The sequence below is a fragment of the Schistocerca americana genome, chromosome 10 (genome assembly GCF_021461395.2).
Source record: "Schistocerca americana isolate TAMUIC-IGC-003095 chromosome 10, iqSchAmer2.1, whole genome shotgun sequence".
Taxonomy (NCBI): domain Eukaryota; kingdom Metazoa; phylum Arthropoda; class Insecta; order Orthoptera; family Acrididae; genus Schistocerca; species Schistocerca americana.
Genome location: NC_060128.1, coordinates 191843937 through 191916025, shown reverse-complemented (window position 1 = coordinate 191916025; position 72089 = coordinate 191843937). Strand labels below are relative to the sequence as shown.

The 72089-nt window shown below is 42.0% G+C and overlaps 1 protein-coding gene across 1 annotated transcript; it reads left to right on the top strand.

Annotated features, from left to right (window-relative positions):
• The first annotated feature begins 20200 nt into the window (after window positions 1–20200).
• Window positions 20201–56345, top strand: LOC124552379. The gene is made up of 6 exons (XM_047126643.1): window positions 20201–20314; window positions 20581–20733; window positions 21105–22011; window positions 26206–26267; window positions 30725–30888; window positions 56251–56345. The coding sequence occupies exons 2-6, from the start codon at window positions 20714–20716 to the stop codon at window positions 56343–56345; spliced, it is 1248 nt and encodes a 415-aa protein (XP_046982599.1). The 5' UTR covers window positions 20201–20314; window positions 20581–20713.
• Window positions 56346–72089: the final 15744 nt, after the last annotated feature.

Genomic DNA, 72089 nt, shown 5'->3' with positions numbered 1-72089 from the left:
CTATTATAATGGATATTTCACAAGTTGTGAGCTATGCTACTCCTTCATTCCCACCCGTCTCATAGGTGTGCAGTTATTATCCCCACAGTGATTCTTTGTCGACACTGATACGAGTACCAAGTTTTCTTGAAATTGGCTAGCTGACTTAGGAGATGACGAACATATATACATACAAATGTGCATTCATTTTCTTTGTTTGGATGCAGAGATGCCCACGTCCATGGTCTGCTTGTAATGATACTAGGTTTGATACACTAATGCACAATTTAATTTTTTTTCTCTGAATTTATAAATTTCCCTCGCGGAATTTTAGTGTGTGTGTGTGTGTGTGTGTGTGTGTGTGTGTGTGTGTGTGTGTGTGTGTGTGTGTGTGTGTGGGGGGGGGGGGGGGTGCATGCACACCAATGTTTTAGGAAAGTAACAACCAGTCACACTCTTAGTAGCATGTGAAACTATTTCAATTTTTGCACTGTCTGTGAAAATTTCAATTTTTTTTGTTATTTTTAACCACACACTTCTTGTTATCTTATCAAAGATCATAATTGAATGTGTAGTGTAAAATACAATATTCATTTTCAAACACTTTGAAACATATGAAAGAGAGAGAACTATACTACACAGATCAATTATCAATGTAGGAGACAAATAGTTGTGGTCATTAGTGATTGGGTGGCAACATGCATGACCAGTCAGCCTCTGTGGATGACAGTGGTTCCTGCAAAAACACATGGTGTACTGTACTCTGGCTTGCAATATGGTGTGGTGCAGGAGGCTGTCAGTGTCTTTTAAATGTTTTGGAGGAAACCCTCCATAACAAGGAGTGCCAATATTTATGGAATCACAGTGGAGCCTGAAGAGTTGTTCATCAGCACGCCATAACAAATTCCATTGTGGACATTGAAAATGCACAACAACAACTCTACAGATAAGCAACATTTTGTTAATTCAGCTCAATCTCGGAATTTGGGTTTGCCTACAATGGAATAAATTACTACATTACAACTGTTGGCACTGCATTCATTTTAAAGAATCAATGTTTCTTCATCATGAGAGCCATTCTTCAGCACTACATTGACTACAAAATACCTTCATTATTATATTGCTAATGAATTTTTCCGTTTTTATATTTTGTGTGTTACTGAATGTGGCTCTGTAACATTGCGATGTTTTTGTTATGTAATGTATTATGCAAATGAAGCATTATTAGGCCTCTTTGAAGTCAGTGCTCACACCTCCATCAACCTAGAGTAAATCATATTTTCTAATTGAAACATCTCTCTTAAAACACCCATTAAGGTAGAATGCTCTTACATGTGGTTACATTTATGTTAGTTGTAACTTGACACAGTGTCGGATAAGCCTCCAGTCAAAATTCCTCGTTAGGACAGGTGATTAACATTAATCTGACTGCTGCATAAAAAATCTTCTGGCAAGGTACACTGCGGCCTGATGCTTCAGAGCAGTTCATACACTCAGAGCAGCCAATTTAAAATTCTCCTCCATGGGAGACGAATGAAACAGAACTGATGACGAATATTTTTTTGGAATTTTGCTCCTTGGGCAGCTCCGTAGTGTGGCATTGTGGTCCTGGACAAACACACTATGCTCCATTTGCCTGTACTGTACATACTACTGTTTGTCGTTTTCTACACACTACTGTGACATATATGGATGGAATGTATTAGGAGGAGAATATATTAAAACAAAATTGTAGACTCCATACTGTATTTTATTACATTATGTATGACTATATAAGTTATTACATGAGACTACCATATGGCAGTCAGTTACAAGCATCCATTGGTGGAAAAGAAATGCTTACGACATTAAAAGAAAAAAGTGCTTACATATAGTATTACTTGTTTAACACAAACTTGCCTGAAAGCAGGCAGACATTAACGCATGATGACAGTGAATATACAAATTAGACAGAGAGATGGAATAGCATAACCAACAATGAGTGTTATGAAAACATATCACACCAATGAAGATATGTAAAGAAAATGAGGTTGGGAAACTCTTACAACTAATTTTTTAGCAAAATTAATTCATTATGGTAAGTATTACAGTACATAAGGCTCAGATCTACATAAGGCTACATTGGGATACCTCACTTATAGCTGAATATAAATTTTATAGAATGTAATGGTACGGTTACAGAATTTCAACATACAAGTGAATGGAAAATACAAACACTATTGCAATTACTTCACTGTATGCTACACACGATTGCGGGCAGATGATTTCTTTGGTACGGACCTGCAGTAACAGACAACATACAAAAATCAATATTTGATGAGAAACTCTCACGTAACTTAATATGTTGTTGTATCACATCATACTAAGTATGAACAAATGGCAGAAGTTCCCAAACTAGATGTATAGGAAAGTTTGTGCTTTCAAGCTCCAACAGTCTATGCGTAACAATATCTGTTGCTCACCTCTTCGCATCTGTTCGCCAATAAATACGCAAAGGACAACAGTGAAAGTCTTTGTAAATACTATCCTTGGAGAAAAAACCGAAATATCCTTTAGGAACTAGAAATTTAATTTACAATAGTATTGAATAATAAAATATCCTTAATGATTGACTGAACTCCCTAAGTGAGCTTCTCTTTAGAACTTTCAAAGATATAATTCATACATTTTATAGTAACTCTGTTATTACACTAGAGTACAGGTAACTTACATTAATATTATTCAATATCCACACTAGTTAAAAATTTCTACAACTCTAGATGCATACTGCTCCATTTGTATCATTCGTATTTAACATTTGGATAAAATACCTGCCCAGTTAGACACTTTGACAATCCTGTTTTGATGTTAACTTGTTAATGGAAACATTCCTTTGTGATCAATAATAAATCTTCCACTGTACAGCTCGACATCTGTACTATACACAGCAAGTGCAAAATAATAAGCAAGAATCAAATATCTGTACATAATTTCTACAGTAGAAAAAGATACAAGTCCTAAATACTACTGTACAATGTTTACACAAGTCACTTCACACTGTAAGTTAGCATTAGCTAATATTATATGAGAATTTGCACAATCTTATCATCATCTTTCACTAATTATCATGTTAAAGAGCTACCAAAATTACATTCATTCTGTTTCATAGGCAAAAGAGAGAACTACGTGAGAAATAAGTCAATGGAAACAATCATAAAAGAAAGTGTGTGTTAACTGTACCACAGTGAGGGTGAGCCAGAGAGAGAGAGAGAGAGAGAGAGAGAGAGAGAGAGAGAGAGAGAGAGAGAGAGAGAGAGAGAGAATGTCACTACAAATAAAATAAGGAAAAATGGCAGTATCAGTGAGTGGTTGTGATATATTTTGTTTCATTTGGTTCTACACAATTAGTGCTTTGCCTTTTCATTATTAATAAAAAGTTCATCGTTATTTCTTATTTCATAGACACTAATTAACATCACTATTTACATATCTCTTATTTCAATACACACATGAAAGATGATACCGGAAAGCTTACTAAATTGTTTGCATATTAATCTAAAAACATTGCATTTAAACAAACAAAAACCCATACACGAGTTGGATATTGTGTGGATTCTTTGCAGTAGTAGTGTTGTCACTAAACAGAGATAAGAGAAGTTGTTAAAATCACAAATTGCCTATGTATATAACATTATTCAGTTAAACATACAACAAGGCACGTCCAATATGCACAAAAAATGGTAGCAGTGTAGCTGAAGTATGCTTTAAAATAACAGACATGCTGAGTATATCTAAAGAGAAATTAGATGAAGTTTATGGTGTTATACCTCTTCATGTATCTAAAAACGTATTTTTTCACTTTAGAAAAACTGCCTGTGATCACTAATTGTTTTTTCTTCACATTGTCTTTTGATGTCTCAGCCCCCACCACTGCATGATCACTCTGGCCGACAGTACAATAAACACTTGTTATTACACAGAATGAGGACTAGTAACTACAAAATATCCCTCTTGACGAAAGCATGTGATGATACGTTTGTTTGTATTGCCTCACATAATGAGAATGGCCTAGCAAATTGTTTTGTTACAGTGTTCAGTGTACAGACGACGATCCACCTGACACCTTGCTCTAGGAGTAGTGGCACGAGGTGGGCGGTTGTCTCTCTCATTACACGACATCATGTCTTGCACTCCTCTGATGATCCAGTCTGCCACAAAGAAAGATTTTGGTTTCTGTCCACAGAGACAGCGACTGAGGAACAGGCGACACCATTAAAATTTGCCATTTGTGTAGCTTATTATACAACATACACAGAGACAAATGACCCACGTAACACTGACTTGCTCCGCAACTGTCAGGAAGGGACTTCCACATACATGGTGCTTGTTTCAGGTGGCCATCTACAACTACACCTCTGGTAAGCTAACTGCTTCCAGAACAGACAAGAAGTAACAGTCCGTGGATACTTGGATAGGATTTGGCCAAAGTCACTGTGCTCTAAGCAATTACGATGCAGATGTGTGCCAGGGAAATGACAGGTCTAGTCAGAGCCACTCGTGAACTGCTCGTCGTATTTGGGTGTCCTTGCTCTGACAATGATGGTGAACATCTTGCAGATGGCAACAGGAAGAAGTATGCTGGTTACGGTGTAGGATCTCCATTGCTGCTTCCCAGGTGATGTAGTAGTCTCTCCCAAGTATATCTCATTTCTTGTCAAACTGAAGATTCTTGAATAGTGAGGCCAAGCTGCTAGGCCCAATGTCAGTTTGCTACTAGCAGGGGACCAGTACTACCACCTATACTGACAATAGCCACGATTCCTCCACTAATAGCTGCAACCCACAAATGATGATTACTGTGGATGTCTGTGAGAGGTGCACAATGGTGTCGGGAGTTGTGAAATGGGAACTGTCAAGTCCCTTATGCATGTGAGAACTTTGTATCACTTGCGACTGGCTGTCTGCTAGCCTACACAGCTGCTTCAACTTCAGTGGCGAGTTCCTATGCAAGACTGTCCCTGTAGTACAGGTAGTAACTTGAGACCACACATTTCCAGTATCATCTTTCCATTTATGGCGGTGACACCTGGTTGACACTTCCCATCAGTTGGTATGCTTCCTTATGGGGAAGTCTTCAGAAGTTTATTTCTACTTCTTCCATCCTGCCCAGTACATTTCTGATGCCGAGAGATGTTCACTCCAACTGAAAGAAATGTGATTCACTGCCCAAAATTAGAGTTAATTCAATTACACGGAAAGAGCACTGCTATCTGTGCACAAAATATATCTTAGTGCCTGCAACACAGGCAGTGAATACAGAATCTTTTGGATCACAGAGAACACACAAAAGTAATAGCACTGAGCTTCCTTGTCCACTGGCCACCCCCGCTCCAGAAACATACAGGCATAGCTAAAACTGCCTACAGGTGCATTGTGTAATAGCAAAATAATATCAGCATGAAAGGATAACAACAACAACAACAACAACAATAATGACAATTATGACAAAAATGATGATAATGACAGTGGTAAACTAGAATACAAAAGCAGAAGCTCCCTTTTTCCCAAAACTGTTCCTATTTTGTAACAGCAAAACATTACTGGATAGGGTATCAGGGGAAAATGATTATCAACACCAAACAGAATATACAGATTGTTCATTCAGATAATGACTAATCATAACAGTTGACACTGTGAACCACAGATTTAGGAGGCAAATTCTTTACAGTGGTAAAAAAGTGAGTAGGTGGTGTGCTTTTTCTTAGAAACATGCTTGTCACACACAAATAATTCAAAGCCCTTCTTTGCAGTTATTTCTTGCACAAGTATCTCCTGTGAGCACTCCTGCGTAACTTCAACACTGAAACCAGTTGAAAGCTGCTCTAATGCGCATTTATTTATTGACAATCAGTTTCAGTCCAGTGACACTCTTTCACTGCTTCACTCATTGGTTTGGATACGAGTCTCATGCGATACAATGCAATGGACTGTCAATTTGTATACTTAGTGACTAGTAGAAAAACATTTACACAACAATGTGACTGATGCTGAACTGTGAATAATTATGATTAAACGCCAAGGAACATTCCTTCTCCTGTTATAATGAATGGTATCCATTAAGAAGACTGATGCTCAACCGACACTGTTTGTCAATAAACGAAATGTTAGAGCAGCTGATGGTGGTTTTGTTATGTCATCTTTTAAACTGCTTACACACATATAAGGGATGGCTCACAAGAATCCACTCCTGAGTCATTAGACAGCTAACCGCCACCTGCCAACTGTCATCTACTGTTCGAAGCATTAGCTTTGTATTATTTCTTTATTATCTGATTATTATGCATCAATTAGCTGTATCTGCTCAGGATGGGCAACAATTTGTGTGTAACTGGCAAGCAGCCTGTACTCAGGACTGTTTTTTGTCTGCCAGACTGTATAAAGCAATATGAACATCAGTAACAAAACGTAATAGAGAGATTGAAACAAATGTAAATGTACCTGATAACGCCATCAGAAATACGGATTAACTTCATACTGTAAAGACTGGGATTGTGAAGGAAGGATTTCAGTATCCGGGATAACATCACTACAAAGTCCACAGAATAGCTCACTAGCAATCAGACAAGAGATGATTTCTCAAAGATGAGCAAAAACCAATTTGGCACAGAAACAGTATTGTTGCATTTGACTACGATTATTGCTCTTCAAATCTGGCAGTCAGTGAAGTGATTAGCATTAGTAAGCTCATAATATAGTGGTGTTGTGTAATTAACATATGCATGCTGAGCTGACATGTCCGCATGATACTGTGTTGTCTTGTAATACAAGTATACTATTCACTTATAACTGAATTAAACAGAGATTATACACAGCAAACCCAAAGGTTGCACAATCAGCTCTGGGCAAGATGTTTGTACAAAGGAGCAATACACAACAGCACAAATCACTGCACAATTTGGAAAGACACTTTCACATGGAAAGTAACAGCACTGTTATTCAGAAATGTAATTTTAAGTAACATGCTCTCACAGTGCAGGACCTTCTTACATGTTATGCAGCACATTCCATATCCAAAACTATACAATTACATAACCAAAGCTATACACGTTACAACATAAAGAATAACTACTTGTGTTAACAATATTTTTCATATAAATTATAGTATTTCAATAATACACATAACTTTATCAGATTACAAACTGTTCAATCCATGCTCAACAAACTGAATTTGTACAAACCAAGTAAAACGTCTAGAGCATTACATCTGTCCGATATTTTTGTGACCACTGAACAGAGAGATGCAGGTCAGTTCTTAACGTCACCCAACACAGGCAAATTGGCAGTTTTGTATAAAATGTGGTATTCAGTTGAGTAACTACATTTTGTCAACTGTCTGGTAAATACACCAACACACACTAGTTAAGCTACGAAGGCAAAATATGTTATCTGTATATAAAGGTTGCAGGATGTAAACTCAACAACCCTTTCAAAAAGTTACTTCAAGTGATTATAAAAATACAAAATAGTTTTCTTTAAAAAATGCAATCAAAGAGCAACTAGTGTTGGCAATACACCCCACATTGCACCACAAGTTATATACCACTGTTTGTCAAGTACTGATTAGTACACACAAATATGTTTACAACACAGCCGCTAAACATGGCTGCTATCAGTAAATATATCAACATTTTGACATCAACTATAGCAAAACTAGAAAATGTGTGAAGTGCTTAATTAATAAAATGATGATTAAAACTAAGTATGGTAATGACAACAGCCTTTTTTAAGAAAATAACTGACTTATATGGAATAAATATCAAACATCCATATTCAAAAAGAAGGAGCCAACTCCACATTTATCACCAGAACCTGCAACTTATTTCACAAATACACTACATTAATTGATTAATGCATTTGTTTCTATTTACATTTTCTTTGTATGCAACCATCAAAATGACGGCTCTTGTGAACATAAAAAATAAGAATAGTACAACTATTATATCAACAAAATGTTTCTTAAAAAGCAACTTTTGCATTTTAGACCTATTTTAAACTTTTTGTTATAGCTGATAGGCTACTGGTTCATATCACAAGCAGTGTCTTAGAATTCATTCAATGAATATAACCATTTTTTATCAGAAAAGATTTTACTTTCGTGTTAAAATCATTTTCTTAGGGGCTTGGTAGTTTCTCAATGGAATCAAATCACTGATAAGAGAGCTGTCCCAAAGTAGCCACCCCAACATGGCAGCTACTGTATTCGAAACAAATGACCATGGTAGAGAGTACCAATGTTAACAATTTTATATTGTTTAATATTTCTTTGCTAGGTACTGACAATGAATGTTCTCAGCAAATTTGTAAACTTGTGTAAAGTCGGTCCTCATTATTTGATACAGTACTGTCATTTGAAAGGTCTTAGGGCAACATCAAAGCTGAGCTGGACTGCACTCAGTGGGTGTCTGCCCCTTCGTTTACAACAGTGACTTATTGACTGGCACAGTTTAGGTGAGGCCAAATGAGCCCTGAAAGCAGGTGAGCAGTTCTCTGAATGAGGATATTTGGCAAACGGACTGGTCAGCCAATTCCCCCAGCAAACGCCTGTCGAGAACAAGTGGGGCATGTTGCCAAGACATACTGCAGCATTCCCACTGGCACCGACACCCGTCCAGCAGTCGTCAACCATGCTGGTGGAGGAATGGGACGATCTACTGTACGAGCTCCTTACCAACCTAGTGGCCAGCACAGGAGCACGTACAGCATACGTTACCATCCTTGGTGTTCGCACACCCTATTAAGAACCACGTCAGTCCAGAGGACCATCATAAATCGCAGTGATTTCAGTCTCGACTTTGAATGGAAGTGTCACTTCTGTTCGTATGATTGTATATTTTTCTCAGTTACCTTCTGTACTACACTAGGGCAGTTCTTTCTATGTACAGCTCAAGTTTCATGGAGCTACATTACTTTACAGTGACACTTAAGGATGAAAGTAGCTTTCGTTATTATTCTTCACACAGCAGTGTACTTTCGGGGCCAGTTTATTTTCTACCCACCCTCTATCAACTCTTCTATAATCGGGTCCACTCATCATGACAATATGCCTTCACTCACCCTGGGCACAGCTCACCGTGCTTTTTGTGGTACCGCTGCAGCTCCTCCGTCGCCATCTGCCACACGTGCTGCTGTTTCCGCCCGACTGAGCGAAGAGCGCAGATATCCTTGAACAAAAACTCCCATCACCCCGTCAACAGCACATACAATATAGATATACGTAGTTCAAAAATGAGCAATGCTTTCAAAAGATTATGAATTTAAAACAATTCATGAGGAACTATTGTCTAAGCAGCAGAAATCATGTTTTAACTTTTGTAGACTTCAAGAAAGCGTACAATTCCACAGACATACGAATTCCTGATCTGTATCAACCTCCTCATCTCAGAGCAGCACTTGCAACCCACTTCCTCAATTATTTGTTCGATGTATTCCAATCTCTGCCTTAATACACAGTTTTTACCGTCTACAGCTCTCCCCCTGATGTCCTAAAAGATGTCCTCAATACACTAGAAGAATTTGGAACATACCAAAAAAATATTTTGCAATAATTCAACAAATACTGACAGCAACAAAACAGAAATTGTTATAAGACATGATGATGGTCTCTGCATGTCCACAGCAACATCTATACTCTGCAAACCGCTGTGCAGTTCATGGTTGCAGGTATGTTCCACTGTACCAGTCATAAGGACTTTTTCCTGTTCCAATCATATACGGAATGCCGGAAAAATGATTGTTTAAATACCTTTGTGTGGAAAAGCTAATTGAACCCATACGTGTTCACGAAGTTCTGCCATGAAGATTACTTGAAAACGAAGCTGAAAAACAGAAGTGAGAGGAAGTGGCCAAGGAAACGGACATACGAAATGGTAAGCTGCATTGTAATTCGTTGTTATCTTTCTACAATGACATTGTTAAAACTCTGTAGCAAATTTAAATTTTCGTGATGTGCTCTGTCCTGGTTAAATGTTTATCAAAAAAAATGCCTAGGTTCCTTACAATATCATTACTTACTAGCGTGTAGCCCTCCATATCTACCAGTGAAAACGGAATAGATGTATTTAACCACATCTTTGATATCAATATAGAATCGAAACTGTCGTCCAAGTACATTTCTGATATATATTCAGAGAATGACACAAAGTTCTATGAGCACTGTTTAAATTGATTTGTTGTTGGATAGTCCTGATGACTAATAGTATTCTGTTTCTGATAATGTCTGTATGCGAAAATACGGTTTCTGTTAATTGATAATAATGAAATTTGCCCACTTCTCGCTATATATACAGTAGCCCTGGCGACAGCAAGGGCTTTTCTCACCAGCTACTCTGCCCCTTCTGACTCACGCCGTATGGTCCTCCTCGTGCCTTCTTCGGCGTGAGAACCTGTAGCTAGCCAGCCGCTCTTACCAAACTTTGTTAAACATGTAAAAAACAAAATTTAATAAAAATCTCTCCCACATAAGGGCTTACAACCACGTCAGTCAACAATAAAAGCCCCGGTATCCTTCAAACCATGGTCACAACAAAGAAAACGATAACAATCCAGATTGCAGGCTGTACAGGATGGTTTATAATAATAACATCGAGTAAATCAATTAAAATTTTTGATTAATATTGATCCCAACATAAAGACTTTTATTGCAATTAACATGTACCAATGTAATGTTTCACAAAATAGAAGCATGACATAAACGTTATGAATTAATTCATGTATTTGAAACATTATGTCGTAGCTGTATGGATATTCTTAGTTTCTCAGTACTTTCCTTTCCCTTTCCCAAGGAACAATTCCTGTAGTGTTAAAGTATGTAATGAAGTTCTGTCGAATTGTGAAAGCTTTCTGTGAACTTCGTGTTACATTTGATTGTAATAATGGTCGCATTTGGTCCTATGGCATATCCTCCATAGTGTCGTCTCCACTTATTTCAGCTTTAGAAGTAATTAAATAGTTGTGCAACACACTCACAACACTGATAACACTATCTACTTTAATTTCAAATGTTGCTCAAAAAACTCGAAAACGCGAAGCAAGTATACCAAAACCGCACTCTGCCGTTTGGCGTGCTCTTGACGGTCTACAGTTGATTGTTTTGTTTTCATAATTGTCAGTGACGCTTCGTTTTGGATAAGGTCGCATCAGATTCTCACATAAAGGGAATGCCTCATCACCTACAAATACGAAAGGCATTGCCTCCTGTATTGGAGGTAGTGCTGCAGGCGACGGAAGTTGTGAAGTGCGTTTCATCATTCTTTTCGCCAAAACGCTTGTATTGAAAATGCTTCCATCACTGAACCTCCCTTGTGACCCAACGTCAATACAGTAGAGTCTCGACAGGTCGAGTCTCCAAAAATCCGAGCCTCTATTTAAAAAAAAAAAAAATAATAAATAAAAATAAATAAAGGTTGCAACGACCTACTTTCTTTTTTTACTGACATGATAAATAATGAAAACATCATTGCAAAAGATAGATAGGGAGAGTACAGCTCAATGACAAAGCAGACAACAATGCAATCAGCACCGACGATTAGCTCGCTGCCCTGTTGCACGAACATATGTTGTCAGTGTGGCACGAAATACCCCGACTGCTTCCGGCGGGAGTAACTATGACTCTCTTAAGGGAAGTGGAGGGAACAACATCCCAGCACTGGCGATGGGAGATACTTTTAACTATCTGGGCCTGCAATTTTCCACGTGCGGACGCAGTCTTTTTCATCCTCGGCGGGAGGTCGAGAAGCAGATGAACATCATCAAGCGTGCACCACTCAAACCTCAGCAGCGGCTTTTTGCCCTTCGTTCTGTTATCCTCCCGGGTATTTTCCATGGCCTCGCCCTGGGGAGGACTCGTCTTGGGGCCCTCTCTTCCCTTGACGTCTGTGTCCGTGCAGCTATTCGATCTTGGCTGCACCTGCCAGCAGATACGCCTGTCGGTTACTTCCACGCCCCCATCTCTCATGGGGGCTTGGGGGTGCCTGCGGCCCGCTGGCTGGGCCCTCTTCTTCGTAGGATAAGATTGGCGAAGATGCAGGGACTGGGTGCGGCCGTAGACGATTCTTCCCAGGACTTAATCCAGCGAGAAATTCACCAACTGGACCACGCCCTGCAACGGCAGGGGGAAGTTATAAAGTCCAGTTACCAGTTGGGCCGGTGTTGGGCCGACCGCCTGCACTCGTCGGTCGACGGCGCTGCGCTACACGAGTCTGCCCGAACACCAGGGCAGCACTGCTGGGCCTCTAATACACGGCAGTTCGTAACCGGCCGCGACTACATCTCATGCCTGCGTGTCCAGATTAATGCCTTACCTACTCGGGCACGGCTGCTACGTGGGAGGGAAGGTGACACCAGTTGCCGCGCTGGCTGCAATGCCACGGAGACTGCCAACCATGTCATTCAACAGTGCTGGAGAAGCGACGGGGCTCGCATTGCTCGACACGATGCCATGGCGTCCTATCTGGCGCGAGGCCTCCGCCGCAGAGGCTACAATGTTCTGCTAGAGCCTCACCTTCGTACATCCGAAGGCCTGAAAAAGCCAGACATCGTGGCGGTCCGTGACACTGCAGCATTTGTCATCGATGCGCAGGTGGTTGGCGACAACCGTGATCTCGGTAGGTGTCACCGTGAGAAAGTAGCCGTCTACGACAAGCAGGCTGTTTACGACAAGGTACGCGAGCTGTTTCCAGTGGTTAAGGAAATCACCACCACGTCGGCGACCATCAACTGGCGTGGGGTTTGGTCTCCAGCCTCTGCTAAAGCATTGCAGGAGGTTGGTGTGACGAAGGGCCACCTTTCAACATTGGGCACCAGAGTACTTCTGGGCAGCATCATGGCGGCGCGGCGTTTCGAATCTATGACTGCCCCTCGCCGCCGCACGATGCCCCGCACTGGCGTCGGTTAGCGTGGTCTCAATTCTTCGGCTGCTGCCTGGCCTTCTCAGGCATAATACCTTTCTTTGTTCATGTACTGTGTTTATTATTAAGTGTGTTTTGTAATTTATGTACCATCTGTAAACCCGCTTTGTGGGTATTCACTTATTTGTGTTATTCACTGTACGTGAATAAAGACGGCTATGATGGCCAAGTGGCGGCGGTGTGGCTGCATCCGGGCTCGGCTTTCCGAAGCGCGGTCTTGATGTAGTCGTGCTGCTACTGCGAGGTGCCTTCCTTGGGTTGTAGTTACAGGGAGAGTGATGCGCAATACATGGGCCTAGCCCTCTTAGCCTCTCCTCTCCTGAGGTCTTCTCCCCTTCACGTGGGCCCGCTGATTTCCGCAGAGTGGAAGACCGCACCAGGGGCTTGGGGGGGTTACAAGCCCCCCCTCGCACTATCCCTTTTAAGTTGGGGGCAGCACGATAGAAAACACAAGTGGTGGCCCTTCCGCTGAAGGTGCCACCCCAGCTTCCCCAGCACCTAGCCGGCCTACCGGCCGTGCCGTAGATTTTGTAACTGTTGCAGCTGTTTACGCCTGTAGTGAGTGTCACCGCAGCTTCACGACCAAGAACGGTCTCGGGGTCCATCGCCGCCGCCAACATCTAACGGCCGCCAACCCGGAGATCGTCACGGAGAGGCATCGCGCGAGGTGGAAGGAGGAAGAAGTCCTGTCGCTCGCCAAGGCGGAGGCCGAACTGTTCCTCGAGAGGGACGCACGGTTCTTCTTTGTCAACCAAGAGCTGATTAGGATGTTCCCCGACCGAACGCTTGAGGCAATCAAGTGCCAACGGCGGAAAGCTGCCCACAAGCAGCTTGTCCGCCAATTCATGGAGGCGCTTGAGATCGGTCGGGGGGAAGAGCCGGCGTCCCGCCGGGGAGCAGCGAGCTCGCTGCCCGATGCGGGTGATGCCGCTGTGCCGTCCGACGACGCAGCTGAGGACTTCGCGGCCAGCACCACCGGGCCGCCGCCGGAGGGGCCGACTGACGCCGCCATCTGGGAGCATCTGGCGGGGCTACCTGCTTCCGCCCAGCGTTTCTCCGCTCTAGATCGAGTCATTGGTCTGGGGCGGGGCACGCCGCCCGATGTCATCCTGGGCATGCTCCCTGATGCCCTTGTGTCGGTCGGGTCCAGAGGGGAGAGATCGAACACCAGGACACAGCGGCCGCGCCAACCATCTAAGCGGCCGCCCGCTACGCCGCCGTTGCAGAAGCGCAAGCGGCGCCGCTGGGAATACGCGAGAACGCAGGATGCCTTCCGAAGGTCGCGTGCACGTTGCGTGCGCGGCCTTTTGGATGGCACCCTGCTCCAGCCGCCACCCGACATCCCCGGTCTGCTGGACTTCTGGGCGGACCTCTTCACAAAGAAGCCCATCTCCACCGCGGGCTTCATCCGTGACCGCCTCCTCCCGCACTCGGAGCCTGTCGCTCTTGAGTGCCTTTGGGGCCGGTCACATACGAGGAGGTCGCTGCTGCCTTGCCGCCCAGGGGATCGGCAGCCAGGCCGGACGGCCTTACTCCAGCGGAGCTGCGGCGCCTGCCGCACGAAGTCCTGGTGAAAATCATGAACCTCTTCCTCCTGGCCCGCGCCCTTCCTGAGCGTCTACTTCGCGCGCGGACGTCACTTCTCCCCAAAACGGCTGCACCAACATCCCCCGCTGACTTTCGCTCCATTACCGTCTGCTCGGTCCTGGCGCGGGCCTTTCACAAGGTTCTCGCGTCACGCCTGCTGCGTGCGTGTGCTGTGGACGAACGTCAGCGGGCATTCATCCCTCGGGATGGGATGTTGGAAAACACCTTCATCTTAGACACTGCTCTCACTGACGCGGTCCGCTCCTGTCGCTCTGTTTTTGTGGCGTCGATCGACGTCTCTAAAGCATTTGATTCGGTGGATCATGCTGCCCTTCGCCCTGTGCTGAGGGCTCACGGCCTGCCGGATTGCTTTATCGAGTGCGTCGAGAGGTGCTACGAGGGCAGCGCGACGGTGATAGCGGGCGGCGCCGGCGTGGGCGTGTCTGTGCAGCCGTCAAGGGGCGTTCGCCAGGGCGAGCGCCTCTCCCCCCTCCTCTTCAATTTTGCGGTGGACTATGTCTTGAGTCAACTTCCCTCCCACATTGGAGCTCGGATCCTTGGTCGCAGAATCAACGCTGCGGCCTTTGCAGATGACGTCTTGCTGTTTGCATCGACCGCGAGGGGCTTGCAGTCCCTCATCGACGCAGCCGTCGCAGCCCTCGCACACCTGGGGCTGCAGATCAACGCCCGGAAGTGTTTCACCCTCGCCTTGGTCGCGTCTGGACGTGATAAGAAGGTGAAGGTAGACGCAGACGTTACCTTCAAGGCAGGCAACACCACCGTGCCTGCCCTGCGTGTGGGTGAAACCTTCCGGTACCTGGGGCTGCAATTCTCCACCGCCGGTCGCTGCGTCTTTAACCCCCGACGCCACCTGGGGGAGCAGCTGGACGTCATCTCCCGAGCTCCGCTTAAGCCGCAACAGCGCCTCCACGCCCTCACCAACGTGCTTCTGCCTGGCCTGTACCATGGGCTGGTCCTCAGCCGCACCCGAGTGGGTGCCCTGAAAGCGGCCGACGTGACCATCAGGGCCGCCGTCAGGAGATGGTTCCGCCTTCCGGTGGACACTCCCCTGGGCTACTTCCACGCTCCTGTTGCCCAGGGGGGCCTCGGCATCCCATCATGCCGATGGATGGGACCCATCCTTCGCCGGTCCCGTCTCCTGGCCTTGAAGAAGATGGGGCCAGCCTTCGACGGTGCAGGCCAAGGCGAGGTACAGCGTGAGATTGAGGTGCTGGAACGGCACCTTACGTGGGAGGGACACCTCAAATCGTCGACGCAGGTTGGGGAGATGTTGGCCGCGCGCCTGCACGTTGCCTTTGACGGTGCGGCGCTGTCATCCTCTGCCGCCGTCAAGAGGCAACATCAATGGGTCGCCGACACCAGTCGCCTGCTATCTGGGCGTAACTACATCGACGCCCGCATCAACGCCTTCCCGACGAGGGCGCGGCGCAGTCGGGGGCGGGAGGCGGACACCAGATGCCGCGCGGGCTGCCAAGCCGTGGAGACCGCCAACCACGTACTACAGGCTTGCTTCAGGACGCACGGGTCCCGAGTTAAACGACATGACGCGATCGTGCGCTATGTCGCTCGTGGACTCGTGCAGCGGGGCTTCAACGTCTCTGTGGAGCCCCACCTCCGAACACCTGAGGGAATCCGCAGGCCTGACGTGGTGGCGGTTAAAGACGGCATCGCCCGCGTGATAGACGCCCAGATAGTCTGAGACCATCTCCGGCTCGACTGGTGTCACTCACAGAAGGCGGCCTACTACGACACGCCGTCCATCAGGCGTGCCATCTCCAACCTGCACCGAGACGTCGAGGAGGTGACTGTGTCCACCGCAACATTGAACTGGAGGGGTGTTTGGTCTCCAGCGTCGGCGAAGGACCTTTCTACACTTGGTTTTCGACCCCGAGAACTGGCCGTACTTAGCACTAGGGTACCGCAGAGCTGCTGCACGAGCTATCGGATCTTCGAGCACATGACGGCGCCACGCCCGATGGAACGAGCCGGCGTCGGATAGGCTGCTGGTTATCTCTTCGCCTTGACTCCTGGGGCCTATCCACAGGAGGAATCATCCGTCTTTATTCTTGTTTTCTTTTGTCTTTCCATTTGTGTTTTCTTCCTCATATATATATTTACATTAGTTCTTATTTGGTGTCGCCCTGTAAGTCCCCACCCCGGTGGTGGACATTGGCGAATTACATCTACCTTCGACTATGTAATATATATGTGTTATTCACGTAAAATGAATAAAGACGGCTAGAAATACAGTGTTGTGTGTCGTTTTGTTTGTTGACTGTGTGTTCTGTTGTGCACCTTACAAAGATGAGTGCTGTAACAAAAAAAGAGGAAATTTGTGCCTTTGCATCTAAAATTAGAAGCACTAAGACGACTTGACAAAAGAGAAACATTAAAAAGACTTGCCCTCGAATATGGTGTCGGTGAAGTTACTGTTGGTGACTGGCGAAGAAACCAAGAAACCGACTTAAATTGGAACAGTTTTCTTCACAGAAATGCTCACACGAATCTCTCAGTCGAAGAAGTATAAAGAAGTCAGACTTCGAAAAAACAGGTGAGGCATTGTTCATGTGGTTTACCCAAGAGAGACAGAAGGGTGCTCCGATTTCTGGCCCAGTCTTGCAAGGAAAAGCTTTGTTTTTCAGCAACCAGCTGCAGGAAGGAGATGACAATTTCGCCGCTAGTGTGGGCTGGCTCGACAAGTGGCAGAAGAGGTATGGAGTGCGTCCAGTAGACGTATGTGGAGAAAAACTCTCTGGTGACGCCCAGGCCGTTTCAGAATTTATCGTCGAGCTTTAAAAAAAGTCATAACTGACGAAAATTTGTCTAATGAACAAATATATAACTGTGACGAAACTGGGCTAAATTTTAAAATGTTACCAGCGAGAACACTTGCTTCTTGTGAAGGAAAAAAAGTGCTCCTGGGCACAAAAAAAGCAAAGAGCGGCTCACAGTTATGGCAGCTTCAAATGCAACTGTAAACCACAAACTAAAACTAGTTGTGATTGGGAAGTCTGCCAAGCCAAGAGCATTCAAGAATGTATCCATCTCAGCTCTTCCGGTTGTCTATAGACATCGGAATAATGCCTGGATGAATCAGGAAATCTTCAAGAACTGGTTTTTTAACTCATTTGTACCTGACTGTTAGAATTTTTTTAAAAGAAAGGGGACTGCCATGCAAAGCAATTTTGCTCATGGATAATGCGTCCTCACATCCAAGTGCGGTAGGAAGGTATCCGCGCCTTGTTTTTCTCACCAAACGTTACCTGTCTCATTCAACCCATGGATCAGGGCGTTCTGGAATGTCTAAAAAAAGTATCGACGGCGATTGCTACAATCAATCCTGCATTACGAAGACAACGAAAGCTTTGTAGGAGATTTGAAGAAAGTGACTTTGAAGGACGTCGTGTACTGGAGTAGCGAATCTTGGAGCGAAATAAAGTCAGACACAATTTCTAAGTCATGGAGGAAAATCCTACAGGAAGTATGCCAGACACAGAAACTGAAGATTTATCAGATGAGGACGATTAACCATTGTGTAATTTAATCAGAAGATTGCCAGGGTGGGAAGAGGCAGAAGAGGTGGAAGTAGGCGAGTGGTTAAATTCGGACGAACAGTGAAGTGACAGACTCTTCTATAATTGACACGGTCAACATTCCATCGCAGTGTGGGAGTGACAAGGATGACGTGGCAGAGGCTGCACCGATGATAAGTCACACCGATGGCTACGATGATCTCGAGGCCGCCCGCCATATGCTACGTGCAACAAGTGACCTACTGCTCCTGAGACCTTGGCGTGACATCGTTGTATGAACAAAAACGAGAACATTCTCCAGAGTTGATACTCGGAGCAAAAGAACATTCTGAAACAAAGTTTTCAGTTTCGTATGAATAAAAACTAGGAAGCATAATCTCTGACCCTGGAGTACTTTCTCTCTACCTCCCCTCCTTACTGAGTAAGTTCTCAGCAAAGAGATTAAAATCCATCTTTGATTCTCAGTTTGTTTCGTTTGCGTTTGTTTTGTGATACCGAAAGTTTTTCTCAAGTTATTTCTGTGCCTAAATGGAAGACTCAGAATTAGCCTTTGTCAACATGATTAAAGATTACCCCGCAATCATCAGTAAATAGCAAACTCCGGCCGCAAGAAGAGAGAAGGCGGATTGTATTTAAGAAATACAACACCGTTATATGGTTAGTTCCGGGAAAAAAAATTACGGACAAGCAGATAATGAAGAAACTGCACAACATGAAATCCCGTATCAAGGCCAAAACGGATGTTAATAAGACGGGAGACATTAAGATTTCCCTGAAAAATGGGAGCAGACATTATTAAAGTTTTTGGATGGAGATGACTGCAACCCAACTATCCACAGAGTTCCTGGCGAGTCCCATACTTTCCGATTTTTTTTTATTACGTGCTTAATGCTTTGAAATTGTGATTAAGAAAAATACGTATTTTCAACATGAGAAAATGAAACAATGTTTGGTAAATTTCGTCTACTATATCACCACTTTTCAGCAAAAGTATCACAGTGTATTATTCATGAAAAAACCGTGTTTGTGTCCCCGTTAACAGTTTGGGAAGTCCCTAATTATTTTTTGAAAAAGCGTTACACTACTCCATGCACTCTATTAACAGCTGTATATGTTGTCTTATTTCAGGCCCTGAATGCAAGCGACCATGGGTGTCACTGAGAGACCAATTTAGAAAATGTGTTATTAAAAAAACAAAGAGTGGACAAGCTGCCATACCCAAAAAGCCATGGAAGTATGAGGAGATTATGGCTTTCCTGCACCCATACATGCTGGAGCGGGAAACAGTTTCTAACATAACCGTTGATATTTGTTCAGAGGATGAATCAAACAGTGAGGTGTCATCACCTATTCCGGACATTGAAAATAACAGTGATTTGAGGTCAGAGACAAGCAGGCCTGTCATGCAAAAGCGTAGTCAAAGTGGCAATAAGAGGAAAACCCCAGACTCTGCATCTGCTTCTTTGATAAATTATATTCTAGCGACACAGATAAAGGAAGATCACATTGACAGTTTTCTTTCAGGGATATGTGCCAGTATAAAAAGATTGTCCCCATTGCGGCAAATACAAGTTGAAGACGAAATTTACAGAATAGTGTCTGATCTAGAAAGGGATCAAGTGTGTGAAATTATTAATAGTGATACATCGTTAAGAAACAGTGCTGTTTGTTACACAGTTTGGAAGCACTTCTGTGTATAAGTTGATTAAATAAAAAGTCTCTTCACAGTGTAGTTCTGTCTTAACAACCAAATAATGTAAACAATCGCCTGTTACACCCAAAGTATTTTTTGTTGTGTTTGTGACTTATTTATGCTGATGACTAGAATTTTAGAGAACCAAGCAGCCAAGTCAGAGGTGACTTAACATGAAATTAATAAGAAATTTTCTTACACGGTTTTGGTTAGGCTAGGCTTTCTTATTTTTTGGTGTGTGTGTGTGTGTGTGTGTGTGTGTGTGTGTGTGTGTCCTAGTATTACTAGGCCCGTGTTGCTGGAAAATCAAGTTGCTGATAACGCGCTGGTCGCAGCTGCACCGGAAGTTGTGGTTAGGGGCCACGGCGGCTTGCGGCGCGGTGCTGGTAGGAGAACAGGAAGTGCCGGTAAGCGCAAGCGCGCTGTGCCTGGCACAAAGTTCGGTATTACAGTTGACTGTGAGACAGTGCAGAAGGTTGCTTTTAAAGAGTGGCTCCTTTCTGAGTCTTGTGTAGAGGAGTATTGTGTATCTGAGGAGTGCTATCACTTAAGAGAGGGTAAGCACATTCATGTTTATATGAAACTTAAAGAAGCAGTCCATGCTAATTATGTTCGTGCTCGTTATTTGAGGAAATATGGAGGCTGTGGTACATTTGATACCCAATTTCCGAGAAACGAGCGTGCATGGTTACATTATATAACTAAGGAAGATGGCTATGCATTAACGAACATAAATCAGTCTAGATTGAGTTTCTATTATCAGTTGCACCGCTACGCAGAAGTTACATCTGTGATTGATTATTGTGATGCCTTTGTTTGTCAGAATTACCACAGAGTAAACTACGTAGAGAAGTTTTTGGCTTCTTTTAAGACGAAGTCAAAGCCACAGAAGTCTTTTACTCTGTTTGAATATCCGTATTCTGGTTGGGCTAAGGAAGTCGTTGATTGGTACAACAATGCGATACAATCCAAGAAGGTAAGGAAAGATCAATTATATCTTTGGGGTGATACAAATATTGGTAAGAGTACTTTGATAGATAAAATTGTAAAAAAATACCAAGTGTTCTTACCTTTCCCAGATAATTTTGGCTTTGGTGGTTACATACAAGGTTTTCATCAAGTAATTCTCTTTGAAGAATTTGAGTGGTCTAAGTGGAGGCATTATAATTTTATTTTGAAGAGATTAATGGAAGGTAGACGTGTGTCAGTGAATGTTAAAGGATCACCGCCTAAAGAAATTGTTCATAGAGGTTTAGTTATCTTTGTCAGTAATTAATTGCAAGTGACAGATGAGGCCTTTTTGTCTCGTGTTAATATTGTGAGAGCTGATACATTTGTCATTGCAAGGTATCGTCTCCGGTCAAGGTGGAACCTCCGCCTACGCCCGAGGAGTCGATTGAACAGGAGATTATTGAACTTTGCGAAGAGGAGGAAGATGCGCAGGATGAAGCGTCGTCTTCTTCCGAAGTATATTAAAGCACGTCGAGCTAAGAGATTGAATAAAAAAGCTCGTCGTCTTCAGCCATTATGGAGAATGCCAATTGCACCAATGAGTCGTGCTAAACTGTCTTTTTGGCACACTGTAAATATGAGTTTTAGATATGGTGGTGCAGACTTTCATCAAAATTTTAAGAAATTGAATTTGGTGCCCTTAAAACATAAAGAATGGTTTCATACCTTTAGATGTAATTATGATAGGGTAATTCCGTCTAAAGCTATAATAAAATTCTATGGTTTCAATGTTCATGAAATGTTATTTCCACATTTTACAAATGAAGAAGTGGAAACTAAGGACAATAGTTCAATGCAACGGAGATTAAATGCATGTTTGGACAGTCTTTCTAAATGTAAATTAACTGGTGCTGTTCAGCCAAGTGAGATGTTGGTTGTTTCAAAGCCTGCTCAGAATGCTTATGTTAGTATTCGTCATTTAAAGTATGGTGAAGAGTTGGGCAGTTTAGCTAAGTATGATTCAGGAAATGTTAAATATCGTAAAATAAATAAGAGGACTACATTTAAGTTTTATCATTATTTTAAGCCTAGTACATCTTGTCCAATAGATACTGTGTTGAAAGAGGATAATGCTGTGTCTACTTTAGAAACAGAATGTAAAGTTCCAGATCATTGTAGATTGTATTCTAATTCATTTGGTGATTATTGTATGGGTGTTTTAGAGAGTGGTTTTGAGCCGCAGAAGGGTTCAGAAAATGTATTACGAAAATCTGTTTCTGTATTGTGTAAAGTTGATTATTATGTAACTTTTTGTTTAAAAAATACTTCAGCATCTTGTTTGTAATTTCAGAAATAAATGACTGCAAGAGATTTCTTTGAGTCTAATTGGGGAAGAATTGTTGATTTTTCGCCTGTTGTCCGTGACGCCCTCCTTAATCCCAACGCACCAAACGTCGGATAAGATTATATATTTGAGACAGCATTATTGTTTTATGGAAATAGAATAAGTGAAGGTGCTGCTTTACTGGTCTTGGATAGCTTGTGGCAATTTCAATTTCATCGAGGAGAGTTGTTGGATTTGTTTTCAGAGATATATAGATTTCTAGTTCAGCTACGTAATAACGAACGTTGTCAGTATAGATATTGGCATTTAAGAAAGGCTAAGTGGTTGCCGTTGTGGTACGTTTACGAATGAGGCATTTTGAAGTGAAAGTGGATTTGAAGACATTAGTAAAGCAAGACAGTTTTATGACATTTTGTGATGGTTATATTGTGAGTGCTCGTTGGTTGTGTGGTAGACATAAGTTAAGAAGACTTGTTAAGAGAATATATAAAGCACCAATATATGTTGAGTTCAAAATATTTTTTGACGAAGAAGATGAGTAATTTAAATGATTTAATCGAAAGTGTAGAAATTCGTAATATGGTTAGGGATAATTTACCTGTTGAAAATGCAGTACCTAGTCCTTATATGGCTGATGTCTTATCAGGAAGATTTAATGATAATTTTGAACCTCATGATGTTTGTCGTTGTGGTAATATTTGTTGTTGTTTGGGTATTCCGTGTGGTCAGCAAAATCAGCCAATTAGTGATAGTGAGGCACAATTAAGTCAATATGCTCAGAGGTTAAGTGATGTTGGTAGCCCTTGGCGTGTTGATGGACGTGAGTCGCGTCTTGGTCAGCCTATAGCGGCTGGCTTAAAGATGGCATCACCATGCCTAATAAAGAAAACCATCCTTATCTATCCCACCCCCTTTTTTTTAAAAATACTAATTCAGCTACTGAAGCTTCTTTCTCTTCTTTGGGTTGCAGGGGTTATGACCCGTGGGGAGGTGGGTGGGTGTTATAATGTAAGTCCTTGCAGTGGTCTTATGCCGCCGTGTAAGGCGGGTGACCTTGAGTGGGACTTGGCCGCTGGACGAGGCAGCCGGGCAACACGGGCACTAGTATTACTAGGCCCGTGTTGCTGGTAAATCAAGATTGCGCAACACTGATAAGGCGCGCTGGCGCTGTGCGCGCATGTGGGGGCGGGAAGTTCTGACGTCATGTCTTTGATAACTGTGTCCTGAGGCAGCTGCAGGCTCATTCGACTCGAGGCAGCCGCACGCTACGCATCACCATGCCGTACCGCCGTAGAAGATACATGAGGAGGAGCAGACTTCCAGTGTACAAGACAGTGGATACACTTTCAATTACACACACACACACCTGACAAGTCAGAGGTGACTTAACATGAAATTAATAAGAAATTTTCTTTCAGGGCGTCTAAAAATTTTTGTGAGAGAACTACAATACTGTGTGGTAGAAGCCATAAAATTCTGGATTTTTACAAGAAATAGAAATATTATTTTAGCCATAGTAAAGATGATTGGGGTCACCTATGACCCCAGAGTGAGTCCTAGGGTTAACCGATTCAGTCGGCGCTGAAAAAGGACAGATCAATGATCAGCGCCCTCTGTTGGGCCGGTCGCCAGGATGTTATTTAGGCGCGCACCGATCTTAAGAACTTTACTAGAGGGTTTTACATACAACGTGATACAACTTTTAAACAACATATTACCAGTCAATAAATAAAATTATATAGTCTGGTTATACATTCAATGAATAGGTAGGGCATAATCAGTTACAGGATTAGTGCGATTAATGTATGGAAGTAAGGCAAATGCCTACTGTTCACGACATAAATCATCAAGTAAGGCTAGGTATAAATACGCAGGGCATTATTTGGTTATCGTAGTACATTATCAAACAAAGCGAAGTAGGCGTTGCGCACAAAATCGCTTTGGCCATTGAGCACCCGAGTGGGCTCATGCTTTTTCGCTTTGTAAATCTCCAACTCCTCCAACAAGTCAAGAGCGCGATCCTTTTAAGGAATGACATGATGTTGTAAGCCTTTATTCAGTAGATTATTTTCGTGTGTGTTTCTGCCTGGGAGAAGAAAACAATTATTTAAATGGCCATTACAATGTTGTATGAAGTAAATGTCAATGTGTTAGCTGTTACTTTTGATGGACTTTCCACCAATATTACAATGGCAAAGGAGTTAGTGGCAAATATTGCTGTTGAAGATATGAAACCCTATTTTTCTCATCCTGTTACAGGTAACATTGTATATATAATTTTGTCCCTGCCATATGATCAAGTTAGTTAGAAATATGTATTTAGTTGATGGGAGCGGAAGAAAGTCTCCTGGCAGTATATCGAAAAGCTGCATTATACACGAGAAAGGGAGAGGCTTACTCTGGCTAATAAACTGAAATTATTGCACCTGAACTTTGGAGTTAGCTGTCCAGGTATTAAGTGCTTCAGTTAGTTCTGCACTGCAATATTTATGCTGCAATTTAAAATCAGAGTAATTTCAGGGATCTGAAGGAACAGCAGACTTCTGTCTTATTTTTGATCAAATATTTGGTATGTTCAATTCAAAAAATCCTTTGGGTAAGGGATACAAAGCACCAATACGGGAGAGTAGTAAGTGTGTTTGGGAGCCTTTCCTTCAGACAGTAGCTGGTTATTTGACATCCCTTAAAGATACAAATGGGAAGCTATTATGTAAAGGTAATAGGAAGACAGCTATGCTTGGGATATTAGCACTGTGTGAAACTATTAAAGGCTTGTATAATGATGTAACCATGACAAAAAAGATGAACTACTTGCTGATGTACAAGTTTAGCCAGGATCATCTGGAAATGTATTTTTCTTTAGTTAGATCTAAGTTAGGATGGAATAACAATCCATCCTACCTGCAGTTGAGAGCAGCATATAGGAACCTCCTAATTTCAAATGAGATCAGACATAAGGCAACTGCTAACTGTCAGTTTCAAGATGATACATGTCTTTTACCTTGGACTGGGAAAAGAAACGTGTTTTGTATGAACCAGTTGAGTTTTGCAACAGCAGGCGATATGACTGTACTGATGAAACAAATGTGGAGTGTGTCTGCCCATGATTATGTGATATTGCAAAATAACAGAGTACTCTAGTAATCTTGTTGTATATTTTACATGTTTTGTTGTGAAACACATGGTAAAGAAATTGAATTGCAGTTCTTGCGTGCATAGTTTATTTAGTGTAGAAGCAGTTCAGTTGTCTGATTTGTTAAGGAGGAAAAACAATGGTGGCTTGATTATGCCATCAGCAGGAGTAATTGTGGTTTGCAGAGAAGCTGAGAAAATAATATGGCTACGGGTTGTGAAATCAACTAATGTAATTCAGAAAAGCAATACACTCACTGAAATAATGTCAAATGTTGTGCCAATAGTAATGCAGCAGGACTTATTTCCTGAACTGAAGGACCATCTGATGGAAAATGTTTTCCCAGAGAATCACTGGTACATTATTGTAAAATCAATTGTAAGGCAGTACGTTTGTTGTCACCATATTACAAACATATGCAATGCAAAATTGCCCAAAAAAGTTAGACAGACACTGACAAAATCAGTTTTATTTCAAAATCAGTGATGGGTGAAATATGATTTTTAATTAAAAATAAAACTGTTTAAACTTGAAAATAGCGTTGTACCATTTCAATTCTTTCATTTTACCACCTGTGTATGAATAATCCAGACAGGTGTAAATGTCTTTCTTATGTATGTGTACAAAATTAAATCCTGTGAACTTAATTATGACAATTAATGTCTGTAGTGTGGTGGTCCTTCCTTACACCTCTTACCTCCTCCTACTGAACATTACATCAGTAGTGTTCCATGGGGGTGTGGAATGAAGTTAGAGATGTACATGTCAGTGTAAGACAGTGAAAAGTTATTACATCATTGTACTAAAGTGCTAATTCTATAACCAAAATAATAAGTTAAGATTTACTGAATAGATTTCAAGGAGTTGCCACATTGAAAGTTCTTTGATTGTTTTGACCTCCACTACATGACATTTAATGTGCTCTTGAAAGTTACTAAAAACATGGATAGCTGACTCTTCTTAATACCTTTAGGTATATTAATGCATAGTTGTCAAAATACCAATAACGGTTGTTACAGGATGTTCTTGAAGTGACACTACATCTTGGTTGTGATAAATCAATATGTGATGCCTCTGAGTTGTAGGTTAAATTAAAGTAATTTGTTTGCAAAGCCAATTAATGCAAATGCTAAATGTAGGCGACAGCAGATTGTTCTATAGCCTATGTCTACATTTACACATTATACTGTATCTAATAAGCTTTCTGCTACAAAAATTGCTACATAATGAAAAAGTTGCAGTGTTAGACTACAGACAATGCTCCTTTGTTGCATGTCAAGTACTTACGAGGTGTGGCTAGAAAAGAACCGGACTAGTACTGGTGAAACAATAAAACGAATGCAATAAGGCTGAAAGTCGCGTGGCCTGTCACGTGACTCGCTCCGCCTACTGCTCGAGTTTCATCTGCCTCCTGCACTCAGTCTGCCCGTGGCCTCTGTTTTAAGTAGTTGACGTTTTGTCTGTGCGTCGGAAAATGTTGATCGCGAACACAAGTGTTTGAGTGGTTTAAACGATTTAAAGATGGCCGCGAAGACACCAGTGATGACACTCGCACTGGCAGACCATTGTCAGCAAAAACTGATGCAAACATTGAAAAAATCGGTAAACTTGTTCGACAAGATCGCCGTTTAACAATCAGAGCAGTGTCTGAGTTAACAGGAGTTGACAAGGAAAGTGTTAGGCAGATTCTTCATGAAAGTTTCAACATGAACAAAGTGTGCTCAAAAATGGTTCCAAAGTGTCTCACAATTGAACAGAAGGAACGCCGAAGAATGATTTGTTCTGACATCCTGGAAAACATTGAAAGTGATCCCACCTTCTTACAAAATGTTATTACTTGCGATGAATCGTGGTTTTTTACTTACGATCCCGAAACTAAACGCCAATCGATGCATTGGAAAACTCCTGGTTCTCCACGACAAAAAAAAGCACGAATGTCAAAATCGAAATTCAAGGCAATGATGACTTTTTTTTTTTTTTTACATCAAAGGGATTGTGCACATTGATTGGGTACCAGAGGGACAAACAGTGCATCAGCATTACTACATTAGCGTCCTGGCTACCCTACGTGAGCGAGTACGGAGAAAACGGAACGATTTGTGGAGAAAAAAGTCATGGATCCTTCACCAAGACAATGCCCCAGCTCACAGTGCGTTGTCAGTGAAGACGTTTTTGGCAAAACACAACATTCCCATCTTAGATCATCCACCCTACTCACCTGATTTGGCCCCCTGTGACTTTTTTCTTTTCCCTAAAGTCAAGTCAGCTTTGAAAGGAACTAGATTTGAGACTGTTGAAGCAGTAAAAGAAAAAGCGACGGAAGTAATGTATGGACTTACCGAAAATGATCTGCAGCATTGCTATGAACAGTGGAAAATTCGTATGGAGCGGTGTAGAGACCGAGGAGGAGAGTACATTGAAGGAGATAACATGAAATTGTAAATAATTGTAAATAAATGTTTTTTCCAGCATCAGTCCGGTTTTTTTCTAGCCACACCTTGTATACTGTATTTGCATCTAAATTACTAAAACTACTAACAGTGTTAATGTACTAAGTTGAACTGAATGAAGAACTAGGCACATGATAGGTATTTAGATTTTTAATCAGATTCATATTAAATATGAATCAGAGGTAGGTCGAATATTTGCGTTTATATACTTAACATGTGCTATCAGGTGGTGATTATGTAAGATGGCAAGAACTATACTACCCGTTACATGAAGTCATTAAAGATCACCAAACTTACGTTGAGTGAACAGTAGGGCTGAACAAAAATGACTGACAAGGCACAATACATCTTGTAGAGGGTGTAGTATGGACGTATTGGAATAATTAATGTTGGGTGATGGTTTTAAAGTAATTCATGCGACATAAAAACTTTGTGGAAACACGTCGATTTACTGGAGGCTAGTTTATCCCAAGGAAGTATTCAGAGTTGACCGCGGCCGGGCTGGGGAGCGGTGAGGGCAAGCAACAATAGGCAGCTTAGGGCGGCTCAAGCTCTGAGAAAGTGGTAATGGGGTGCGGCCTCCAGCTGCCTTAAGATGAGTGACAGTGAGTGGGTGGTTCACATCATGCTGGTGTACCGGGAAGCAGACGGAGAACTTTTACGCCTGTTGACAAATGTCTGTCGTCCCATTTTCAGTGAAACATGCGAGAAAGCCACGCAAAGCTACGGTGAAGCGGTCAACAGAGGCCAAAATATGCGTGTTCATGACTATAGCAACTTCACGCTGAATTCACAGTCCGCAGAGTCTGAAATAAATCAGGTGAAGAGCGACAGAATGAAATATGCCGGCCTCTGATGGGAATGTAGGACCAAGGAAGTTGAAGAACTCTCCTGGGAGTCAGAATTCCGGAAAAATTGGCGTTTTACACAGGTGCTAATCTTGATGGGTGGCCTGGGAGGAGCTAAATAGCAGAAGTTGAGAGGAGGGGAAATTTTGTGGGAATTTGTTCACTTCCCAGAGCAGGCATTGGTCGGCACTGGGAAGCGACGCATAATTAATGCGACTTGCGCTGCAATTGGCATAAGTGATTTTGCTGGAGGGGAAACCGAGGCAAAGAGCAGACTGGCAGAAGTCTCCGTAGAAGTTTTCCGTTCCCAGCTTGCCTAGAGTGCGGACGTGGCGTTCTTTACTCAGCTTGCCTGAGAGAGAGTGAGCATCTCTGCAGTTTAGGACTTAGCAAATGGGACGATTGAGCTTGGAGATGGAAAGTTTTTGTTCAGCTATGTACTGAGCAAGATAGCTAGGAGTGTACAGACGAGTACAGCCTTGCAGCACCACGAGGTCGGCCGACGTCCACACGACGACGCCGCTCCGCCACGCTGTATTCGGTGATATTGCGCCCGCTCCGGCTTAAGTTAGGTCACTGATTAATTTGTTGGATCATGCCGGCAAAGTTTCCACGAGGATTTCATGGGCCGTGTATTGTAGAAATCTTCTCGCACTTCGCGTTACTCCTGGGCCAGTTACTCCACGCAAATGCAATTTATTACCACTGCCTGTTAGGAGAGTCATGTAATGTGATGACTGAAGGTTGTGAGTTAAAATAAGTTTGTGCTAATCGACTGCATCTGTTTTCAATCAAGTAGTTGAAATCCCAAGTCACTTTCTTAATTAATTTTATGTTCGACATTTGCATCTGGTGTTCAATAGCTGAATATAACATCAATGTGCACCCCTTTTTAATTAAAAGGGATCAATTCTGAATCAGTGTCAACACTGCCACCGCAGTTCAATCAGGAGTCATAGGGCCTTATTACTTTCTTTGCGTTATCCGATATTGTGGCAGTTTTGCACACTCTGTTGATCTGTTAGTCAATTACCTGGGGTAAACACACGCCAAAACCAGACAAGTGACGGGTGGGGTGTTACAATTATACTTCGTAAATGGTCAAATATTTGATCAAACGTTGCAAACTCACCACCTTCAGAGGTGGTATCAGTGTTAAAAACTAATGTGCGAATGAAATTCCTACCGTATTTAAAGTGATACGGGTTATTAAAATTAAACATACTAAAACGTAGACAATACTGTGCTAAACAAAGCAAAGCGTGCAAAATGTACACAGTAGTCGGCAAAAAGCAAACAGGACCTGACAGGAAAATTACGTGAATTAAATAATAATCGTACTGTCTGCCACTTTAAAAGTTTCATGTAATTATCTAATGCAAATAACTATGTAAACCTGCTCCACCTTGTCAGGAAAGAACCTTACGTTCTTAAATTTTGCGTCTCTATGCAGACGTATTTAAGAAATCAGGAAACTTCATTCATTTAAGTATACTTTTAAAATAGACTCGAATACTCAGTATTTTTTTAAACAAACATGTGTTTAACTTGTGCTTCAATTTGCTCTTGTTGCGTCTCCTATGCTTCAAATCACAACTCCAGTACTAGGATTCATCCCTGCAAATGGCGGCGATCAGCTGCTTCAATTGGGGGACAGTTGCCACGCTTCTCCACTACGGCGTAGTAGGGCCTTGGATATTGACGCTAGAAGCAAAGGCAACGATAATCTTTGTTTACAAAGTCGCGAATACTTGTATTTGAGTTTTTTGCTAACATCGTCGTCGTATTATGTTGTGTTTTTTAAAACTGCCACGACAAAGAATAAGTTTCAAAAAGATGTGCAAGAAGTGTGTACGTGCTTTATTAAATTGCAGACACGCTAATAATTTCGGTAATGGTACCGACTGTGTGAACTCGTCTCCCAGCAGCTCAAGACAGTAGATTTCATGTGTCTATATTACTAACAATGGTGATGACTGTCTAAATAACACTGGATATCGCATGACTGACATTGAGTTGTTGTCTAGTGCAGTGAAATTAGCATGGTGTGTACAATATGTGGTTAAGATGATCTGGAATTATACGATGATGGTAACAGAGTGGGCGCGGTGTGTAATTTACATATTTTATGCAAGGACTGTGATGCTGACATCTCATTTAAAACATCAAAATCAAATAACTGGTATTAGAAGCGAATATGAGATTTTTATATGGTCTAAGATGCATTGGTGTACGAATAGGAGAAAATATACTCTGTGGAATGATGAATATGCTAGCACCATGTTAAGATTTTCAACGGCAAATACTGACTTGAAGAAGGCACTTTACGAAGTTTGTGAAGAGAATTTATCTGCAGCAACAGCAGAGGCAGTAAGAGAGAATGATCCTTCGGATGATGAGTATGGTAATCACGTGAAGACTGATCTGGTTGTTTCCTATGACGGCACACTTATGAAGAGGGGCCATACAGCCCCACATGGCATTTCAATTGTGATAAGTGTTGACGTAGGTAAAGTACTTTATGTGCAAGTAATGAGCAAGTACTGGCAAAATTGTCCTATTACCAGAAATACGAAAACAGAAGATTTGATGAAGAATCACAGCTGCAGAATGAACCATTGTGGATCATGTGGCTCGATGGAAGGTGCTGGAATGAAGATAATTTTTAACAGATCTGTTTCTAAACATGGAGTCAGATACGTAAAGTATCTTGGTGATGGTGACTCCGGCGCATTCAAGGTAGTAAGTCACAGCAAACCATATGGTGAAGAATCTATTATTGAAAATCTTGAATGTGTAGGTCACGCCCAGAAGCGCATGCACTCAAGATGGCGAAAAGTTGTGGATGACACGAAGGGCACGAAGTTGGAAGACGGAAAGGGTCTAAGTGGAAAGAACAGGTTAACGAAGATGATGATTGATACGCTTCAAGTGTATTATGGTAAGAATATTAGAGATAACCTATCAAGTGTCAAAGATATGCGCCGGTCTGTTTGGGCAACGTACTTTCATATGTTATCCACAGATGAACAGCCCATACACAATCTTGGCCCAATTGGTTGGTGTCGCTACAAACAGGCTCAGAGGGATGGAATTCCTTATACTCACAAGGAAAGTCTTCCTAAACCTATTCTCAACGTCATTAAGCCAACATTTGGGGTTCTATCCAACTCCTATCTTCTCAAATGTGTTCACTGCAAAACGCAGAATCCTAATGAATCCCTGAATGCCCTCATATGGAAACGTTGCCCCAAAACTACATTTTGTTCATGCAAGATGGTTAAAATTGCAGTTTATGACGTAGTTATTGTTTTTAATGGTTGGAACTCAGAGGATGAAGGTCTTGCAGAGAATGGGCCTGGAGTTTTCACTCGCGAAATCTTTTAAGGGGATACACACTCAACGTATACTTGCAGGCGATAAATCCGTTGAAGACCTTGCAAAGCAGACAAGACAGAAAAGAAGCAGCCAGAAGAGAAGTGTGGAAGGAAATGAGGACAATGAATATACATCAGGTGGCTTTTGAAGGATGGAACGACAATGAAAGAGCATGTTAAACTCATTTTCTCATAAGTACTATTTACGTTATTCAGGTACATTTTTCTCCAAAACTAGAAAAGATGTGTAACAGATTTTTGGCATGTTTTTTGGTATTATGTACAAGAAACATGTACACAGAGTGAATATTTAATATCATGCATGAATGCCAAGATATATAATTAAGAAGGTAGAATTTTGATGTGTATTTTTTCAGTTAAAAAATAACTAAACATAAAAGTTCGTTAAATGTCAATAAATTGAAATGCTTCTGTAGGTTTCTTTATATGAATGTAGAGATTATACTGTAAAATTCACAAGACAATTTCTTAGAAACTTTCTTAGTAACTGGTACCTATGTGTATCGTGAGTTCAAAAATTTCATAATTTCAAAAGAATTCCAAAATTTCAATTAAAATTACAAAAAACTTTCAGTGGATCCCCTCAACTACCATCAACCACTGTACATAATTTCAGTTAAGTAACTCAAAAATTGTGGATTTGGTGACAGGTTACATTTGTACCTGTATTTTATGTACGTCCCTCCTTAACGGAGCAGAAATGTCGCATAGCATTATGCACCAGCAACATCAATGCAAACAACAGGACAGGGCAACAGACTTCGGAAAATTTGTCACTAAGTTGAAAGAGCTTCGCCCTATGAAAGGGCAGTGGCTACAAAACGAGTAAGTGATGTGCTGTACGAGGAAGAACTAAATGCTCCGAGGAAGCAGCAGCATAAATGCAGCAGGATCATCAGCTTCAACTTCAACCACAGATTCCCCTGTCGCATCGCATATCTGATTTGGATTCTGAAGAAATTATCTTCATGGAATGATGCCAATACGTGAATAATATAAAAATAGATATCTAATCAATTAAATACGTCGTAACCTGGCAAGAAAAGTGACAAATAAAAAATGCAATGTTTGAGAAAATACTTTTAAAGAACAATACGAAACTTATGGTGAAGTAGTGGAAACTTCTTTTACATTTCTCGTAAGTATTTAACGGCAGTATATGCTGTTATATTATCTGACGACTTCCCTATTTCCGTGGGAGTTCATCAGGGATCTGCTCTCACCGCACCTATTTATCACTGTAATGGATACAGTCACAAGAAGCCTGCAGAAAACCTCACCCTGGACGTTACTGTACGCTAATGATGTGCTAGTGGCCAGTGAAGATAAGAATGATCTACAACCTTCAAGTCCAAGCCTGAAATGACCGCCTTGCAGATGCAGAACTACGGCTCAATATGTTGGAAACCTATTACCTTTCCACAGATTTAAATGACTCTGTAACCATCAGAATCAACGGTGCTGACCTCCCAACAGCAACGATTTTTAAGTACCTGAGCTCGACAATTGCTGCCGATAGTTATCTCAGTGCAGAAATCTCCAATCGCCTCAGCAGCACGTGGCTCAAATGGCGTTCCGTTACTGGAGTACTATGCGACAAGAAAATTCCAAACAGGATCATATCATAAATATACCGATCGGTAATCCGTCCAGTTGTACCGTATGGGGCTGAATGCTGGTCTTCAACAAAGGAAATAGAGCAAAGACTTGCTGTTATGGGGACGAAAATGCTTAGGTGGTCACCGGGATTAACTCTGCATGACCACGTCGTGCAATTAATGAAGTTCGCAGGCTATACAGTGTTGACAGAATGAGAGGAAGCCGCCTACGTTGGTACGGGCATGTCCTCAGAGCAGACGGAAGAACAGTGGCAAAGACCAGTTTCAACCTAAATGTAAGTGGGAAACGGCCAGCAGGAAGAGCAATGTAAGATGGCGTGACACCCCGCATGGTTCAAATGGCTCTGAGCACTATGGGACTTTAACATTTGAGGTCATCAGTCCCCTAGAACTTAGAACTACTTAAACCTAACTAACCTAAGGACATCCATGCCCGCGGCAGGATTCGAACCTGCAACCGTAGCGGTCTCACGGTTCCAGACTGAAGCGCCTAGAGCCGCTCGGTCACCCCGGCCGGCCACCCTGCATGGAGACCTCGAGATCTTATCACTCTGATCAAGCACGAGATCCCAAGAAGTGGCGACAACGAACCAAAACAGCGGACCCCGCCATCACGCGGGCCACACGCTAAGGAAAAAGAACACATTCTGTTACATTATATACAAAAGTAATACTGTAATTGTATCCATATTTTCTGTGACAAATTCAAAATTGCCATTTTCGACGTGTGTCACTTTTCTTGCTGGAGGAAGCTTCACTAACTCCCGCAACTATTTGAGATATGGCGGGCTTTGAAACACGGAGTAAATACGCAAGGCTTTGATACGCCAGAAGACTAAGAGTAATAGCAAATCCGCTTCACAGGGATAGCTTTACTGAAATTTGTGTCTCTTTGAAAAAAAAAAAAAAAAAACATGGTCCTACAATATTCAACAACATTTCAAAATCTGACGGCGACATTCTAGTGAAGCTACGAAAGCGAGAACAGTCTTCCAAATTCAGTTGACAAAGCATGTCATTCACGCCACGTATTCTATATACTCCATTCACCGGAACAAGAGACGTACTGTAAACACGGCAAGGCGCGTGACCACGGCGCTGCCGTCGAGGGGTGTACAAGGCAGGGGCGACCGAAATTAAAAAATTAAAGTTGTATTTTTTATAATTTGGCACCTGAACATGATAAATGATCCGAGAAATACCTTCCAACACCTTTTTTTTACAATACATTAAAATTTATTGTCACTGAAAAAGAGAAATACTTAAGCTTTCGGGAAAAGTTGTTTTTTCGCGTTACTCTATATTTATCACGCCATATCTCCTAAACTGTTTGTCGCACAGCAAAATAATTTTATAATTTCCTTCAGTACTATATGTTGATGACGTCTGCAAATTTTCTGCCCAATAGAGTCAGTAATAGTGAAGTAATAAATTGAAACCTCACGTCAGATGCAGAACTTTTACCAAATCATCCGAAATATAGTAAGCGACAAACTTTCCCCTTTAATTTTTTTTTTGTGGGGGTGTACGCGAGAAAAGTTTCAGAAAGGTTTGAATTTAATTTTGTAGTTTGTTCGAATGCGATGGGTGCAACCGTTTGTCCTTCATGAGCGATGCATTGGGCGGTTCGCAGGCGCGGCGCTCTGTCAGTGTGTCTCTCAGTTGCAGGTTTGAGCTCGTTAGTGGGTGTTGTACAGCGGCGATTTCAGGATATCTTAAGTTCATCTGTAAAGATGCTTGAATGACTAGTTGTTGATTGTTAGAGTTAGTATATGTGTTTGTAGTCACACTGAGCATTCACGGTTTATGTGCGCATCCAATAGCATCGCATGGTTTCTTATTTTATATATTCACATATTTCATTAGCATCACATACGGCTGTCTTCATTATGTCATCCACGGATTCAGCGAGCGAGGTCGACGTGTCAGTTCTGAGTCCACCAAAGAAGCGACCACAGAAGAAATCAAAGTTCTTCTGAGAAGCACATGGTGCTTAATGTGTATAAAACTGAACTGTTACATCCAGAGCAGTCTGTGAGTGAGTGTTTCGAAAACAGCTGCAGGTGTTGGACGTTCTTCAGTGTATCGTGTGATAAGTGAGTACAAGGCCACACAATCTTTGAAGTCTTCCAAAAAAGGAAAATTGCGTCAGAAACTTTCTGGAAGTGTTGATGACTTCGATAGAAATGCGATACGAAGGAAAGTACACGGTTTTTTTTCGTAACGAGTTGCCAACAATTACAGTCGTGAACGAAGATGCAGATCTGGGCAATTTTCGGAGAACTACATTTTATAATGAACCACGGACGTTGCCGTTGGTGGGGAGAGGCTTGGGTGCCTCAGCGATACAGATGCCGTACCGTAGGTGCAACCACAACGGAGGGGTATCTGTTGAGAGGCCAGACAAATGTGTGCTTCCTCAAGAGGGGCAGCAGCCTTTTCAGTAGTTGCAGGGGCAACAGTATGGAGGATTGACTGATCTGGCCTTGTAACACTAACCAAAACGGCCTTGCTGTGCTGGTACTGCGAACGGCTGGAAGCAAGGGGAAACTACAGCCGTAATTTTTCCCGAGGGCATGCAGTTTTACTGTATGGTTAAAATGATGGCGTCCTCTTGGGTAAAATATTCCGGAGGTAAAATAGTCCTCGACTCGGATCTCCGGACGGGGACTACTCAAGAGGACGTCGTTATCAGGAGAAAGAAAACTGGCATTCTACGGATCGGAGCATGGAAGAAAGGAGAATATATAAAAACACAGTAAATGAAGCAGGCAAAAAGGAATACAAACGTCTCAAAAATGAGATCGACAGGAAGTGCAAAATGGCTAAGCAGGCATGGCTAAAGGACAAATGTAAGGATGTAGAGGCTTATCTCATCAGGGATAAGATAGATACTGCCTAAAGGAAAATTAAAGAGACCTTTGGAGAAAAGAGAACCACTTGATATTCATGCAAGAGCTCAGATGGAAACCCAGTTCTAAGCAAAGAAGGGAAAGCAGAAAGGTGGAAGGAATATATAGATAGGGTCTATACAAGGGCGATGCACTAGAGGACAATATTATGGAAATGGAAGAGGATGTAGATGAAGATGAAATGGGAGATGTGATACTGCGTGAAGAGTTTGACGAAGCACTGAAAGACCTGAGTCGAAACAGGGCGCACAACGAATATGCAATAGATGAAATGGCGAAGAATGCAGAGAAAACTTCTCAGAATTCCTCCTTACCACTGTGAATTAAACGCCATCGAGTTAGTGTGGGCCAGAATCGAAGGCTATGTTGCAGCGAAAAACAAAACATACAAAATGCCGGAAGTTAAAGTACTGCAGTAAGAACAGTGACTGCAGAGGATTGGAACACGTGCGTCCTCCATGTCGTACAGTGGGTCAGAACCTTGAAAATGTGGTCAAAAAGGAAAAAAAAGTTTAAAGATGGGGATTTTGGACTATCATGTTGGCAGCAGCAATGCTGGGACAACTGAATGCCGGCTGTGCGGACGACCAGATGTTCATTTCTTCGGTAATATCACAGGTCAAATGCGGCAGTTCATTGTTAGCGTCCGCGCAGCTGGCCAGGCTACAAAAACAGTCGTTGTTGAAGGAAGTTATTTATGTTTTGTGCAAGTGAAACCAATACTTTCAATATGGAATGTATTCCAGGAGGTATGTACTAGTGAAAAAACACTTATATCACTATTAAATCATCAATTATGCACGTTTACATTTCAATTAACGTGCTACAGGGAAATGAATGACAAAATGGTAAAATGCGCTTAAAAAATAGAGATAAGTTACGAATACCACCACATTCCGCTTTCTTTTGCGCTGTGTACGCAAGTATACGTATATTATTACCTGTGTGAATTAAGCTTCAAATCCTGCGACTAGTTGCGACTCTGCCTTTGAGCCACGTTTTAAGCGACACTTGCAAAATGTCATTGTTCAGACATCTTCAAAAATGACAGTAGAATCAATTAACTATGAGTTTTATTTGTACAATTTAAATTACAATCGACATGTAGAAGCATTGTAAAGAATAAAATAATCAGAAAAATGACGAAAAGTGTAACACAGATTTTTTTTTAATTTCAGTTTCATCTGATCCAGCGTATTCCAGAATCGGATTTTCGAGGAAAGATATTTTTCTAATAACAAAATAGTATTTGTCAAATGATTTGGAAGGGGTCATAGAACATATGGAAAGGTCGTTGACAGAAAAAAGTGGACATACAATTAAAATTCCCTATGATATGAGGCCTACCATTTCGATTTTGTTAACAAAGTTAAGAAGCAAGTATAAGCAAGCAACTCGGCGACAAGGATATTTTTTCAAGAAGAACGAAACCTGGTTGAATATAATAGTATATATTCCGATTGATTCGAAACCTGCAAGTGTGACTAAATCAGCAGGCCGACCTGCCACAAAATTTGAAACATTATCTGATAGGTCTAAAAGAAGGAGAACTGAGGAGATTCGTACGAAGTTCAGTCCTGTCGAATTATCGTTCGCCGCGCAAATGAGTCTTCGATCTTCGGGGCACCCAGATGCTGCGAAGATTGTGAAAGACTTCACACTCTCAAGTCCATCCAAGGTGAAAAAATACAAGGCAGGCTTGCGATTTTCAACATCATCACCATCCTCATATGATGCAAATGAAGGTCTAGCACTCCTTTTCGGCTTGAAATTGTCAAAAGAATCTTACCAGCATTTGAGAAATGGGGCTAAAGGAAAAGGCTTAAACACACTATATCCACCGTATTCAGCTGTTTTGGTAGCAAAAAAAGCTTGCTGCCCTCCAGACGTAACCCTCACTTTTACCGAATCAAAAGCTGAGGTACGGTTGCAAGCTTTGATGGACCACACTGTTCAACGTGTTCTGCTGCTGAAACGAGACGATATTTTACATATGAGTGATTCGGAAATGTCTAATATGGCCCTTATTTGTAAGTGGGGCTTTGACGGAACCTCCGGGCAAAGCATGTATAAAATGAAGTTTTCAGATTCGAGTATTTCAGATGCAACTTTATTTTTCACTTCGCTTGTTCCACTGAAACTTGCAGGTGTAAATGAAGAAACTAAAGAAGAAAAGATCTTATGGATTGATCCGAAGCCGTCTTCAACCCTCTTTTGCAGACCACTGAAGTTGGAATTTACAAAGGAAACAGAGCAAACGTCTTTAAATGAGAAAGCGTATTACGACAAACAGATCGAACAACTCCAGTCATTCGAAACAGTTATTCATGGGAAAGACATTTCCATTAAATACAATTTAAGCATGACCATGGTAGATGGTAAAGTGTGCAATGCTTATCACCAACACGAAATCTGCGCAACGGTGCTGTCTCTGCAAGGCTACGTCTGCCCAATTTAATAACGTTGACGATGTTTTGAAAAAACAAGTTACCGCCGATTATCTGCAGTACGGACTATCAACTCTTCACGCCTGGATTCGATGTTTTGAATGTTGTATTCATTTGGCATAACAAATGAAAACAAAGTGGCAGGCACGTAAAGCAGAAGATAAAGAGGAAAAAGCAATACTGAAAGCCAACATTCAAAAAGCTTTCAAAGAGCAGCTTGGAATTGTAATTGACATGCCAAAACAAGGGTTTGGCAGTACGAATGACGGAAACACCGCTCGACGTTTTTTTGAAAACACTCCAACATCAGCGCTGATAACTGGAGTTTCCGATGAACTAATCCACCGTTTCCATATAATTTTGCAGACGATTTCGAGCGGACGTCAGATCGACGTTGAAAAGTTTCGAGCATACGCCTTAGCAACTGCCAGGCACTACGTGAAAGAATACCCCTGGTACAACATGCCAACAGCAGTCCATAGATTGTTGATTCACGGCCCAGACATTTCTTCGGCCATTTTACCCATCGGTCAACTATCGGAGGATGCTCAGGAATCAAGCAATAAGTTGATAAAGCAATATCGCCTGACTTTTTCTCGAAAGTTTTCAAGAGTTAAGACTATGGAAGACGTGTTCAGGAGATTGTTGGCAACGACAGACCCCTACGTTTCTTCCTTACGCAAATCTTCGCTGAAGAAACTGAAGAGTTTGTCGCCAGAAGCCGTTGCCCTCTTAGTTCCTGTGGCGGAAGACTATGAAGATTCAGATGCAGATGATGAGGAAACAGTGTTTTAGGATGATGATTCATTTGAAGCAGAAGATGAAAAAGAATAAGAAAATGAAAACTTGTAAATTAAGTTATAAAAAATTTGCAAAATAAATAATTGTAATTAAAATGAAATAATTTTTTGCAATATTTTACACCATCTTGTAACCTATATTTGGTCCTTTCTTCGAGTTTTCCACTTTTTTGGTTTATTTTTTAAGCATTAACTACAATAACCCCTAAATACTGACTTTTATATGAATAAAAATATATAAATATAAATAAATAAAAGACATAGATTTTGACCGCCATCTTGGATCCACCATTTTAAATTTTTTGAACTGTCATCATCAGTAACCTCGATAATTCCCTAAAAATTACTTTTATACGTTCCCGAGGGGGAACCTGTTCCCCTACCGGGCGCGTCCCCAGGTGGCGGGTAGGGGAAAGCTCTACAGATATGTAGGGTAGGTGGGAAATAAAATACCACCCGTGGACCAACACAGGACCAGAAATCCAAAGGCGACTGTCTCACATTGGGCCGTCTTTGGTCAGCGTCTGTTCCCCAGGTTAGGGGCGGCTGGGAAAAACCTCCAGGGCTAACAACCGTGGTTGTAAATTTGTGGCTCGAAGAGTCACCCCTTACATAATACTATCAATCATGGAAGAGTGTAATGTGAAACAAATTACCCCAGGTGGACAATCCACCGCACCAAGGTGCGCAAGCAGACTATCGGATTCTGGGGAGTCTGCAGCATTGCACAGAGATGAATCGGGACATGATAAGACATCAAGCAAATTGAAATGTAAAAAAACAAGTTACATAGCTACTTTCAATGTAAACTCTCTTTTAAAAACAGGAAAATTAAAACATCTTACAGATACCCTCAAACATCATAGAATACTCATAACATCACTACAAGAAACTCGATACATAGATGAAAACAATTTTGATTCCGGAGGTTTCAGAATATACAAAGGAAAGGTAGGCAAAAGAATAATGAAAAACACACCCCACCTCGAAACGGGCTTTATAATAGATAAAAGTATTTTAGACTCCATTATCAGCTTTCAATCACAATCGGAAAGACTCTCCACACTCACTTTTAAATCTGCTAATAGAGTATACACAACTGTGAATGCACATGCCCCCATAAATGAAGACAATAGGAAAAATAAGGAAAAGGTGGAACGTTTTTGGGAACAACTAGATGACGTGGTGCAAAAGATCCCAGACAAACACAACATCATACTTACGGGGGACTTCAATGCTCAAGTAGGAAAAGAGAAGAAATACAAAAATATTGTTGGAAACTACCCAGCGCACAATAGAACTAACCAAAATGGAGTCAGATTAGTAGAACTCTGCCAAGCGCATGGCTTGATCCTGAAATCCACAGCCTTTAAGAGACTACCCAGAAAACAGAAGACATGGACCTCACCAAACCCACACTTGGGTGAATTTCAACTTGATCATGTGGCGATAAAATGGAAACACCATACAGAAATACAAAATGTCAAAGTACTCAGAGGAGCAAACTTGGATTCTGATCACTATCTTTCTAAAATAAAATTCAAAATTATCCCCAAAAGGAAAGATAGAAACAGTAAACCCAAAAGCAGAAGATACGATCCAGAAAAGATAATGAATTCGAAGGAGTTTCCCCTCGCGACTCAAGATATAAGGAACCAAAATTGGGATCAAATGAAGGAAAGCCTACTAACCAAAGCTGAACAAATAGCACCTATAACCAAAATCAAAAAACACGCATGGTGGACAGAGGAATGTGACAAACTTATTGAGCAAAGAAAGAAAGCATGGCAACAGATGCAATCTCAGAAAAATGAATATAATAGGCAAAATTTCCTGAGTGTAAGAAAACTAGTGAGTAAAAACCTCAAAAGAATTAAAAAGGCACAAGAAGATCAACTCCTTTTGCAGATCAACGAAGACTTCAACAAAAACAAGACTAGGAGCTTTTACAGAACTTTTAAACAAAAAATAACCAAGTACAGCCCACCGACACTCCAATTACAAGATAAAAATGGTAATGTTGCACACAACAGGGATAATTGCAAAATTTTGAGGGAATATTTCAGAAACCTTCTCAACTGTAAAGAACCAATTGAAAAAATGGATTTCAGCAACTCAATTTCAACAAGTCCTAACTCAGAACCACCCACCGTCGAGGAACTACAATCAATCATTTTGAATCTCAAAAACTATAAGGCTTCGGGAGAGAACCAAATTACAGCTGAACTGTGGAAAAATGTCAATAGAAATGCCATAGAATCTCTCCAAAACATATTTGAAGAAATATGGAAAACAGAAAGAATTCCGGATGAATGGAAGATGGCCCTCATTCACCCAATTCATAAGAGGGGATCCAGAACAGACCCCAACAATTACAGAGGGATTTCGCTCCTTGACGTAACATACAAAATACTGTCTAAAGTCCTTTTGAACAGAGCAGAACCCCAGCTAGATTGTCAACTTGGAGAATACCAGGCAGGCTTCAGAAAGGGAAGATCCTGCCCAGAACAAATTCTAAACCTCAAAAATCTTATGGCCTACCAAAAATCGAGAGCAAAAGCGTATGTCATCACATTCATTGACTTTCAAAAGGCGTACGACTCCATAGACAGGGAATCTCTAATCTCCATATTAAAAGAATTGAACCTAGACAATAAAACTACAAACCTAATTAGAGAAACCATCACCAACACATACTCCAAAATTAAATTTATGGGAGAACTCTCAGACCTATTTGAGATAAAAACTGGAGCACGACAAGGTGATGGACTCTCTCCATTGTTATTTAACTGTGCCCTAGAAAAAATAGTAAGAGAATGGAACAAGAAAATCAATAGTGGAATCCGACTAGGAACAAAAAACAAAGGCATCAAGGTTAATTGCCTAGCATTTGCAGATGATATGGCCCTACTAGCTGAAACATGGGAACAAGCCAAAGAACAGATCCTCGAATTACAGAAACAAGCAGAGAAAATAGGCCTTAAAATTTCTTTTGAAAAAACCAAAATAATCACAAATATAAAAAATCCAATGAAATATCTTAAAGTAAGAGACCAAAAGATCGAAATTGTTAAAGAATTCAAATATCTTGGTGAATGGATTAGCTGGAACGCCCTTGAGAAAAAAGCAATAGAATTAAGAAGAAACAAAGTTGAACTAGCCTTTCAGCTTACTAAAAATACTTATAATAAAAAGTCCCTCTCATGGAATTCAAAAATAAAACATTACAACACTGTCATTAAACCAGAAGCACTATATGCAGCTGAGACATTATCTATCACTAACCATGGCCCAATTGAAAGGCTAGAGATCAAAGAAAGAGAAATATTGAGAAAAATTTTAGGCCCCAAATTTCATAACGACAAACTAATTCATACCAAAAATGAAACACTCTACAAAACCACAGAAAAACTTTCGGATACAATGAGGAAAAGAAGAATTGAGTTTTATGGGCACATTCTCAGAATGAACCCAAATAGACTTACAAAAAGAATGTTCGACTACTTCAGGAATAAAAAATCCAAACCAAATTGGTTTATCCAAACAGAGAAAGACTTAAGAGAACTACACATCACAGAAAAAATGCTCACAGACAGGACCGCAAAAATGATAAGCAAACACAGAAAAGAGGGATTCCAGCTCCAAAATAGAAAGAAAAGAACGATTGTCATCTCTGATGAGGAAAGAAAAGCAAGATCAGAAAGAATGAAGCAGTACTGGGCGAAAAGAAAGGCACAGAACACACAGAAGTGATTGATTCAACGTACCCCAAAGTTGGGTGAAACGAAGAAGAAGAAGAAAATGATAGTAGTGTACATAGAGCCTGCCATCTTGGGTCCGCCATTTTTTTTCACTTTTTGATATCACATTCTTAATCAGAAACTCCGTAAACCCTTACATACTAAGTTTGGTACAAATTGAACAACTACTTATATTTTGACCAGCTTTTTGGGATTCTGACCCATTGTGTGTCGTAGAAAAAGTGGAAACTCAAATGTGGAAATTAGACTGCATTATAGAGGAGAGAGAGGAGCGGTTTGTTATAAACCTCAATGAAAACAGTTCAAGTTCGACATAGTGAACCTTGTTTCGTCCTTTAACATTATTATTACTGGTATTGTTATTAACATTAACAATTGTGTTTGAATGGAGCGTTTTGCTAGCAACCTGAATGAAAATAAATCTGCTTCGGCAGAATGAACTCAGTTTAACATTATTTTAACTTAGTTATTAAATTTATTTCGTACATTGTTGCCCAGGTTTCTCACGGTCCGCTGTGACAGCTCGGCAGCCAGCCGAACGCCGCCAGCTGCACAGCGTGCGCCAAGGATTTTCCACACACCTACGTATCACGTGAACACCGAATGCTTTCTCTGGAAACGAGCGTAGTCGCTCACGTGCCACTGTTTATGTTCCGTCACAGCTTTCGGTGAATAGACTTTCGACACACACAGCTCTGCCTCAGCCCTCGGCCTCAGAAACACAGACGGGAAATACCTCCGGTCATAGTGACCATCCTCACTGGCATTATGAAAATCGTGAAAGAAGTAGCCCCAGACCTGCAAGGGGGGATTAAATACATCTCCCCTCTCTGTCTACAGATATTTTGTTGACTAATTCACCTGAAAAAAGATTTCATTCTTCACCTACTATCTAGAGACACGGACCCAGCGGACATACAGCAACAGAGAGAAAATTCGTACTTCCTCTGACCTGAACAATCCTGTATAGGATGGCAAAAAGCGAGCCTTGTTCGAGGTCGTGCTGCACACTGATGAGAAACGCAAAGCTCCTTGCAACTGGACGGTGTTAGGCATCTGTTGACCAAGCGCCAAAAGCCGATTTCGAGATATTAAAAAAAAAGGTGAAATTGTTAATATAAATTCAGCGTCAATACCAATTTTTTTTAAGCAGTATATTAATGAAACTGAATTACATCTCTACGCTCACATCTTAAAATCGTACAAAATGTTGCAAAACTATGAATTTATATAGAAATGATATTTGGGTATAAATTCATAGTTTTGCAACATTTTGTACGATTTTAAGATGTGAGCGTAGAGATGTAATTCAGTTTCATTAATATACTGCTTAAAAAATATAGAAATGATATTTGGGTGGGGGGTAAGGTGTGGGATGCGTCACCAATAGCCTCTCCCACACAAATGTCAACCTCTCCGGCACGTGGTATCCCCTGCTACGCTAACGAGGTTCTGGCGACCGAGTTTCTCCCGGGATAAGGAGAACCCTCTACTAAGCCAACGACCTTCTAGAGGGCGGATGAGCTGGTAGAGCAAGGGCACCCTCTTGTCCTTGGAGTGAGAAATCACTCCTAAAGACGGAAGAATCACCAAGGGTGGTCAACGGCATAGGATGCTGAAGGCAACGGGAAACCACAGCATTAAAAATCCAATGGATATCCCCAGGAAAACTCATCATGGCAGGGTTCAATGTCAAATTATCCGGAGTTTCAACTCCCCCACTCGGATCTCCGGGGGGGAGAGCCTTGAACAATGCCACAAGTAAATACAAAAATAATGCAACAATAGCAACTTGGAATGTAAGATCATTATACCAACCAGGCAAAGTAAATAATGTTATACAAGAAATGTAACGCCTAAAAATTAACATTTTGGGTGTAAGTGAAACAAGATGGCCTGACTCAGGAGAAATGACCATTGATAACATGAAAGTATATTACTCGGGAAATTCTGATAGCCAGCGCAGGAATGGGGTAGGAATAATTTTAGATGAGTATGCTAGTAAATCTGTCAAAAGCATTTTACCAATCTCAGATAGAGTAATCAGTCTACATTTACAAACGAAACAAACAAATATTAATTTAATCCAAATCTATGCTCCAACAGCCGACAAAGACCAAGAAGAAATAGGAAAATTTTATGAAGAATTAACACAAGCAATAGGAACCTCAAAAAGCAGAGACATTATCATCATCATGGGAGATTTTAATGCCAAAATAGGTGAAGGAAGCGAAGGTGATCTTATTGGACCTTTTGGTTTAGGAACAAGAAATGAAAGAGGAGATTTGCTGTCACAATTTTGCCAGGAAAACAATCTGTCTATTACAAACACATTATTTGAACTCCCTAAACGAAGACTTTATACTTGGAAATCACCAAGAGACTGTAATGAAGAAGTTTGCAGAAATCAAATTGATTTCATACTTATAAACAAGAGGTACAAAAATTCTATTCATGGTGTGAAAACATATCCAGGAGCTGATATATTTTCTGATCATAACCTTTTAGTAGCAAAATTCCATGTGAAACTGAAAGCCATACAAAAGAAACAAAAGAAGGACTATATAAATACAACTATTCTAAGAGACCCCTTGACTAAACAAAAGACTTCTGAAGAGATTAATAAGGAATTAGTTAGGATAAAGAATAATCAAACAGAAGACATTGATGGCAAATGGGAACTTATAAAAGACACATTAAATAATGCATGTAAAAACACAATGGCGACCAAACACGACAACATGAAAAAGAAGTGGATGACAGAGAAGATATTACAATTGATGGAACAAAGAAGAATACTTAAAAATAGAGATGAAAGTGAGTATAAAAGATTACATGCAGAAATACGAAAAGAAATACGGCGAGCAAAAGAAGAATGGTACAAGGAACAATGCTCTGAAATTGAGAGTTATGAAACAAGACATGATAGTTTCAACTTACACAAAAAAGTTAAAGATTTAGCTGGACTTAATAAAAAGAAAAGTACATGTTTATTGTTAGATAAAAATGACAAAATAATTCCTTATGTTAAAGGTAAACTGGACAGGTGGACAGAATATGTCAAAGAACTATTTGAAGATACAAGAAAAGATCAAAAATTTTATGATAACATGATCGGAGAACGAGGACCAAGCATATCGAAAGAAGAAATATTACATGTTATCAACAAATCAAAGACAGGAAAAGCCCCTGGACCGGATAAGATACCAAATGACATCCTGAAACTCATAGGAATAGACCATATAGATATATTTGTACAATTGTTTAATGATATTTATAATTCGGGAATTATTCCTAGGGATTGGTTGACATCTACCTTTGTTACATTACCCAAAAAGGCTAATGCCAAAACTTGTAATGATCACCGTACAATAAGCTTAATGAGTCACACCTTAAAGATATTTCTAAAAGTTATACACCAACGAATATACAAAAAAAGTAGAAGAAGGTATAAGTGAAACACAATTCGGTTTTAGAAGTTCCCTCGGTACAAGAGAAGCATTGTTTGCTTTTAACATATTAGCGCAACGATGTATTGAGGTTAACCAGCCACTATATGTGTGCTTCCTGGATTATAATAAAGCATTTGACAAAGTTCGTCATGATCATCTCATAGAATTGTTAGAAAAGAAAACACTTGATAAGAAAGACATCAGCATTATATATAACCTCTACTACAATCAAACCGCAACCGTGAAGGTAGAAAATGAGTTATCGAATGATATAGAAATAAAGAGGGGTGTGAGACAAGGTTGCGTTCTCTCACCCTTATTGTTTAATATGTATTCAGAAGACATAATCCAGGCAGCTCTATCAGATGAAATAGCTGGCATTAAAGTGAATGGGCTAAACATTAACAATGTTAGGTTTGCTGATGACACTGCACTACTAGCTGGAAACCTCAAAGATCTACAATTACTTCTTGACAAAGTCGCAGAAAAAAGTGAAGAATTTGGCTTGACTCTTAACGTAAGCAAGACTAAGTTCATGGTGATATCTAAAACACACCAACAAGAAAATCTTACAATCAATAGGGAAAGAGTCGATCAAGTACGTAAATTTAAATATCTCAGAACAATTGTAAATGAGGAGATTGAAAGCTCAGAAGAAATTAAATCGAGAATAGAACAGGCCAGAAGTATCTTTAATCAGATGAAAAATGCATTCTGTTCGAGAGACATTTGTTTAAACACAAAAATGAGGTTGCTAAGATGCTGTGTATTCTCAAAATTATTATACGGAATGGAAGCGTGGACATTGAAAAAGTAGGACATGAACAGTTTAGAAGCTTTTGAAATGTGGGCATATAGAAGAATACTTAGAATTAGTTGGGTGTCGAGGATTACTAATCAAGATGTCCTAAGAAGAATGGGAAAGGAAAAAGAATTAAAATTATTAAAGTAAGGAAGCTACAATATTTAGGCCATGTTATTAGGGGAGTAAATTACAAAATATTGCAAATAATATTAGAAGGGAAAATTTGTGGGAAGAGAACGAGGGGTAGAAGATGGACATCCTGGATTGACAATTTAAAAAATTGGTACAACTGTTCAACGTCAGAACTCCTTAGATCAGCCAAATCAAGATCAGAAATTGCCATGATGACAGCCAACCTTCTTAGAGGAGACGGCACATGAAGAAGAAGATATTTGGGTCATGTGATGGTTTTATATATGGTGATTTCTGCATTTTGCATTACCTGACTCCAAGCCAAAACATGTCAAGTGATGCAACTTAGAGAAGAAGGTACTATCATTTATTTCACAATATACGACTGTATTAGTTCAGGCTATATTGAATGATATTTAGCTGATATGTGAGGAAAATAGCATTATTCAATGTTTACGCATTTTATTTGCCAATTCATTGAAGTAATACTTTCATTCATAACTCGAAGAAAAATACTCCTTATATATTCAGAAAATAATGTGGTCCTAATACTGAATTTGGTAAGAAACATCCACGCAACTGGCAGTGCATCAAATCAAAGGCCAACAAGGCCTCGGAATACAGTCCAAACGAAAATGTTGCACCAAGACCGCGTGACACATCACACATCAACAAAATCTTGCAAGTTCTCCAAGCAGCATTTGGTAACCGCATAATTTCCGAACACATTTCTCAAATGGCCGCCTCCTTCAACTGATTTAGCCGGAACAGACTTACATATGGGGTTAATTGAAAGGGAGAGTTCAATCCGACCACCCGAGAAGTTAATCAGCCAAATTCAAAATGAAATTTCCGGAATTCCTGCAGCAGTTATTGAAGATGTGTCCGAAAACTGGGTGCAACGCCTGGAGTATTGTGCAGCTGCTAATAGTCGTATCTGTCCGATGTATGAGCAGTATTTCATAATTTAACTATTAAACATCTTCCTCCAGCCTTCAATAATTCACCAGGAATGTTTCCTGGAGCAGGTGATCGGCCACTGTTCATTTTAATTAATGCACAATTCAGTTCCTCTATTGTAATGTTTATATTTCGATCAGTTACTTCCATCTTCACTTCATTCTGTTGGGTGTAATACGGCCTATTTTCAGTTAAAAGGTCTGCATAATGCTTTTCCATAGGTTTTCTACTGCTTTGTTTACTTGTGTTTTCTTCATACTGGTAATGGTCCTCCACACTTCTGTTTCTGTTCCATGTGATCTGAAACGACTAATCTGCCTGATAAACAACTGTCGTAAAAGGATTGAAATTCCCCCTGAATGCAAAAGTCATGTTTTTTTTCTTTTTTTTAAGGAAGAGGATAGAAAAGAGAAACTGCTATAGAGGCATTAGTGTCAGCTGTACAAAGAACCGCTTATGAAGACTACATCCATCTCTTACACGCTTTTTAATCCGAGTACTTATTATTCCCGCTTAGCTCTTATTCATGTTGTGTATTACCCATCTCACCCTATAGCTTGCCCCTACTTTCTCAGAATTTCTAACATTCTACGGCAGTTTTGAATTCTAAAAGTGCTTTTTCCACGTCAACAAATCCTATGAACATGTAGTGATTTCCGATCTCACCCTAAAGTTTACCCCTACTTTATCAGAATTTCTAACATCCTACGGCAGTTTTGAATTCTAAAACGCTTTTTCCACGTCAACAAATCCTATGAACATGTAGTGATTTTTTTTCTTTCATTATCAGTTGCAGCGTTGGAATTGTCTTTATGCTGTTCTCACCTTTCCTAAAGCTAAACTGATCGCCGTATAACAACACCCCTTTACATTATCCTTTCCATTCTTCTGTATGTATTATACCTGTAATAAAGTTGAGTACATGAGCTGTTAAGCTGAGTGTCGGACAATTCCCAAACTGATCCGTTCATTCAGCCTTCGGTTGTATGTCGTCGGACTCGTATATTCCACAAACAAACGCGAATAATCGCGTCTTCGTCACCCCACCCCATTTATTTCAGAAATTATAATGTAATGTTAGTCCTCTCACAAAGCTCTCTTAAATTTCCCATTCAAATACTGGAGCCCATATCTATTCTATGTCGACTACTGCTTCCTCTCATGAGATGAGAAACGTCCTCGTTTTCGTAGCGACCCTCAATGCACTCTTCCTACCTATGAATTTGGAAGTGAAATAAAAATTGCTCTTTTAATGTTATCAACACAGTGTTTAATACGAAAGAATTTGATCCTTCATACTTCCCACGTTGTTAAAAATACTTCTCAACCTCCCCAATCAAATCATAGAAGTGCTTGAATAAATTTAACTATAAACATCCTTTTTGATATCAGCAGATGAGTAGCTACGAGGGACTGAGGAGGAGGAAGAGGAGGATGAAGAGATGGAGGTGCCCGATGGCAAGTGTATTACACTGTTATAATCAAAACTGTCCATCTTTAGGTCTTCAGCTTTCAGTCTGGCCCATAACACCATCCTAGGTTTCCATTTCGTATACAGCTGTCACTTCCGTTAAGTCATTTCAACCACAACACCTGATCGGTGCTGGAGTCGGTATTAGGTAACTTTGAGACGGGTGAATTTCCTGCTTTTAACGTATGCGTGTTTTTAATGCATTAGAGAGTAGGTATTATCACAGTTTTTTTCCTCTTTGTATACATATGCAGCAATGCATATTTCGAATTCTTTAAGTTATGTGGACTCCACGTACAATTAATCTAAAGTAGAGTGATGCTAGAACAACTGCCATCACGCTTCTATATGAGAAGAAATTTTTCGTGTCTGATCTTCATTGTCCTTATACGCAAGGAATGTTGGCGGCGTTAGAATCGATTGGTAGTTAGCTTCAAATGAAGTTCTCTAAATTTCCTGTGTAGTGTTCCTAGAAAAGAACGCCATCCTCCTAGTACTTCTGTTTGAGTTCCGAAAGCATCCCAATGGCACGTACATGTAACAAATCTAGCAGCCATCCGCTGAGTTGCTTCGATGTCTTCCTTCAATCTGACCTGGTACGGATCAAGGACACCAGTGAAGCAAGCGGGATGCCAGTAATACTGCATATGAACGTTACATGTTTGTCCTTCCTACTCATCAGCATTAACTTGCATTTTTCCTCATTTAAGGCCAGCAGCCATTCATCACACCAACTAGAAATTTTGTCTAAGTCGTCTGGTATCCTCCGACAGTCACTAAACTTTGATGCCTTACCATACACCCCGGCATCATCAGCAAACAGCAGCAGCAGACTGCCGTCCGCCAAATCAGTTATGAATAAAGAGAACAGCGGCGGTCCTATCGCTCTACTGACGATACCCTTGTCTCTGATGAACTATTTTACGCGAGTTATTGCGCTTGACCTTGAATTCGGACTTGGCCGCTGCAACACAACACGGGTCCTAGTATTACTAGACCCGTGTTGCAGAAAAATTCACTTCCGGTCGGTTATCGCGCTGATAAGGAGCGCTGCAGGGGTCCAGCTGCACTTCCGGTCTGAGCGCCAGTCGCTCTGCGACCGCCGAGCAGTGCGGATGTATAGGGCGTTGCATTAGGAGGAGCGTCTAGCGCTGTATTTTAGAGTTGACCTTGATAAAATCTGTACGCTGCTCCATTTCTTGAATGATTGTGGTGGTTATTGGACGCGCCAGACCGCTCGTGAAATTATTTTTTTTTTAATGAATTAAGAGTACATTGTTGTCTTTTTCATTGTTATGTGCAGGCCTGTACGGCAGGCTCATTCGACTCGAGGCTGCCGCACGCTACGCATCGCCATGCCGTACAGGAGGAGAATGTATAGAAGAAGGAGCAGATTGCCAGTGTACAAGACAGTGGACACCTTTTCAATTACACCTAATGAGACTGGTCAACAGGAGTTACTACAAGGACCTGTTACTTTTGTTGGTTGCAAGATTCAGTTTTCTTGTACTACAACAGAAGTAGTTAGTGGCAATTCATGGAGGCCTACAATGAAAGAGACATTATTTCTTATCGCACATTTGCAGTTGGAGTGGTACCCAACAGGGATTATCAAACATGTGTGGTTACAACAGACAAGCCATTTTCACTCTACACAAGGAATCGCAGGAGGATTAATGCAGATGATAAATGTTTGGTGCAAAATGTCTGGTGTGTTAACTAAATACATTGTTGTACAAGGAGATATTACTTTGTATTACAATTCTTAATAAAGAGAACCATCCTTATCTATCCTGAGAGATTTTTTTTAAATTAAAAATTATTTAAAAAACAAAAATTCACCTTATATGTGTTAAATACATTATTCTCTAACATTCTATGCATATAAATATTTTTTCTACAGGAAATAATAATTTGGGCAATAGAGGGTTAAAATGAAGTAAATAACCTGAAACGTTTCTAGTATGTCAGGAGTAATACAAAATCAGTAAGTGTTGGATATCAGTTCAATAGCTTGAACCATTTTCGAAATTTGGATGTTTTTCTGTAAAAATCATTGGCACAACAGAAAAGAGCTAGAAACTTAAAAATTTATATTTAGTTTCCTTTTGCATAATAATGTTCGTGCTTTCGTTAACAGACTGCAATGGGACATCGTGTCATATACCTTCCTGAAATCTAGAAATATGGAATCTACCTGTTACACGTCGCTCATAGTTCTCGATATATCATGTGAAATAAAGGCACGCATAGTTTTGCATGATTGATGCTTTCTAAAACCATGCTGATTGATGAACATACACAGCTTAGCCCCAAGAAAGTTTATTATATTCGAATTGAGAATACGTAGAAGATTTCTGCAGCAAACCGAAGTCAGGGTTTCTGGTATGCAATTTTGCTGGTCTGTTCCTTCACCTTCCTTATATACTGGAGTCACCCGCTCCTTTTTTCAGTCGTTTGGGCCTTTGTATTGGACGAGAGAGAGAGAGAGAGATTCATGACAAATCCAGGCTGGGTAACGGACCAATGCCTTAGAGTACTCCTAGTAAAAATCGTACTGGGGTGCCATCCGAACCAGACGATGATTTGTTTATCAAATCTTTAAGTTGCTTCTCTATGTCAGGTATACTTATTTATGAGTCATCCAATTCGGGGATCTGTCCGAAGGTCAAGAGATGGCATGTATGTACGGTTCTTCGTGCGAGAACGATGTCTTAAACGTGAAATTTAAAACTTAGGCTTTGGTTTTGCTATCTTCAACTTCTGCACCGGACTAGCTAACAAGGTGTTGAATGGAATCCTTAGACTCGCATACCAATTTTACACACAACCTGAATTGCTAGTCGTCTAATATAAGTCAAACTATACATCATTCTCGTTTTTCCATTTATGTCGACATTACTTGATTTCTAAATATAAAGCATATACGTGGTATTGTTTAGTGATCACTGCAGTATGAGGTTCATTATAAAAGCGATATTGTATGACTCGAAGTGACCTGGGATATATGGCAGGGTCTGCTAATACACAGAAAATTCATGGCAGATTTCAGTGCATAACTCATGCTGTGTGTATGTGATGCATAGAACAAATTTAGTAATAAATGAAAAGCTCCAGTTTGCTTTTGTTTTACAATATTACTTTTATTATTAACCGCTTTTCCGGCTTACAAGGCCATCTTCAGACATTTACTGAGTTATCACCTAAGTAGTTAAATGTTAACAAACAACATTGGAAGAGAAGTAACACATCTAGACTGAAGTAGAAACATACAGTAAGTAGCATATTTGCAATGAAAAAGTAAAAACTGAACAGTACATAAATAACAATGGAGTAGACAGGAAAACCTGTAGCACAAAATAGGAATAGCATGCCTACACATGATTAGGAAGGTGAGTTTCCTCTAACCTCAAACTGTAAACAAAATTTTCCGCAACGTGTAATTAACTTATCTGTCTCCAAACGAACAGAAAGTGGTTGAGAAAGGTTTTAAATATGCTCCTTCCCACCCTCCATCAGAAAAATAACTGGATGTTATGAAATATGATATTGGATATGCTCTACGAAAGACACCACTGCAAAATATATAGTTGCCAATGCACTAAAGAACGAAACCAAATTCGTATGTAACATCTCACGGTCTATTGACTTTCACACCCTCAAGTCCTTAAAACTGAAATTACAACACAAAGGTATCATTGCCACAAAATCTGATTATGTGGATAAAGTTAATGATTTCATGAATACCACAGGCTTCCAAGTCCTTCCTAAAGATCCTACTAAATTGTTCAAAGATGATGTTAAATATGCAATCAATTCATGCAAAAGCATATTCTCTGAATTTGAGGCACAACTGTTAACTAATATGAACCCAGTGCCTCCTAGAATGTATTGTCTTCCTAAAGCGCATAAACAAGATGTTCCTATTCGTCCAGTTGTATCATCATTCACTGCTCCATCTTACAAACTAGCCAGTAAACTGGATGTCCTAATTAAGAGCAAGACTAAATTCAAACCAAAGCATGGTATTTCAAACTCTGTGGACCTAGTAAACAAGTTAAAAGGTATATCTGTCTCACAGTGATAAATTAGTATCCTTTGTTGTCAGCAGTTTGTTTTCTAACATACCAGTAGTAGAATGCATTGATATTCTGACAGAGCTGATGCGCAAGTCTAATGTCAATCCTGTAGAATTGAATGACTTGAGACTGGCCACACAGACATGCCTCGCACATAACTATTTCCAGTTCCAAGGGACTCTTCATAAACAATTGGGTGGCTTAGCTATGGGTTCCCCTCTTAGTCCACTGTTGGCTAAAATATTTATGGGCAATTTTGAACAAAATTTTCTAAAAACAGAACCTTTGAGTGCAAACATCTGGTTTAGATATGTAGATGATGTTCTGTTTATTTGGACTGGTACTACAAGACAACACATTCTTGAAAAATCTAAACAGTCAACATATAAATATCCAGTTCACTATGGAGATTGGCAACAAATCCATAAACTTCTTAGGTCTCACCATTGAAATCAGTACACACACACATTGTTTCAAAATTCACAGAAAAACAACAACTACAGACACAGTAATACCTTCTTGCTCACAAACATGCAGCTTTCCACTCAATGGTACACTGTCTCAAATCTATCCCCATGTCCAGAGACGATTTTAAAGCAGTTAGATACAATAAAATTTATTGCCACAGCCAATGGCTACAATCCAGTTCTTATTGACAACATCTTGCACAGGAAACAAAAACGGAAAATTATACCCCTCCTCTATGCCCCAACTGCTTCCCCATCCACTGTCTGCACGAAATGCTGTACACTATCATTTCTAGGTCAGGTATCACAGATTGTAGCCAAAGTATTGAAATGCTGCAAGTATAGGCTTTCCTATTATGTCAGGAACACGACAGCCCAGTGTGTTTTTAATAGCAAAGACAAGATCCAGTTATTAGCCAACAGTGCATTTGCTGAGCATGTACTGAGTGAGGGTCACAACTACCACCCAGTGTCCCATGTACATCACTTATCAAACAAAGGCCATAAACTCAACCTGCTGGAAGCCCTGGAAATTAACAAACATCTTGCTCACAGTCCAGATCTCATCCTAAATGACCAGACACTGCTCAACACTTCCCCTCTGCTAAACTTCATATAATCATCGTTGTTGTTCATTACTTCCCACACACTCTCTTCCTACATATTCCCATTTCCCTGTATTCATTAAGTTGTTTTGCTTTGTTGAAAGTTGTCTTTGTACTTCCACATAGACTATAGTTTCAATAGTTAAGGCTTTCTTTTAACTGGTACTTGTATTACTGTCCATGTTTAACACCCCTTGTAGTTGTTTCATCAAATACTGTTCATATTTTACTTTGCTCATTTAATGAAAACTGTTACACAGCCACTGCTTTGATTATAATTTAAATGTTGAAGTGCAGTACCACCACACTCTCAAACTGTAGGTTCCCTCGAACACCTCCATTTTCCTGCATTTATTTATTTCTGTTTATCTTACTGATATTGCTTACCTCCTGATGCAGCCTTGTCTAGTACTAATTTTATTAGTTTTGTTTATTAATAGAAACTTATGTAGGCATGCTATTCCTATTTTGTGCTACAGGTTTTCCTGTCTACTCCATTGTTATTTATGTACTGTTCAGTTTTTACTTTTTCACTGCAAAGATGTTACTTACTGTATGCTTCTACTTCAGTCTAGATGTAGTACTTCTCTTCCAATGTTGTCTGCTAACATTTAACAAATTTAGTATTGGAGGGCAGCGTGGAGGGTAAAAATCGCAGAGGGAGACCAAGAGACGAATACACTAAACAGATTCAGAAGGATGTAGGTTGCAGTAGGTACTGGGAGATGAACCTTGCACAGGTTAGAGTAGCATGGAGAGCTGCATCAAACCAGTCTCAGGAGTGAAGCCCACAACAACAACAGAACAAAGTTAATTCTATTTTCATGTTATTTATTTATGTCTTTATTTTTGTTTCAGGAGCTATACCAGATAGCCCAGTGTCACCGTCACCACTGCAGAACCCACCACCACCACCACCACCACCACCACCACCACCACCACCACCACGGTGATACTGTATATGCTACCAGAAAGAATATGAAGGTGATAATGTAATTGTCTACAAGACGGATCCCTTGCGCTCGCGTGCGTGCGCGTGTGCGTGTGCGTGTGTGATGCTTTAGAAATAAGCCATGTGAGTCCTATATAGATGTGAATTCAGCTTCTGGTCAGCCGCAGATTACATTGGTGACTGCTGCAGGGAGGGTCGGTCAAAGACATTACGAGGGGGCCTTTCAGTCTAACTTTGCAGGAGGGTGCTTCGTTGTATGGCACTGACCTTACACATCGCGCAGTTGGTGGAGATACAACATGTTCCCGTTTCCATCGAATGGTCAAAACACAGTCTTGTCTCGCTAACTCAGCTTAGGCACTTTCAACACTGGTCGCAGAAGGTGGCAGATATAGTTTTTTTCGACTTCTTCTCAGTTCCGACTTAATTTGGAATAAATCGCATACGTAAAGCTGCAGAAATGGCAGCAGGTGGAAGACGCATAACGACTATGTAAAATTTTACTGTAGCTGATAGGTTCGAAAAAGGTGACTCGTTTCGAGATATGCGAATGCGAGAAATATGATTCGCTAGTGACAGTAACAATAAAAGGACTTCTCCACAGGATCCAACGAAGATAAGTGGTTGAAGGGAAAGACTTGATTCCAAATCTCAGACACCATTTCTACCGCAGAGTGTAACACTAGAGATCTGAAAAGCATTTGTACATTTCTTAAGACCTCAATAAGCACACCACTTACAGTTTGTGATCCTTCTCAATCAACCTTCGCTTATAACCCAGTTGATATATCGCAGAACCTCTGACATGGCATCGAGACAGTATACGTTACAAACACTGGAGAAATATCTAGTGGTGGCATGAGGGAGTTGAAAATACTGGTTTCATACCGCGTTCCTTAGGCGAATCACTTTCAAAATCTAGTGATTTTATCACGAGGTTGCATCGTGGGCTACATGCAACAACACTGTTGGTCTGATAATACACACTCCACCGATCACCGTCTATATTCACTGTTGCGGTATTTGGCTGGAAAAACCGACTCATTCGGAGGTAATGCCGGAAGTTGATTTACAAAGTCGGTATAGCTTAAACATGAATACTTGTGTGCACCTGTAGAACCATGACAGATTGTGATAGTAATATGGTCTTTTTTTAACATATAGCAGTTTGTAAGACGATTACGTGTCTTCCTAAGACACGGTGGTACCGCTCGCAAGAAAAACTTATGAGACATGTCCACGGATGGCTGATTTTCTCTCAGTATTATCTTGTCTAGCGAGATTCAAATGAGTTCCTGCGAAGTAAAACTTTTTTCCAAATCCGTACGAGTAAAATTATTCTCAATACGAATGTTTGGAGCCCATAAGAGGAAAATTTATCCGAGTCATCTTGTTTCACAACGGATTTTCCTTTCTCGGGCCCGTCTTTCGTTTCTGCCTTCTCTCGGCAATACTCTCTTAAGATGTAAAGGTTGGCTACAGCGCGCATACACAAGCTCTGGAATCTAAGATATTGTTGTCGCGCTTCGCAGCGCACGGATTACACTAGTGGCAGTTTGGAGGCCAGTGTAGGAGCCCGCCTGCCGTGGTGCGGACGTGTGTTGGGCGAGGGGTCGTCGCCGAGCTGTCGTACTGCCGTGTCCGCCAGCAGCGACACAGGATTTGGTATTGAAAAGATATTTTTTTATAATTTGCAGATCTGAAGACTACAACAACAACAACAATAACCATTGTTAGGCGAATAGATTAAGTATTTCCAGCATGTATATAGCCGATATGCCTAATACTAAATCTGAAAAGTTTGGACATGCATATGACTGGGCCATAGCTACACAACATCGAGATATGGAGCATACTGAGACTGTCCTGACAAGCGACTTGTCCTGCTGGGAACGTACTTTCGTGAATGGAGACTACAACCTAGTCCAACTAAAACTGAGGCTGTGTGTTTCCACCTGAATAATAAATTGGCTAACAGACGCCTTAAGATATATTTTGATAATATTCTGCCTTATAATAAAAATCCAAAATACCTGGCAGTGACATTAGATAGAACCCTGAGCTACAAACACCACCTCATCAACACTGCTGCAAAAATCCGTACTAGGAACAATATCATTCAGAAACTATGTGGTACCAGCTGGGGCTCCTCCGCCTCTGCTTTGGGACTTGTCTACTCCGCAGCAGAGTACTGTTCCCCTGTTTGGCTAAAGAGCGCTCACACCAAGATGGTGGACACAGTACTGAACCAAACTATGAGGATAATTTCAGGTACAATAAAATCAGCCTCCATTCACTGGCTACCTGTACTGAGCCACATACCGCCACCTCACTTACGAAGAGAACATGCGCTTCTCAGAGAATTTAAAACAATACAACACAAATCACAACTTCCGATTCACACTTTGAGCAATGGCATTGACAGAGATAGATTGCGCTCTAGACATCCACCTCTTATAAGGGCCAAAAATCTGTCTTGAACGCTGGAAAGTGGAATGGGAAGAATCAGCAGTACCACAGGTAAACACCTTACTGAAACCGTCGAACAGACCTCCAGGCTTTGGCTTACCACGTAAAACCTGGACCATCCTCAACAGGATCAGGACAGGCCACGGTCGATGTGCGGACTCTCTACACAAATGGGGACGAGCACCACCCCGAAAGTGCGACTGCGGCTCTGGGAAGCAGATGATCCGGCAGAGTGCCGTCTGAGAGCCTACTCAGGTCAAACATCGGACTTCCTGGATGCGACTCGAAGTGCAGTTCAATATATTAAAAAACCTAAATGTTAATTTGTAATTATATATATGTTGTTCATGACATAACTGTATTTAATTCTTTATGTCTTGTTTTTAGTGCCAAAGTTATAAAGTTATTGTAGCAGCTTATTTCTCTATAAACGTGATTTGTACTTGCCATACGCTAAATAAATAAATAGATTTTTGTCACTGATTTCTATTGTAATTGTCAGGGAATTGTTTCACTATGTATTTAATTGAGAAGTATTTCAGTCTGTCTCAAGAGTTCGTTTAATTTGTAATATTGCTTTAATGCCACTGGAGGCAGATTTACATATGAAGCGATTGTTCAAAGAGCTTCTAGTGTTTTGTTAATTGAATGAGAGAATCGCTTTCAGAATATAGTTTAAAAAAAATTACGTGTCTGGGTTATCATTTACCGCGTTTAGATTTGACCAAACCCTTTCTCTTGAATTATATGTAGTTGTAGTAAGCGGCAGCAGCCGCAGCAACAGCAGGAGCCGCCATACAGAACATGCATCGCTCTCAGCATGAATAATAGGTTTTTTTATGTTTTGTTAAATAATGGAATGCAGCAGATCAGGCAGTGGCAGCAGAAAGACCAAGTAAGTTATTTGTTGCGCACAGGACCAATTTAAAAAAAAAAACTGAAGTTTAGGCGCTCTCTGTAATGGTAAAGTTAACAAGAGTACAAGTACGCGATTTTCAGCAGAAAACACGAGATAAGAAAGAGCTCGCGACTTTCACCATATTTGAAAAAGATGGATTACCATGGGGTATTTCATTATTTTTGAGCCGTGACTTCCTCCGATGCTCCTGGCTGTATAGTTTATCTGTCGAAGTTACGCGCTTTGCGGCGTCCTGGTTGGCCAGGTGAGAATCGGTTGGCAACAGTGACAGGGAGAGGGAGAAGACAGCGTGCGGAGCATCGCGAGTGGCCAGCCGGCACTTCGTGTAGTGCCGTTCGCCTCCGCAGCGCAGCGGTAGCGTTACCGCCTACCACGCTATGGGGCCCGGGTTCAATTCCCGGCAGGGGACTGGCTGCTGTGTGTCCATCGTCATCTTCATCATCATTCACACTCAAGTCATCGAGGTCCGCAAATGCGGGGAAACAAGTCTCGGAACCAGAGGACGTCGTTCTCCGGCCGGACCGCCCACAGCAAGCACAACTCCCGCCTCCACACAGTGCTTAAATGCAGACACCACGTGCAACGTAAATAGGATGAATTCAGTTGTCAAGATAGAAGTCCTCACTGAGTTCCTGCAGCACCGAGCTGCTGATGTAGCAATGCTACAAGAAGTTGTAACTACCGACAGTCTTCAAGAAGGGTCGTCTAGCAGATGCGGAAAACTATAGACCTATATCTCTGACGTCGATCTGTTGTAGAATTTTAGAACATGTTTTTTGCTCGAGTATCATGTCGTTTTTGGGAACCCAGAATCTACTATGTAAGAATCAACATGGATTCCAGAAACAGCGATCGTGTGAGACCCAACTCGCTTTATTTGTTCATGAGACCCAGAAAATATTAGATACAGGCTCCCAGGTAGATGCTATTTTTCTTGACTTCCGGAAGGCTTTCGATCAGTTCCGCACTGTCGCCTGATAAAGTAAGAGCCTACGGAATATCAGACCAGCTGTGTGGCTGGATTGAAGAGTTTTTAGCAAACAGAACACAGCATGTTGTTATCAATGGAGACGTCTACAGACGTTAAAGTAACCTCTAGCGTGCCACAGGGGCGTGTTATGGGACCATTGCTTTTCACAATATATATAAATGACCTAGTGTCGGAAGTCCCATGCGGCTTTTCGCGGATGATGCTGCAGTATACAGAGAAGTTGCAGCATTAGAAAATTGTAGCGAAATGCAGGAAGATCTGCAGCGGATAGGCACTTGGTGCAGGGAGTGGCAACTGACCCTTAACATAGACAAATGTAATGTATTGCGAATACATAGAAAGAAGGATCCTTTATTGTATGATTATATGATAGCGGAACGAACACTGGTAGCAGTTACTTCCGTAAAATATCTGGGAGTATGCGTGCGGAACGATTTGAAGTGGAATGATCATATAAAATTAATTGTTGGTAAGGCGGGTATCAGGTTGAGATTCATTGGGAGAGTCCTTAGAAAATGTAGTCCATCAACAAAGGAGGTGGCTTACAAAACACTCGTTCGACCTATACTTGAGTATTGCTCATCAGTGTGGGATCCGTACCAGATCGGGTTGACGGAGGAGATAGAGAAGATCCAAAGAAGAGCGGCGCGTTTCGTCACAGGGTTATTTGGTAACCGTGATAGCGTTACGGAGGTGTTTAACAAACTCAAGTGGCAGACTCTGCAAGAGAGGCGCTCTGCATCGTGGTGTAGCTTGCTCGCCAGGTTTTGAGAGGGTGCGTTTCTGGATGAGGTATCGAATATATTGCTTCCCCCTACTTATACCTCCCGAGGAGATCACGAATGTAAAATTAGAGAGATTAGAGCGCGCACGGAGGCTTTCAGACAGTCATTCTTCCCGCGAACCATACGCGACTGGAACAGGAAAGGGAGGTAATGACAGTGGCACGTAAAAGGCCCTCCGCCACACACCGTTGGGCGGCTTGCGGAGTATAAATGTAGATGTAGATGTAGAAGAAATACCGGGATTCGACGTCTTTAGGAACATCGACGCAGAAACGAGAACTGGAACTGCGATAATGGTGAGGAATGGGATCGACGTGGAGAACAAGACCCTGACTGACGGCTGCGGAATAGCGATCCAAATAGCTAACACATACTTCGTCAACATCTATGCGCCGTCAGGCACAGAAAACAAGCGGGCCAGAAGCCAGTTCTCTAACGAAGACGTCTGTGAACTCCTTCCACACAACAATGTCAACGTTGTGTTGGGAGGCGACTTCAACTGCGTGGCTGCTCTAGAAGACCAAGTCCCGGTACCAAATCTGTGCATGGAGCTGCAGGAACTCGTAAGAAAGCTAAAGCTAGACGACTCTTGGCGTGTACTATATCCAAACACAACCGAATTCACCTATTACTACAACCGCGGAAGAAGCAGGATCGACAGGATGTATGTGAACAGGGAGTTGGCCGCCTCTGTATCGCATGTGGAAGTCTGTCCTGTGATCTTCTCCGATCACTGTGCCTACACATGCAAGCTACAGCTGTCAGCGAGGAAAATTTCAGGAGGAAGCTTAATACGCAACACCTAAGTGACGCGAAATTACATCAGGAGATTGTGCACACCATAGAAGAAAGCTTACTGACGCGACAGCAATATCCGTTCAAATGGTTCAAATGGCTCTGAGCACTATGGGACTCAACTGCTGTGGTCATCAGTCCCCTAGAACTTAGAACTACTTAAACCTAACTAACCTAATAACATCACACACATCCATGCCCGAGGCAGGATTCGAACCTGCGACCGTAGCAGTCGCGCGGTTCCGGACTGCGCGCCTAGAACCGCTAGACCACCGCGGCCGGCCAGCAATATCCGTCCACCACACAATGGTGGATTGAACATGGCAAACCACAAGTAAGGAAGACACTGACTAGGCACAGTCCGGAGAAGGCATTCTGGAGGAAGAGCACGGCATACGCGCAGTGTCTAAAGGACGCGCTCAACTGTCCTTCAGACGACGAGCTGCTTCTACATCTACATCCATACTCCGCAAGCCACCTGACGGTGTGTGACGGAGGGTACCCTGAGTACCTCTATCGGTTCTCCCTTCTATTCCAGTCTCGTATTGTTCGTGGAAAGAAGGATTGTCGGTATGCTGCTGTGTGGGCTCTAATGTCTCTGGTTTTATCCTCGTGGTCTCTTCGCGAGATATACGTAGGAGGGAGCAATATACTGCATGACTCTTCGGTGAAGGTATGTTCTCGAAACTTTAACAAACGCCCATACCGAGCTACTGAACGTCTCTCCTGCAGAGTCTTCCACTGGAGTTTATCTATCATCTCCGTAACGCTTTCACGATTACTAAATGATCCTGTAACGAAGCGCGCTGCTCTCCGTTGGATCTTCTCTATCTCATTCTATCAACCCTATCTGGTACGCATCCCACACTGCTGAGCAGTATTCAAGCAGTGGGCGAACAAGCGTACTGTAACCTACTTCCTTTGTTTTCGGATTGCATTTCCTTAGGATTCTTCCAATGAATCTCAGTCTGTCATCTGCTTTACCGACGATCAACTTTATATGGTCATTCCATTTTAAATCACTCCTAATGCGTACTCCCAGATGATTTATGGAGTTAACTGCTTCCAGTTACTGACCTGCTATTTTGTAGCTAAATGGTAAGGGATCTATCTTTCTATGTATTCGCAGCACATCTCACGCGAGTTAGAGCAATAAAGGGTTCACCTACTGAACATCAAGCGTCAACAGATGAAAGGCGCCGTTGTCCGCAGCCAGACACACGGCGCCACTGAAGACGAATCTGCCACACTGCACCACCTGCATAGAGAGAGGGAGAGGGCACAAACCAGAGCTATCAGGGAGCTCAGCAACGCAACTGGCGGCAAGATAACAACTAAATGGGACATGATTCGTCACATAGAAGAGCATTTCTCCGACCTCTTCAAGAGCGATGTACCAGACGACGCAGAAACAGCCAAAATATTAGAGGAAACGCACAGACAGCTGAACAACACCGACTGCGCTTTGTTGACAGAGGCCATGACAGGACGAAGTCAGAGGTGTCCTCAAAACCTGCGCCAGCAGCAAGGCTCCAGGAGCGGACGGAATACCGTCCGAATTCTACACCACTTGCTGGGATAAAGTAGGTGGAATTATGACGGAAATCGTCAATGAAATATTAAACGGGAAAGAAATACCACCCCCGTTCCTGGAAGGGACCATTACCCTGACGCCGAAAACAGTAGCGCCGAAAACAGTAGCGCCGAAAACAGTAGCGCCGAAAACAGTAGCGCCGAAAACAGTAGCGCCGAAAACAGTAGCGCCGAAAACAGTAGCGCCGAAAACAGTAGCGCCGAAAACAGTAGCGCCGAAAACAGTAGCGCCGAAAACAGTAGCGCCGAAAACAGTAGCGCCGAAAACAGTAGCGCCGAAAACAGTAGCGCCGAAAACAGTGAGAGGTGGCATGAGCCCCCTCTCATATTTCTATCTTACGATTTTCGTCTCTAATTGCATGCGGTGAAAAGTTGCTATTCCTTCACACGCGGACTTCCCATGCAGCGTCTCTCGTCACCCGGGTGGTCCGGTGACAGACGGGCTCTCCTCATCTGGAAAGGGTTAAGCCGACGGGTGTGAGGAAGTCGAGTGAATGCTTTGCAGACGCCGACATTGTCAAAAGACATGCCCGGAGGTGTCTGAAGTAGCGGCTGGGCTAGAGGTTCCGTTACTTCGCAGAATCTTAGCGAAAACACTTTCTGGCGGGCTACCAGCGAGGCGTGGGAATGACTTGTGTACCCAGGCAGTTGTGGCGGGAAAATTCCCGCGCTTTCTGCAAAATAGTAACTGTGATTGGCTGGCTCAGGGCATAGCTCCGTGACGTAGCAAAATCAGCGCAGAAATTGGCGCCAAGAATCTCCATTGGTGGAATGGTAGTGCTCCGGCAATGGAGTGGAATTTTCCGCCGGTTTTCGAGTTGCTGATTGGAACGTTTAACCACGGCCACTGTCGTGGGGGCGGGAATGTTGTGTGTTCGGCCTGTACGGGTGCTCTAGGTAGTCGGCTCTCGCTTTTCGGTCGAGGACGTCGAAGCAACCAGCCATGGCCTCCGGTACGCCAGATCGTGTTCTGGCAGTTAAGTAGACAGTTTGGTAATGTATGTCCGCAGCACCGGCAGATAGGGATTCTCCTAGGTGATAATCAGAGCTCAGCAGAGTGCGCCTGTTCGTCTTTTTCTTTGTTCTGTCTTGAGTAGCAGCAATTAATGTTGGGTTAGCTGTGTGTCTCTCTTAAGATTTGAGTGGCAAGGAATTGGCTCCACATACCACTTCGTCATAAACCTCACAATCTAGTTTAGGGACAACTTCACCTTCACAGCGTTTGTTTGTGTATCCAATTTGAGCCAATTTGATGTATTATAAATGTTACATTTGTTTTTGTTTATTATTTTGTGTTTAGTCTTAATAAATCATAATGTTATTTCGGACAGAACTTTCATTCTGTTAATCGGTAGAGCAACCCATAATTTCTCACTACGTTAATGAAACCTTCCTTTATTTAACTTATTTATCAAATTAAATTATTGCAGGTGCCAAACTCTTTTCTACTCCACTTGCAGGGTTGATTACAGTCAGTTCGCGTATATTTTTTAATCCTTGTGCAACAGCAAAAGTCGGAGTTAGAATAGGGGGGGCTTAGAGCATCATTTACATATGTAGATTCTAGAATTTAGTGTTAAATACACTGCTAGCCCCGGCACCTCGCAACAGTAGCGCCGAAAACAGTAGCGCCGAAAACAGTAGCGCCGAAAACAGTAGCGCCGAAAACAGTAGCGCCGAAAACAGTAGCGCCGAAAACAGTAGCGCCGAAAACAGTAGCGCCGAAAACAGTAGCGCCGAAAACAGTAGCGCCGAAAACAGTAGCGCCGAAAACAGTAGCGCCGAAAACAGTAGCGCCGAAAACAGTAGCGCCGAAAACAGTAGCGCCGAAAACAGTAGCGCCGAAAACAGTAGCGCCGAAAACAGTAGCGCCGAAAACAGTAGCGCCGAAAACAGTAGCGCCGAAAACAGTAGCGCCGAAAACAGTAGCGCCGAAAACAGTAGCGCCGAAAACAGTAGCGCCGAAAACAGTAGCGCCGAAAACAGTAGCGCCGAAAACAGTAGCGCCGAAAACAGTAGCGCCGAAAACAGTAGCGCCGAAAACAGTAGCAGACTACCGCCCAATAACTCTTTTAAACACGGACTACAAGCTAACAGTAAAATGCGTCGCTGAAAACATGAAGCTCGCCCTGAAGAAAGCCATCAGCCCGTGGCAGACATGTGCAGTGTTAGGCAGAAACATCTTCAACGCCGTATGCACGTGCAGAGACGTTATAGCACACGCCGCATCAAACAGAGCGACTGCAGCGATCAATTCTGTAGATTTCCAAAAGGCCTTCGACAGGATCGGTCACCGGTACCTACTGAAGACTTTGACGAGACTGGTTTTTGGCCCCAAATTCGCTCAAGTCATCGAAAACATATTGACAAATGCCACATCACGAGTGACTGTAAATAGCTGGATATCTGCGCGGATAAAACTGGGGAAATCTGTGAGGCAAGGGTGCCCACTGTCGATGGCACTATTCACAGTAGCCCTCGACCCAGTCCTCAGGAAACTCGCCGCCACCATCAACGGCTACAAGTTACAGGATGTTAAAGTAACGTGTATGGCATATGCCGATGACTTGAGCATTTTTGTGGACGGAAAGAAGGATATAGACAGTGTCCTCCCAATAATCGAATCCTTTGGAAAGGCATCTGGGGCGAAAACCAACCCCAACAAAACAGTGCTGCTCCCTATAGGGAACGTGAAATTGAGAGAAGCCAGACCATGGTACCAGGTGACCGACAAATATAAGGTGCTAGGTGTCCAGCTGCAGGCCTGCCCAGTGAAAATGACCGCAGAAAACTGGCGGAACATCCTCAACACCACCAGAGGGCTCGTCACGACACACCCCAACAGACACCTAACGTTGGATCAAAAGACGCAGCTTATCAACGCAACGATCCTGGCAAAGGCTTGGTACATGGCCCAAGTCATAAACGTACCAATAGAAATAGGAAAGTCTATAAGAAGCGCTGTGTACTACCTACTGTGGAGGCGGGAAATTTTCAAAGTGTCACAAGCCACCAGCACTCTTCCTAGAGAAGGGGGGCTTGGTTTAATAGACGTCACAACAAAATGCGCGGCACTGTTGCTCCATAGAGCACTAAAAATGGAGGACAGAAGTGTAGACTGTACCACGTCGTCTCTACTGAAGGAACACAGACCAGACTCCGAGGAAGCGCCGGTAGACGTCAGTCGAATACCTTTTAAGATGTGCTACCTAAAACAAGTAATAATGGACAGCAGCTACATAACATCCAACCTAGCAATCAAGGAGATGAGAACTGCAGGGAAAATCTACGGAGCGCTACGAGGTAAACAAGTCAGAAGCAGAACGGAGACGAATCTTCCAGGCCACGACTGGCCACAAGTCTGGAAGAATCTCTCCGAAAAAGCCATACCTCCAGAAGCTAGACACACGTGGTACAAAGTCGTACAAAAGACGGTCCCCACAAACGAGCGCCTAGCACGCATCGGCATGCGTGAGTCGCCGAACTGCGAAGCGTGCAACCAAATAGACTCCCTGGAACACCGCTTCACATGTCGGACAAGCCAGCAGATATGGGAGACGTGTAGAAGAATGGTGGCACACATGAACAGGGCGGACCACCGTAACATAGAAATCACGGCTCTCACCATCCCAGAGGCAAAAAGCTTCCCTCGGCCAAAGCGCGTCGCGACCATGTGGACACTTGCTATAACTGCGCATGCGATAATCTCCAAAAAAACAGACGGACACGGTACAGTTCCTCACAGATCTCTGGGGGGAGCACAAAAGGGCCAGGCAGAAAAACAACTATCGCCAGATGTTCCAGAACTATCTGCAGATCACGCTGGACGCCGCCTTCAAGAACGCCCTGCGTCTCCACACGCCGCCGCCACCACCACCACCACCACCACCACCACCACCACCACCACCACCACCACCACGACACACGACGCCCCTCCCATAGCCACACGACACCCCGCCGTTTGCTGACGCAGACACCCTCCAACATCCTCAAAGCGCGTGTTACATGAGTGTTGATTGTGCTAGAGTGAAAACTGGCAGTGCATCATCTGCGCTCTCATATGTGAAAAGAGTGCGATACAGCAGCATATCGTCACACAACTAGGGAAAGTGTTTAAATATTGGCGATCTCCTGCGTGTCCAAAAGGTGATTATGTAAGTACTGCTCAAATTCAACTAACATTCATTTTAATAATCGTGGAAACCATACACAGTTATGACTAAATGCAAAATGACGTTTTGCAATGATTATTATCATATAACAAATGTCCCCCCCCTCTCTCTCTCTCACACACACACACACTATCTCTCTCTCTCTCTCTCTCTCTCTCTCTCTCTCTCTCTCCCTCCCAACCTCTCTCTCTCAACCAACCACAATCAAATAACTCTCCCTAAATTTACTATCCATATATATATATATGAGATTAATTTGGTTGGCGCCAAAGATGGCGTCCTTTAAATTTGGTTGAACCTATTGACCATGACATTTCTATGGTACACTCAACAAAACAATATATATATTCAACCAAATTTAAAGGACGCCATCTTTGGCGCCAACCAAATTAATCTCATTAAATGCCATTAAATATTCATAAAAAAAATACAGCACTAGTAAGTGCACACAGAACTGAGCTGAAAAAAAGGACTAGAAAACAGACAAATATAAAAATAAAATAAAAAGTACATATTTAGAAACAAAATTTGCTTAATAGAGAGAACTAAATCATAAAGAAAATACAAGAAAGACTATAGGAAAAGAAAAGACACGATTACTGTATGTGTAAAACCTAAACGTGCCTTTGGTCAAGCAATGTATTTGTTGATTTGTAAATAAAAGTTTATTACGTTAAAAAAAAGGTGGCGTCACCTAAAGCCGCTACCGGCTTCCCCGACCGCCACCTCAGCTCAGGCCGACCACTTCCTCCTAGCCCACATTCCGTCAGTACGGTGTCAGACCCACAATTTGTGAGTTATTGCAATCAGCGGCAGTACGAATGTAATTAGGACATTTCTTCCTTAAAAAGTTGTGCAAAACTGTACATGCAAGAACGATTCCATCAACAGTTTTTACGACAACCGCTATTGACGTTAATAACGCTCTAAAGCTGTTTGCCATTATTACAAAAGCATTCTCAACTACCCGCCGAGCTCTGCTAAGCCTGTAATTGAAGATCTTTTTCTCCCTTGTTAAGTTCCTTTGAGGACACGGTTTCATTAAATTCGGCATCAAAGGGAAAGCTTCATCACCTACGAACACAAATGGCAATGTAGAATCCACTCCTTCCAGATAAACGGGACATGGTAAATTTAGAGTTCCAGATACTAGTGAAGTGTAGAAGTCTGTAAACTTTAGAATACCACCATCTGACACTCGACCATTCATACCGGTGTGAACATATATAGACTCATAGTTTGCATTTGCAACAGCGAAAAAGACAACACTGAAAGTACCTTTGTAATTATAGTAATAGGAGCCACTACCTGCAGGTTTTTTTAAATCAGGACATGCTTACCATGCAATACCCCTAAACAGTTTTCAAAATTCCATAGTTCTTTAAACTGACGAGCAGCGTTTCTCCAGTCCTCTTGAGATGGAGTCTGAAATTAAAACTGATACAAGTACCGAAATGCTCTATTCAGAGGCAAAGTTGTACAGTGAAAACACTGCAGATTTTTGATGCAGACATTGTGCTTTCCAGGTGAACCTGTCACAGGAGCTACCTTCATCTGGAAGCCCACTAGCTGCAACGCCCACTACAGGGAAAGAGGGATGTGGTCGAACTCAGGAGAGAACATGAACGAAAAAGAGATCTCAGTTAGCAGATAGTGTGTCCCAGTACCTGCAAGTTGATGACTCTACACCTGACAATGATGCCACTGCCTTTGGTAAAAGTGTGGGTCTCGAGATTCAGGCATAGCAGGACATAGCAAAAAAAAATTATTTCCGATGTACTCTTTTTGGCAAAGAGGAGGAAATGAAGTTGTGATTCCCAAATTAGACGACTTGCAATTCGGCGGCCGAACCCCTCTGAGACGCCGAGCGCGCAGGTTGATCAGGTGCGAGGGTCTGGCAGCCCACTGTGTGTCGCAGGTAGACGGGAATACCGCCCGCCGAGCCGCGACCGCCCGATATTCAACCGCGCGCACTCCGCAAACATTACGGACTCCTCAATGCTTCATTCACAGCAACCGAACTGGAAGACGCCATTCAGAGTATGAAACTGAATAAGGCCGCTGGAGCTGATGACATTACAACGGAGCAGATAAAACAGTTTGGGCCCAAAGCTCGAAACTGGTTACTACAAATGATGAACACCTGTATTAAAGAGCTGAATATTCCAAAACTATGGTGGCAGGCTAGAGTGGTGGCTTTACTAAAACTTGGCAAGGAGATAAAGGACCCCAAAAGTTACAGACCAGTGTCACTTCTATGCCATCTCTAAAGATACTGGAGCAGATGATTCTCAACCGGGTGGCAGAAGCTATAGATGGAAAGCTCATAAAGGAACAAGCCGGTTTCAGACCAGGAAGATCTTGTTGTGGGCAAATACTTAATCTGACGCAACATGTAGAATATGGGTTTGAAAAAAAAAAAATTAATAACTGGAGCAGCTTTCATAGATCTTACTGCTGCATACGACACGGTAAACCACAGAAAGCTATTGCGCAAATTACATCACCTCACAGGGGACTGTAGGTTGACGATGGTTATTGGTAGACTTCTGCAGAATCGAAGATTTTATGTCTCCCTAAATGGTAAGAACAGTAGATGGCGACTGCAGAAGAATGGCTTACCACAAGGAAGTGTACTTTCTCCCATCCTTTATAATGTGTACACTAATGACCAACCTATACCTCAAGATGCTAGACTTCGTATATGCTGATGACACAGCTGTGGTGGTCCAGGGGTCCAATTTTGATGCAACATCTGGAAATCTCTCTAGAGCGCTTGAAGAACTGGCTCAATACTACGACGCCAATCACCTCATGCCAAACCCTGACAAAACCCAAGTAAGTGCTTTCCATCAGCGCAACAGAGATGCTGGAGTTGCGCTCGACGTTACATGGCAAGGTAAGAAGCTAAAGCACTGTCCAACACCTAAATACCTTGGGGTTGTACTTGAGAGAACGCTTTCCTTCGAGCAGCATTGCCAAAACATCAAGGCTAAAGTCTGCTCCATGAATAACATCATCCGCAGGCTGACAAACTATGAATGGGGAGCTCAACCATCAGTACTGAGAACATCAGCACTTGCTCTGTGTGTTTCTGCAGCAGACTATGCAGCGCCAGTATGGGAAGCATCTGCACATGCTAAACAGGTTGATGTAAGTGTAAATGAGACAATGCGAATTGTTACAGGCTGTCCCAGACCACACCAACGGGTAATTTGTACCTACTTGCTGGAATTGCCCCATCCAAGATCAGAAGGCAGGTGGCAGCAGACGCTGAGAGAACAAAGAAAGAAACATTCTCGACACCCACTGAATGGGCACATCACTCAGGCTCGGAGGCTTAAGTCTAGAAATAGCTTTATTGCAAGAACCAAGATCCTTGACGGTTCACAGGAAGATAATAGAGTCCGTAAATGGGAGAATGAACAAACCGCACTGCAGGTAATACCAAAAGAGCAAATGGCACCTGGAAACAAACAGTGCGGAGAACACTAAATAGGCCGAGGGCTGGTGTACCCAGATGCAAAACTAATCTGTGCAAGTGGGAACTGCTGACTAACGATGACGACGTTCTTTGCGCATGCGTAGAGTTACAAGACGAGGCACATCTGCTCATGTGCCGACTACTGCCGGAGCCCTGCAGTTTTAGTGACCTGCTACAAGCCAACGACAAAGCCGTAGCGGTGGCTAACTATTGGAAAAATAAAATTTGATCTGGACACGGAAAAATAAAGTAAAAGCCACCTGCCGGCTTCCGAGCCGCGCCAGCCGTAGCTGTTTCGCCGTCGGCGATCGTTTTATTCGTGCTCAAGGCTTTGTTGAGTTTTCAACGAAATAATGACAACGTTCAACCGTTCCAGTGCGCGTTCGATCGTGAATACGAGAGGCCATCGTCCTTCGATATAGAGGAATGGATGTTCAACGATCTAAAAATACAGGAGGACGAAATAGAGGGGCTGCAGCTGAACTTTACGCTGCTCAGCCTCGTTCTGAAACTGAAAACTGAAGTTAGATGCGAGAC

What these genes read in the sequence shown, in the direction of transcription:
- LOC124552379 (XM_047126643.1), top strand. Translation starts at nt 20,714, where the DNA reads ATGCGATACAATCCAAGAAG. An exon ending in ATGCGATACAATCCAAGAAG is followed by an intron (nt 20,734 to 21,104) that starts GTAAGGAAAGAT and finishes TGTCATTGCAAG; the next exon opens with GTATCGTCTCCGGTCAAGGT. An exon ending in ATATGTGATGCCTCTGAGTT is followed by an intron (nt 26,268 to 30,724) that starts GTAGGTTAAATT and finishes GTGTACGAATAG; the next exon opens with GAGAAAATATACTCTGTGGA.